We start from the raw sequence: 70076 nt of genomic DNA on the forward strand, positions 1-70076 counted from the left end.
CGCACTCTCTCCTGATTTCCTCCTCTCCTTCTTTCTCTCCTCCTTTCTCTCATTCTTTCTCTCCTTCTTTCCCTCCTTTCTCTCCCTCTCTCTCCCGATCTTGATTCAGACCAGTCCGAATCGACTGAACAAACTCAACTCGATCCGACTCGGTTTGATTTTCCTGACCGACTCAGATTCGGTTTGGGTCAGGCCAACAAGGATTCGTATCGGATTGAGTCAGCCCTACTGGACTCGGTCCCAAATCGAATCGAGTTCGGGTTAGGTTCTTGGAAAAATCGGATCGAGTAGAGTTGGACTCAATCCGGTTTGACTCGACTCAATGCCCACCTCTAATTATGGTAATGATTTGTAAAAATCTTTAAAAAAAAAAAAAATTAATTTAACCACCTTAAGATATTTTGGGTGCCATTTTAGAAATGAGTTCATCTCATTCTAGTTATGGTAATTATGTATTACATATATTTTGGTAAAGATCAGAAAGTATCTTAATAACGCCTAATTTATATAAGGGTGACGAAACGCACCCTTAACTACAATGTCTAATACACAATCGCCAGAACTAAATCGTTATGAAATGATTTTAAGTGGCAAGAAAACAGGGCCATATACTTAGAGGATTACCAGAAAATAACACTTGATCGGACGATCCTAACGGACCATTTGGTGCGCGTCCATCCACTAGTGAAAAGGAAAACATTTCAAAATCAAAGGGGGTGCCATCAGGCTGTTAACATCATTCACTTTGATTTTGGTAACCCAGCGAGGATACGACTTAGACAGCCCAGGTGGCATGCCAACATGCCACACATAAAGGGCAGCGTTTTCCCTGGCGAACCTGTCCCTGGCGGCAGGTGCTGTGGGGCCACGTTGATATATGTGCTTTGTATCCACGTTATACATCTGTTTTGCCGGATCATTTTAGGGCATGAGCCACAACTGAAGCATATTCAAAGCTCAAGTAGACCACAACACCACAGGAAACAGTGGGGATGGTGATAATCTCAGAACCTTCCTAGGTCCACCATGATGTTATCTGTCATCCAACCTCTTGATAAGGCCACACAGACCTGGATGAAGGGAAAGGACAGATATCAGCTTGCTTCAAAATTTTTGTGGTGCCTGGGAAGTTTTTAAGGGTGGGGATTCAATCACCACTGTTTCCTGTAGTGTGGTCCTCTTTAGCTTTGGATTTGCTTTATTTTTGGGCTCAAATACTAAAATATGCTAGGAAAACGGATGGATGGCATGGATAAAACATATACATCACAGGGGACCCCACAGAACCTACCACTAGCGATATCCCTGGCAGCAGGGTCGCCACTCGCGGGGCAATTCGCTTACCATGTAAAGGGGATGAATCACCATAACTTACAACAACAAAAATATCGCAAAGGAGCTTGCCAGTCTGTTGGCAATAGAATGACGTGTCACGGCCTAATGCACGAGAATTCGGATTGCGCACCGAGTTACTCCGTACGCTCGCTCTTATCTCACCGAGTAAACTCTGTTGGGCCGACCGTGTATGCATCTGGTTTATCCATGCCGTACATTCATTTTTCTATTTTATTTCAGGGCTGAACCTAAAATTGATGCATATGTAAAGTTAAAGTTGACCAACACATGAAAAAGTAGGAGTATTGATTTCCACCGTTGAAAACCTCCTAAAGCCTCAATTATGTTTATTTGTCATCCAACATATTCATAAGATGAAATAGACATGGATGAGGGGAAAACAAAAATATCAGCTTGATCTAAAACTTTTTTAGCCCCCAATAATTTTTCAACAGTAGATATTCAATTCAAACTGTTTGGGGTGGTGTGCTCCACTTGAGAATTGGATACACTCCATTTTTTGGAAAAAAGCCCTAAATTACCTGTTAAAAGAGATGGACGGAGTGGATAGAATGCATGATTGACAGTTGGGCCCACAAAGTTAGTACGCCTTAGCATACCGAGTTACACAGTACGCAATCCGCTTCCGATGCACTAAATTGCGAACATTCGTTTAAATCGAGCTGCTTCCGTCACAATAATGGCAAAAGCAAATGCCGTTTCCCAGCCTCCATAAAGGAGAAATGATCACATGCAGGCAACTGTAACACAGCTTGTGGTACTGTACCATCTTTACCCGTCTAATACGCCACTTGTGCAGGACATCAGTACCATTAAAATGGTAGGTCCAACAATGAGGATCTCTCTTCTCAAAAATCAAGCTGCTTCTATCACTCGGTTGTCCACCAACTGTCGACTGTCCATTGATTCCAACAGTGTGGCTCACCTGAGGAGCAAAACATTATTGATTTTTATCCCAGGTGACCTTCATGGCAGGGCCTACCTTTTCCATGGCACCGATGTCCTACACATGTACCACGTTGCTAAGAAAGTCGGAGCGGCATGACTAATGGTGATAGCTCGCCTGTGTATGCAATTAACTCCGATGAAGGAGTAGGTTGCAATCCTTTTCAAGATCATTTTGAAAGTAACATATATGCAATCTGGGGCCACAAACTCTCAAAAATGAATCTGAGGAAATCACGATTTGGTTATCTTAAATAATTATGGGAATTCAATTCAATAATGCATTGAAATGCAGCCCTCACTCCAAGACACCTCACAAATGTAGTGTAGATTGCTTTCTACGTTTTCGGTACATCCAACAGGCACGTACCCATCTGTATAGAATTCATCACCTGCAACCGATTGTATGCTACCACCCTTTTCCTTTCTTTCTTCTTCTTCTTCTTTTTTTTTTTTTTAATTATTTTATTTTAATATATCATCATTGGTTCCGAATTTTCCCCTAGAAATATCATAGATTTTCAGGAACAAAAGGCTTGTTAAAGAGGAGTTACATGTGAAGATACCTCGGTTCAACACTTGAGGTCTTGGTATCGATCCCTAGTGGGGATGGCTAACATGGAGTGTGTGTACTGACATGCTAATTAAAAAATTAAAAAAAAAAAAAAAGAGTTACATGATATTCGGGCTGCTATGGCGTTGATACACAGGCACTAAAATTGTACACATGGCTTATATTAACTCAAATAAAATTTCCTAAACTGTGCAGCTCATCATCTCCAAGTCAAAATCTCTTCACCTTAACTTGAAAAGGGTAATTATCCGACCACGTTGGGGTGAGAGGAGAAACTATTTGATACTCTAGCAGTATTTGAATCCTGCCACGCAGGCACTCAGAAATGGCAAACGTTGCATACATTGGCTCCGATTAGACCGACTAAATTGTGGAACCTGCTGTCGTAGCCTTACTGTGCCAAAACCACACTGGTTCAACAATACCAACCTCTGATTCATGGACACGTGTTAGTTAAAATACGACCGTCATATATTTTGCATTTTTAACCGTCCAATAAATTCCACCAATCTCATAGATAGATAATCAAATAAATGTAATTTTTAGTTCATAACACATCTAAACTTGGAACCATAATTAAGACTGTTTAATTTAAATTACTTGCGTAAAGGGTATGTAATTTCTAAGCACCTGCGTATCATCCATCACAGTCTGCCGAAGTAAACGCTTTTCTATGCTTTTCTTTCTTTCTTTTTTAAAAGGCTTCTATGCTTAAAAATAGAGAACTGGTTAGGTAGTACCAAGCGTATGTATGATGCAGTAGCACAAACCCCTCATGTGTCAAAGTAGTCCATGTGTACAACATCGAACCCGTCCATTCAGTGCGGCCCCACCATTTCGATGGCCCACTCGATAGATCTGGTAGTTCAACTCATCAGTTTGGCCAAGCTATGGTAGGTAAACCAGGTCAGCAATTAGTGATCCATTTTTACCACACACTCGCCCACTTGATGAGCAGACGTGCGTCGTTGTTATACTGGTAGGATCAGTTCGCCTATACAGTCGGCCCACCTGATGAACACCTCGGATGTCTGACACGTGTGCAGGGCTACCCCGCAATTGTAGGGTACTTCATGTCCCACTCTCTCGTGTAAAGTGGAAAGGCATACAACTGCCTTTTCTAAGCAAGAAAACGGAGAAGAAAAGCTTGAACCTACTAACGCTCCTTTTCTAGAAAGACTTAGGACTTTTGCACCGACACGCAAGTAATTAACCATGAAACTAGAAGGTATGTGCAGGGATGGAGCAAAGCCCTTGCTCCATTTTGAAAGTCGTTCTCATCCACCGAACATGTGGAATACGTAGAGGAATCAAGACCGTCTAAGCTGCTGGCCCAGAATTTGGACGGCTGGACATGTTTTTAAACCATCCGTTTGATGACCACCAATTGAACAGTTGAGAATTGTCAAGTGCTGTTTGCAGGATGTGCTTCACCAAAAGTGGGCCATACCATTTCGACGGTCTGGATCGGTACACATACATGCCACGTGTGCGGTGGAGGAGGCAGCACAACTTAGAAAATAGTGGTGGACTATCACAGCAGTTTCAAGATAACCATCCTTCTTAACGGACCCAACTCTCCTTCCCACACCACACCCATAAATTACATTCCTCTTTCCTTCTTCCCTCTTCAGCTCCTTCCTCATCATGCTTCATCCCCGGAAAGGAATAGCCTCCGGATACCATGCAGATTCCGATAATTCCATTAGAACAATCGGCGATTTCAACGGATCGAACGGAGTTGGATTCGGCAAGCCGACTCTAAGAATCAATGGAAACAAAGATGATCATGGGATTTGGAGTGGAATAGAATTCAGCGCACGGACCCAATTGGAAGAGGACTCCGGCATTTCATCACCACCCTTATGGAAGATGAGCCCACCGAGGGATCCACCAACAAAAGCTTATCGCTTTCATCATCATCTTAACCCCACCTTACGATCACAGGCAATTGCTGATGGTCGGCGTGAACTGATGGAGATGATCCAAAACGCGCCTGACTCCGCTTATGAGCTTTCTCTAAAGGATCTTGTCGAGCTTCCCTTGAACAAAGGAGTCAGGCAGGCGACTCTCGAGGAGAGAGGATTGACAAATGAAACGATCCATGAGGAGAAGAAAGTGACGACGAAGATGAAAAAAAATGGAGGTAAAGGACACGGATTGAAACATGGAAAGGTGGACAATGGAGCTTTTCTTCTCAAGATGTTCTTTCCTACTTTGGGATTGAAGAAGAGGAGCTCTGGAGTCGGTACCTGTTCGAAAGTTTCACCGAAACCTCCACCGGCAGAAGGGGAAAAGGCTGGGTTTGAGAAGGGTGTGGATGGGGAGTGGTGGAAGAAACAGAACTCTGCCGGTGGGGAGAGTGATAGTTCTGGAAGGAGCGGAAGCAGTGGGAGCAGCAATAGCAGTGGAAGGTAATTTTCAGGACCCACGATTTTCTTTTGAGAAAACATTAAACATTACTGATATTATCCTTCAAAAAAAAAAACATCACTGATTTTGGCAAGGGCTGATCTGATCTTGTGATCTTGGTTGTTTAACACATCTAGGATGCTCTCTTAGGATTATGAGATCTGCACTTGTGTTTTTAACAGATCTAGGATGGCCGATTTGGAGCAATCTGATATTGCCTTTTTTTTAACTGATCTATTATGCTAGATTAGGAACAATTTGAACTTGGTTTTAACAGATTCAGGATGCTTGATTAGGAGCAGCAACTTAGCTCATTTTTTTAAACCAGATCTAGGATGCAAGTTTAGGCTGATCTGATCTTGGTTTTTAACAGGTCTAGGATGCCAGGTTAAGAGCAATCTGTTCTTTGTTGTTTTTCAATATTTTACTATTTCTTTTATTTATCTTTTCCAGAAATATGAACATAGTACGAAGGTTTTTTTTTTTTTGGAAAAGGAACATGAACGTGCCATGATACATGTGAACCCACTAATGCATCGTTTCCTTTTATTTTTATTTTTTTTAGAGACAGAGAGAGGGAGAGAGAGAGGAATATGTGTAATTTTCTACATTTTATTTTCAGTTGAAACCCGTAAATACTATTTTATCAAGAAGAATACAGGAAAAAAGATTAAAATTATAGCACAAAGGTCCCTACTCTGCAAACATGAAATTGAGTGTCTTGATTACTTCAGAAAGATCAGGCATACCTGAAGATTGCATATGCATCACCCACTAGATATAAATAAAACAGTAGAATTCATGTAGTGCAGTTTGCAAAAGGCGTAGAAAGAAAGGGGAAAAGGAAGGAAAGATGAACTGCTCAGTTGAAGATTCGAAATATTGAAGAATTTTGTGAACTCCCGACACCGTGAGGCATTTTTGTAGTCTGCTATTAAGTAAAACAGATAAAGGATCATTCACATATTCTTCTTCTTCTTCTTTTTTGCAAGTTTAAAACAAAATGGAAACTCTATCAGGAAAACAAGTACGAAGCAGCCATGCAGCAAAGGACACAAAACACCATGACTGAACATGTTTCTCTGTGATTGCAGGCAAATGAGTGGTGTTATACCTGGCTGCTGGTCCATCTTCCACACCAAAGACAGGAAAGGGCGGGAACATAGACGGTGACTCTTCTGATGGAATGCTATATAAATATTGTTGTAACTAAACCAGTGATGGTGCTGAGAAATAGATGAAAATAAAAGTGATGGTGGCAGAGCAAAATTTTAGCATGGCATGTGTATATTTGTTTTTAAATAATGGCAATACTGGTATTATCATTAGCCTTACCCTTACGGATGTTCTTAAATCAAGTATACAAGCGATAGGCTTAACCCACACACTGGACACAGTTATGTATCAATGAAACAAGAGAAGACGTTGATAATCCATGATTCACAAAGCATGGACAATGAGATGCATGAAACCAATTAATCCTATGTACTATCAGAATAATACGACTAGATACATAATGCTCAGCAGGGATTTTTGTTCTTCTATTAGTCCTCATTCTTGGGGTAATAGTTCATTGGGAAAAAATTTGTTGGAAGTGCAATCCACAAGTTGCTGCTTATTCTTTGAGAATGGCATGGGATTCTTTTCATGTATTTGCCTTTCTGGTAGCTCCTAAGGAAATTATACAATGTCGTAAAATTGGCTAACTGGTACATTGAGCTCATTACCAGGCAGTTCATCTCGAAGACCTGCAGATGTTTGAAGCTCTGCCATAGGTAACTTCGCAAAGCTAAACAGGGTGACCAGGGAAGATGTTGGGACATGAGTATTTTCTCATTCAATGTTGTTGAAATCCCAGGGATCTCTGCTCGTACAAAAGCGTGAAAGGGTCATGTTCCCCCGCAGGTGGGTAGCTACAGCCAAGAAGATCCCAACGTTGGATAACTTAAAGAAACCGAAGATGCCATTTTCCTAACATGTCTCGTGTGTAGGACAGAGGACAAAAACGTTCACCATCAGTTCTTTTTTTTTCTTTTTTTCTTTTTAAGTCTTGGTTCAGGACTGTTTGGACTTTCAATAACGATATTGGAGCTTCATTGCCAGAGTGGCACAATGGGCCTTTTATTGATCACAAGTAAGTTCTATGGAAGTTGTTCCTCAGGATTCCATTGGGCTTGTGAAAAAAGGAACAGCCGAACCTTTTAGAAAAAGCCATCATCCGTAGTCCCTGTCAAGAGAAGAATCTCCTATGATCATCAGCTGGACTTTAGCTTGTCAGGAATTTCGAGGGCTGTCCACGGAAGACCTCTTTGGAGATTGGGACCTATGTAATTGTTACTTTGTCAAGGGAGCCTGGGGGTCGTTGTTTATATGTTTCTTGGGAGCTTCTGGTTGTTTTTGTTTTGTTTTAGTTGTATGCTTTGGCGGAGACGTGAGGGTCGCTTGTGCCAGTTTGTAATCCATGTTTTGTCATGTGTTAATAAAATGCAATTTTGAAAAAAAAAAAAAAAAAAGTAAAAAAGAAATGGATCTTAGGTATATCTGTTTCAACCTGTGGGGGTCTTCAGCCCTCCAGATGTTCAGGTAACAATGATTTAAACCAGCTGGTCAGACACTGATATTTTATATATCCTGGATGACTTAGTTTAAGGGCATGCCTCATACCCATGTGGTTTGTATACATTGATTGCAGCCTTGAGGTCTTGTGTTCATTGCCAACTTGGCTGAGAAAAGAACAGTTGGCACAACAATAGAGTTCCTCTTGTTTTGTTCAACAAGGGCCACATGCACTTGACTAGTCCCACATGTTCCCTCAAAGTAGAAGTTGGAATTGATGTGCTGCGCATGCTGCTTAGCAAGTTAATGTGGATTGCAGCCATATAATCCCTTAAGTTCAGGGTTAATGTACCAACCATGCCCCGATAATCATCATGGAAGGACATTTAATTTGAAAAGGAAGATACCAGGTCCTGAACTCAAGAGGGGGGAAATCCTGAAAGAAACAGGTCTCCAGAACCAGTGCTCTTAGTGGGTATCTCTGTCAGTTGGGGAAGACATCATAGCTGTCGAAAGCAGGGTTTGAAATGGGTGTTACATGACGTACCGTTGGCCATCCACACCGTCACATATCACCGTCCCTGTAACGGGCTGTTTCGGGCCAATACAGGGCCGTATCGATCATGGGTGATGCCAGCACAATATGTACCGGTTTCGGACGATACTTTCAACATTGGTTGAAAAGGAATCAGTTTCTACATGGTTGTATGAAAAAAGAGCGCATATCTATATAAGACCAGTTGCTTGTGCCTTACAGGTGGTACTGGAAGCAACTTATCCAGCACCTAAGAAGAGGACTACTGTATGTCCCGCACTCAACCCCAATAACGGCCTTTAGGGTGGTGCTGTTTGATTGGCTGGCCAGGAAAAAAAAAAAAACAAGATCCTTAGGATTGATAACTTTGAAAAAGAGACAAATGATCCTTCCTAATGGATGCATCCTCTAATGCGGACCATCTTTTGTTGCAAGGTTCTTTTTTGTTTCCCAGAAAAGTGTGGTGTGGGTTTTTTTAAGCTGCTGGAGATTCGCTGGGTCACGCCAAGTAAGTTTGCAGATCTGCTGGCAAAGTGGATTTCACTTGAAAAGGAAAAAAAAAAGACGAAGAAATGGTGATTGGTGTTCTTGTCCATTATCTGGTCAATTTGGTTGGAGCGTAATAGCAGGACATTCAATGCCAAATCATTATGTCCAAATCAAGTGTGAATGAAAACAGAAGGACAGTAAAATAATGCCGTCAACAAATTCCATTTACAAGTCAACTGGAATCTGATGACATCTGCATCAGCCAATTCCAGATTGAAAGAAAAATATGAACATTCATATACATTGTAAGCTGCCAGTTAGCAACGCAGATGTATTTACTACGAAATCTAACCAAATCATCAGTGTACTATTTGAAAAAGTAAAATGAGCAGGCTGACTGTTTGGCTGCAAAGTATGGATACCCAGTCTCTTCAAAACCTTTTTTAGTGGAAGACGGGGAAAAAGCTAAACAAAAGAAAATCAAATCATACCAAATTTTAAGAAGAAACCAGATGCAATGGGAGAGAGGTGCCATAGTCAGCAGTGAATCAGTTTGAACCATACCAAAAGAAACTGGCATGGGATCTCTTTAACATTAGCCAGCATTGTTATCCTCAGTATCTTGCAAGAGGGCGCCTCTTACTTTTGCCCTGTCAAGGAGATGCAAAAATAATAACAATAATAATAAATAAATGAACGGGTATACTGGAACATTATGAAGGTGATAGCGAAGATGAAAAATTACCTGCGATATGCAGGGACAACCCGGTGAACTGACTGAGGACTTTGAGTGGACAGGGTCTCTGCAAGCAGAGCATAGAAATTTGACCCATTCTATTAACTTTTAGCTTTATAAAGCAACTTAGGGGGCGGGGGCTTTTGGATCGTAAGTTAAGCTACTTATGCCTCAAGTAGTTTATCTTGGTTTCTACTTATTAAGCTGAAGTAATTAAGTAACTTTAAGTAAAAAAGTTACTTATAATTGTCTTAAACCAAACTTACTTATCTCAATTAAGCAACTTATCTACTGCTGCAAGTAGACAAAGTTAACTTATTTGGTGATATCCGAATGGGCCCTTAATGTCTTTATATCCTTATACAATACTAAACACAATCAAACTACTAATGTTATGGGAAAAAGACCAATTATATATGTTTAAAGAAGCAGTGCAAATTAAAAGCATTCACTCACCTGATGATTGTTGGGTGTCAGAAACTGACATTGTATCAAAATTATCGACAGAACCAGAAATGGGGAATGCCTTATCTGATGCATGCAACTTTGGTTGCTTCCGTTTAACTGCATCAAGTTGATTCTGTATGCTTTCATTTTTGTCCTGTCCAAAGAAATAATAGTGTTTTGACAACAGCAAGACAGATTGAGCTAATAATGTAATCCTCACATATATAGTTGATAGAAAACATCATCCTTAAGAACTTTCTTAAAGAAGAATACATGATTAACCTACACAATTTGGTGACCACAGATTTCACAGTTAAATAGGAAGCAGAAAAGACATAATGAGGAACAAGGTTACAAGAATTATGCAAATAGTCAACGACAACAATATATAAATTTGGAAGCACAACTTCAACACACAGAAGGCAGTGAGAGCCAGTGGGCATAATATATCTCACCATTTAAAGATGGTTGAAAGGAATCAAGCAGCATTTTGAAATTCAAAATCTCATGACTATTTTGAAATGCATGTTAGGAATTTCACCCACCATTTTGAAATGCACGATTATCATGCCTCGCTTTCGTAGATTGTCGACAGTAAAGACCTTCTTTCTACCCACCAACTAAGCAAATCTCACCACCTTGGATTGGAGCCCGATAGTGCTAAACATAACTATGTGGCATCCAGCATGCTCAACATGGCCCCTGACTAATTTCTTGTAAAAAGACTTTCACAAAAACTTTTCTGATTTTTTATGAGCCACACCATCTTCCTCTGAGAATAATGTATGCCGAGTTGACAAGAGTTTCAGAAGCCTAATCAACTCCTCCACCTCTTCATCATCTAGATTCTACAGGGAGGGGTCCAAATAACTTCCTCACCTTGAATGGAGAAACACCCCTCTACCAAAATATTCAGGTCTATGGCAATGCCTACTAATCGAGAAAATAAGACACTCAGTTTTTCATTCCCAACCCACAAATCTTCCCAAAAACGGATCTTCTTGCCATTCCCAAGTGAGAATCCCACATTTTCCAAAACTATATTTTTTTGTAAATTCACCGACTTCCATAATGAGGAGGCCCTCTACAAAGAAGAAGCTTTTGTCCATCTGCCCCCATCCTCAACTCCATATTTTCTACCTGCTACTTTTCTCCACAAAGTTAGTTTCTCTAACCCGAACCTCCAAACCCACTTTCCGATAGTGCCCAATTCATTGCCTCCAGAATGCACAATCCTGCACCCCCCTGAGCCATCGGTTTACACACTTCTTTCCATTTTAGCAAATGGAATTTATGGTTTTCTTTCGAATCTTCCCATAGAAAGTCCCGCCTTATCTTTTCTAATATGGCCACCACTGATTTTGGACATTTGAATGTCGACATAAAATAAACTGGAAGATTTGACATTGCTGACTTTATCAAAGTCATCCTCCCACCCAAGGAAAGATGCATGTCCCTCCACAATAGAAGTTTTCTTTCATATCTTTCAATCACTTTATCTCATAGATGTTTAGCCGACTTCCTAATACATAAGGGAAGCCCCAAATATTTGTATCCATTTTTGTCACAAGAATAATCTAAAAAGATACATTTAATAGCCTTGGCATCTAATTTGTCCCAATAGAACATGAACAAAGCACACACACAGCCAAACACTTTAAGGAAAATAGATAACAAGGGTTGCTTTGCCGCCCCCGCCACCCCCCCAAGGAGAAGGACACGGGTTACTTCAAGAAGATGTCTATTCTTTCCCTTAGCCACTATTTTGTTGTTCAGGAGTATAGGGGCAGTGTGGTTTCAAATTCTGTACCATTTTCAAACAAGTAGTTTTGAAAGACCGTTGAGATATATTCAACACCATTATCAGAACATAAGATTTTTAATGTGGCCATGAATTGGTTGGTAACCATCTTATGAAGTATTTGAAAGATAGAGAGAACTTCATCTTTAGATTTCATAACATAAACCTAGGTAGCTTGGGTACAGGCATCTATGAAAAAAACATGGTACTTGTACCCCAAAGACACATGACACTAGAGAAGAGTCCCAAACATCAAAGTGTATAAGAGCGAAAGGGACATCACACTTTGCATTAAGACTAGCTGGATAGGATGATCGGCAATGTTTAGCCACTAACAATCTCACAAAATAATTCATCCATAATTCTGACTTAAACAAAAAGAGAGTAATGGGTATACAACTAAGATGACTATGCCAATATAAAAGTCGATCAATAGCTGACTGAAATGAACTTGAGGTGTGGAGAGCCAATCCAACATCATCTAAAGGTTGAAAAAGATAGTCTGTCTTGCTCATGACCAACCCAAATCCTTTGTCCAGTTATCTTGTCTTAAAAAACACAATAAGAAGGAAAGAATGTTACACTACGGTTAAGAGAACAAATTAAGACAACTAACAAATAACAAAAGCCAAGTGAAGGGAAGGTCAGACATTGATGGTTCCAAACCCTTTAACGTGAGCATAAGAGTCATCCATGATTTTTGCGTGATGCAGATAATAACGAGTATAAGTGAAATAGTGAAGTCACACTAGTTATATGATCTAAAGCTCCAGAATCGATGATCTGGGATGGACTAACAATGAAGGTGGAGACTAAATGCGTAGAAGCTGATATACATGATGAAGTAGAATGATGTTGCTTCAAGAAGGAAGAGGCTTGTTCAAGAAGAGCCAGATGGCGAAGCAAGTCAACAATTTCTTTAGCACGAAACCAACCACTAGGATATCTCAAACTCTGGAACTCATCATGAACACCATCAAATGAGTCGGTTGTAGCCACAAGTGCCTTCCTTGATGGTCAACCCACTAGATCCTAACATGCACCTCCTCTAGTATGCCCGGGACGTCCACAATGAGTACAAACTAACTCGATATGCTTACCATGTAGTGAGGTGTAAATCTCATAGGGAAACAAAGGAAAAACATAGAGAGGATGCTTGAATGAAGAAGATTCTTATTTTCTACTTCATTTCTCAGGAAGGATACAACTTATAAAGAGAGGATATTCTGATTTTAGAAAAATAAGGTAAGTACTAATTAGTGTATGATAAGAACGAATCTAAATAGAATATATTACAGGAATGGTAAAGGATGTCCAAACCTCTATAATACTCCAAAAAAAAAAAAAAAGCTAGAGCATAGATATCGATAATGCCCAGCTTAACTTGCAATAGAAGTGGGTCAACCCTTAGGGAGAGATTTGGCTGCTTACTGCTCTTTAGAATGGACATATGGAGAGATTATTTCTTTTGTAACAATCTCCTCCCTAATGAAGTGACAGTCAAATTTTATGTGTTTAGTTCACTCATGGAAGACAGTTTGTGGAGATATGTATCATGGCTTGGTTGTTACACCCAATCTCCATAGGATCTTGAGCAGGCAATCCCAATTATGTCAGCAACTTCTTTAGCCAGAGTAACTCACGTGTAATTTGGGCCGTTGCTCAATATTCTTCTTTTGCACTAGCCCTAGCCACTTTTGTCTGCTTTTTTTTTTTTCTAGGTGACAAGATTCCCACTGATAAAAGTACAGTATCCAGAAATCAATCATTATCATCTAAACTTCTTGCCCAATCAACATCAGATTAAGTTGTCACTTGTGTCCTTGATGTGATTCAAGAATCCCATGTCCCGATGCTCCTTTAATGTATTGAATAATACGTTTAGCTGCCTCAAGGTGGGTTGAGTGAGGGCATGCATGAATTGGCTTATAACTCTAACAGCATGTGCAATATCTGGATGAGTAATCATAAGGGAAATAAGCTTTCCAACTATCTTTTGAAGCACGAGTATCTAGAGGAGGTTGTAACACCCCATACTTTTTAGAACTCCAGTGTTACCATGAGGACATAACTTGGTATAAACACGGCCGATTCGTCTAAATATCCACCTTCATGCTAACTTAAGACTGACCATTAGAAGGATCCCCATCCATATATTGAGCCATCTGACCCTCTAAGTATAGGTCTCTACTTATATTGACTTTAGGGCACCTAGACCTAGTGAGGAGTGAGTCTGAAACACTTGCACTTCTGGATCACAAGATCTGACCGTTGGAATTATAAATCAACCATGGATTTCAAGATAGATCATTCGATTTGGGCCTCGCATCGTACAATGATAGATTTGATCATCAAAAGTATTCATTAAATCCATAAAGGGACTCCTAGACCGTCGATGAATCGTCTTGAGATAATCCATCCATTCAAACCCATGATCATTCATTCAAATGAGAGGTAGGGGTGATTAATTGTAGAAATGGTTGTTGAAATTGCCCAAAATCAGGTTACAAACTATTAGGCATGTTGATGATCAGATTTGGGGGGGGAATCTGACCCTTAGATCAGCAAAGTTCTCAATCATAGACTAAGATTCTAAGGTGTGGCCCACTTGTGCTATGGATCTGCCCCATCTTTGGTCTAATGCCCCAAAAGGAATAGTAAAGGCCAATGGAGTAGATCTATCACAACATCATTGTGGAACCCACATTCATTGTGTGTGCATAGCGTGTGCGTGCGCACGGACATCGTCCGTTTGCAAGCATTGTGGCCCACCATGATCAGGCATATGCTTGATCCAAACTGTCCATATTATAGAGAACCCAAAACCGTCCAATCCCTGCCCGTTTTCACCCGTTGGATCGCACATGTGTGCACACAACCTCAAGCCCAAAACGACTGTGCGGCAGGCGTTTCCAAAAATGGAAAAACTCCATTTTTTCTTTCCTTTCCACGCTAGCAATCCGCGTGCCTCCACTCCATTCCATCCTAACCGTGCATCCAAAGACATCCTAGCCCTCCGTGTTAGGCTTTCTCAATAGCCAACCGAGTTTCCACCCGCCGCCACAAGCGAATCTTGAACCCATCATGTAAAAGCAGATCTTCATCCATTTGGTGGGTCTCACAAGTCCTTGGGGACCAATCCGGTCCTTCCAGGCGCTTCAGATTGGATGATGATCCGTCCAATGAAAAAATTGCCATGGACGGGTCCATCATCTTCTCCGTTCGGCCGAAATACCCCACTGTCGATGGTGGGCCTTAGTCAGTGATCTAAGGCGTTCATTTGATGGACCATGCCTTTAGAAATCAATCCTTACAAATAGATCAGGGCCAAGCAATCAGAATAAAATCTAACAGAGCAAAATCAAAGCATTTAAAAACGGCATTACCGAGTTTGCTCGGCTTAGTTGTTAGTCGCTATAACTAATCTAGATATTAGTCGCAAGCCGTTATAGAGCGAGTTTTGTGGGGCTATATAAGCTCCCTTTTAGGGCAACCATCTGAAAAGGAAAGAAAGAAAAGAAAAGAAAAGAAAAAGAAAACGAAAGAGAGAGAGTTGAGCGCCGCCCGCCACTGCCACACCAGCTCGAGTCGGGCCAACTCAATCCAGACATTAGTGGAAGCAGCAGAGGGAGAGGAGAAAAATAGGGAATAAGGAAGGAGATAGAGAGTAGAGAATGAGAAGAGGAGGCTGTTTGTTTTTCTTGCTGTCGACTCGTTGCCGCGCTTAGCGGGGCTGACTCGGTAACTGAGTTCGAGCCGAGTCTCACGTCGAGCCCAGCCTCTGCTGGAAACAGCAGGGAGAGAATAAGAAAGGAAGGAGGAGAAGAACAAGAAAGAAGGGAGAGAGAGGTGCAGCGCTGCACTTCCGTTGAGTGCAAGAGTTGTCGAGTGGGCTGTTGTCCGAGTCACGGACCTGCTAACCCGCTGGTGTAGTCCAGGCATTCCTAGAACTCCAGTAGGTAGAGAGAGAGAGAGAGAGAGAGAGAGAGAGAGAAGGAAAGAAGAGAGGAAGAGAGAGTTTGGGCTTGAGTTGTGAGCTAACTCGCTGTCGAGTTAGCTGGGTCGAGTTGGGTGTGGGCCTAGCCTGAGTCTAGCTGGAGTTCCAGCAGGGAGAGAGAGATAAAGAGAGAGCAAAAGAAAGGAGAAGAAGAGAGAGGTAGAGGGAGAGAGATTTGGGCAGTGGTTGCAACAATCGAGTCGACTCGGTTGAGTTGTCGAGCCAAGTTCGGGCCTGGCTTGAATTCAGGCCTTGTGAGAGTTCAAATAGAGTAGAGGAAAAGAAGGAGAGAAAAGAAGGGAGTGAGAGGTGGAGCGGCTGAGTCATGATCGAGTCGACGCAGCCACCTACCGAATGTTGTTACCAAGTTAACCGCTTTAACTCGCTGAGGCTGAGTCCAAGTTATATCAAATAGACCGCACCTCAAGGTGAGTTAAAACCTTGTATATTAGCCTTTTAGAAGAATGTTAGTTATCAAATTCTTATCTTGTAATAATTATCTATTTCCATCCTTATCCTCATCTAATTTCTCAATCATGTTGGATTCACGTCAGTAGAGGCGATCCGAGTTGAACCCATTTCAATCAAAATTTGAGGTGAGGACTGACTCTTAAAGCTTCCCACTTTAATTCGTTAATATAATCATAGATGATGACTTAATCTATCTCATTTAGTATCTCCTAAGTTAATTTACTTATCTTACTATGCGAATATGTTAATCTGTTGCAAAATTGATTCATGTGTTAGATCATAGACATGTCTCTTTAATTATAGCAAGTATAAATAATTTGATGATAACATGCTATCTTTAGTTGTACATCTGTTAATTAATTGTATGTTTGCCACTTGCGATTAAGTGATGGAATGAATGGGACCTATTATGGACTTACCATCTTGCGGTCCATATTTGACTTACGCGGCTTTGATCGCATATTTGCCTTACGTGGCTTGGACCCCATATTTGCCCTACGCGGCTTGAATCACATATTTACCTTATATGGCTTGGATCGCATATTTGACCTACACGTCTTTGACCGCACATTTGCCTTATATGGCTTGGACCGCATATTTGCCCAACGCGGCTTGGATCACATATTTGCCCTTGCGGCTTTAATGGAATATTGGCACCCTTTGTGGCTTTGTTGGTTGTCTTTGCATAACTTGTTGATTTTCGGGTCATTATGCGAAGTTCGTTATGATTTTTGGGTGGAGCTGAAGTTCGTTAATCGATTTTCTAGTCATCTTGCAGAGTGCATACAATTTCCGAATGACGTCGGAGTTCCTATGATGATTCTCTCTTCATCTTGCGGTGTTCAGTCATATGGTGATTTCTGGGTGGAGCTAAAGTTCGCTTATCAATTTTCTAGTCATCTTATGGTGTTCACATACGATATGATTTATAGGTTAAGTAGAGGTTTAAATGTTGATTTTCTAGCCATCTTACGGTGTTTAGTCGTATTGTGATTTCCGGGTGGAGTTGAAGTTCGCTTATCGATTTTCTAGCCATCTTGTTGTGTTCACATACGATATGAATTCCAGGTGGTCTAGAGGTTTGAATGTTGATTTTCTCTTCATCTCGCGGTGTTCAATCGTATTGTGATTTCTAGGTGGAGCTGAAGTTCACTTATCAATTTTTTAGCCATCTTGCGATGTTCACATACAATATGATTTCCAGGTGAAGTAGATGTTTGAATGTTGATTCTCTCTTCATCTCGCGGAGTTCAGTCATATTGCGATTTCTGAGTGGAGCTGAAGTTCTCTTAGCGATTTTCTTACCATCTTACGGAGTTCATGTATGATATGATTTCCGGGTGAAGCAAAGGTTTAAATGTTGATTTTCTATTCACCTTGCGGAGTTCACTTGTATTATGATTTCCGAGTGGAGCTGAAGTTCGTTTATCGATTTTCTAGCAATCTTGCGGAGTTCACGTACAATGTGATTTCCAGGTGCAATAGAAGGTCGTATGTTGATTATTTGCATATCTAGACATATTCACCTACATTGCGATTGCTATTATATTTTCTTAATAATGAAATTACGATGATTGACTTTATTCTGAATATGCGATCCTGATTTTGATTTGCGCTATTTAATATATCTATTCTCATGACTTGCGATCTATCCTGGATTATGAATGACGAGTGTGTAATCTTAGAGGGTACTCCTCACTGCGATAGCCATTGAAGCTATCAAACCATATCGGTTGATGCAGGGTAGAGTGAACCGATGTTGTTCACTGAATTGCTAGAGCAGATCGGGTAGCTGAGGAGCTAGACAAGGTCCCTGCGACCCATTTGACCTCCATCATTAGATGATAGATTTCTGTTTTTATTTAATGAATTTTATTATTTGGGATTGTATAAGTCTTGTATGGGCGCTACATTTGGATTTTTATGGTGATTAAAATGTTTTTATACAATGCATGATTTACTCCACCAACATTTGCTGCTAACTCTGATATTTGATAAGATGGTTTAAATTTAGACTGAAATTTTATAGGCTAACACTTGGGTTTTTGGAAAAGGAGTAGTACACTCGGGTTTCGAAAACCGGGGCCTTACAGAGGTTCACCATCATCCAACTGGATTTTACAGTTGGGGTCAAGAGAGGTATCAATAGGTTTGCAATCAAGATTAGCCATCTCTTGAAGTAGATTGAGAGCATACTTGTGTTGGGAAAAAGCAATTCCCTTTTTTAAATGAGCAACTTCACTACTGCAAAACTACTTCAATCTTTGATGTCAAAACATCAACGCAAATGATCTTTAAGGCTTTAATGTCGTCCTCGTCATTCCCTAAGAGCAGGATATCATCCACATAGACTATCAAAACCATTTTTTTTTTCTACCATGATATTTAACAAACATGGAATAATTAGAACTAACAGAGAAAAGCCGAATTTAAGAAGAGTAATGCAGAATTTCTCAAACCAAACTCTCGGCAATTGTTTCAACCCGTAAATAGCTTTTTTAGGCAATAAACAAGGCGAGTAGCCCTCTTTTGAGTATAAGCCCAGAGGATGTATATAAACTTCTTCAAGATCACCATGGAGGAAAGCATTTTTTAATCGAGTTGATAGATGGGCCAATTTAAGTTTGTAGCAAGGGAAATGAGGACCCGAATAGCATCGAGCTTTGCAACAGAAGCAAATGTCTCCAAATAGTCGAGCCTGTAAATCTGGGTGTAGCCTTTAGTGACCAACCTGTCTTTGTAACAAGCAATCCTTGCATCATGATGATGTTTGATAGAGAATACCCATTCACAACCGATGGGACGCTTTCCTTCAGATAATATAGTCATCTCCCACGTCTCATTTTTCTCTAAGGCTGCCATTTCTTCTTCTATGGCTAGTCTCCACAATGGATGTTTAAGTGCCATCCCAACCTTAATGGGAATAAGAAAAGAGGTGAGAGATGTAAGATAGGACTTTTAAGATGGAGACAAGCTCTTATAGGACACAAACCGAGCAATGGGGTGAGCTGTGCAACTATGTACCCTTTCTGCAATGCAATAGGAAGATCAGAAGACAACCAGTTAGATGCATCAGTACCTGAGTCCTCGAAAGGGTTATGGTGATGAGCGTGCAGTCAGTGCGTAGTGGTCTAACGTCTACTTTCATATACCAACATCTCCTTACTATAATCAGTTGAATTAGGAGAATCCGTTGTCATTGTTGGATGGGGGGCAGGACTATCAGGAAGAATATGCAAAACCAAACTATCACTCTTTTTTGAGTTGTGAACCACAGAATCACTCATGTTTCCATAATAGAGAATTTCTTCAAAAAAACAGTAACATCCATATTTACCTACCTTTTTTGGTCATGAGGTTCACACACTTATATCATTTTTTAGAGTAAACATATCCCACAAACATGCATTTGATGAATGTTGAAGAGAATTTATTCCTTTTAGATCAAAATTGTGAACAACATAGACGCACCCAAATTCTTTAAAGAGGAATACTTGAAACATGATGTTTAGAACCAAATATATCATAGGACTCTTCTCCAAACCTCTAGTCGGCAGACAATTAATTAAATAACATGAAATAATAACAGGTTCTTACTAGTAGAATTTTGGAACGTTTATCTCTACTAGAAGAGCACGGGCCACTTCAAGTAGGTGACGATTTTTTCGTTTCATACAGGAACATGTGCTCTGTAGCTCAATTCTATAATTTTTTTGGTAGGTAAAAATTTCTGCATACACGTATTCTCCGCCATTATTGCTATGTCGAGTTTAAATACCAGTCTAAAATTGATTTGAGTACCCATTTATGGAAAGTTTGAAAATGATGAAATGTTTCCCTTCTTATGTTTCATGGGAAACACCCAAGTCATTTGCCCATGAAAGTTCCAACAAGTATCAACAGAATAATTCCTCTGCTTACAATGGGTACAGAAGCATTCTCCTTACCACGACCAATACCACATCCCCGTGTCATGGAAAATTATAATCACGATTAAAGGGCCAGATAAGTGCTGATTTTTATATTGCAAGAACCGATGTTTCCATCACTCTCCTATGTCACTAATCTCTGAGGAGAAGGGCATACATGCTGTTGAGACTGGAAAGGTTTTGATACCTGAGGATTTGTGCATGAATGGGTTCAAAATCATGATTCAATCCTGCTAATAACTCAAATAACCCTCGTGTTTCTGTTAATTTTCCTGTACTTCAGCATCTTTCAAACAAAATAACCTAACATCCTCAGAGTGTTCCAATTCCTGCCAGCAAGTTCGAAGTCTTGTGTAATATTCTGCAACCGATTACACCCTGTGGCAAAGAAAAGATATCTCCTGATGTAGTAGGTAGATCTGGGCCAATTTTATTTTTTTTGAAGACACAGGGTGTCCCCACCTCTTTTTGAAGTGAGGTAGATCTGGGCCATTGTTCTGAGTATCCTTGAAATTATCAATAATATCCCTGATATTATTGATATCTCCAGCTCTGCGATACCGATAACACTGGTAGAATCAGAAATTCCAGCTATCGGCAATCTATCGCTAAAAATCACCAATGTATCACCAATAATTTTGACTATGCAAATTCCAGGTGTCGCTTGTATCACTAATGTATCGGTGATATTTCAATAATATCACCAATGTATCAATATCGCCAAAAATCTGTTTATTAGAAAAAAAAAATCATTTCAATTTTTTTATTGGGTGCATGGTTGTATGATGAAATGCATGTTTGTATATGTGTATATGTATGCATGCATGGATGAGTGGATGGAACATGGATGGGTGTATGTCTGTATGTATGCATTTATGCATTTATGCACGCATGGATGGATGGATGGATGGATGTGTGTTGTGAGCATCCATGGATGGATGGACAGATCATGCATGTGTGTGTATTTGTCATTGTATGTATGTATGTATGAATGAATGCATGCATCCATGATCCATGGATTGTTGGATGGACAGATCATGCATGTGTGTTTGCATGTATGTATGTGCATGGATAGGAGGGTGGTTGGCTCCATCATTTTCCCCAAGTCAACAATACATGCTTTTTAGGCCCCCATTAAAGGGAAACTTATTATTTGATTCCTAACTATGCAAATATAACATCTCTTGAAGTATCGTTGAAAATTTCCAACAATTTTCCCCAGGGTTTCTCTCACTGAGTCAGCGTTACATGCCTTTAGACCCCCATTAAAGAGAACTCATTTTGTATGCATCTTTATGCAATTATTTTTTTCCTAAATATGCAAAAATAAGTGTATTTTAGCATCTCCTGAAGTTTCATTGAGAAACTCCACCATTTCCCCCTGTTTCCCCAATGTTTCCCTCAGTCAGCAATACATTTTCAGGTCTCAACAATATCAGTACGTGTCTTAACTCATATTATTCAACAGCCATGATATAACAATAAATTATTGGCTTACCGATCCCGATATTTAGGATCCTATTTAAATGGTTTAACTACAATCCCATCAATATATCCAAGTTTTTTCTTGCCTCTAATCAGTGTTCAAAATATCGGTATCGCACAATGTATCACACCCTTGGGATACAGATACATATCAGTTATCGCACGGGATATATCATTTGTATCGCGTAATTTATCGCACTTTTTGGGAAACATGGGGAAACATTGGGAAAATGGTTGAATTTTTCAATGAAACTTCAGAGATGGTTAAAAATGACTTTAATACACACTTTTAAATCATAACATCTTTTTAAAAAAGTGCAAACAATAGGTTTCCTTTATATAGGGTCATGAGCCATGCGCTGTCTGATTGAACTAAGTCAACTATATTCAAATATAATGTATAACATTTATAAATGTATCAAAACATGTATGAAAACACAACTAAGTGGACCCCACCACAAAAAATGGTGAGGACAGTGACACCCACCGTTGAAACCTTCCTAGGACCCACCATGAAACCTTCAATCACCACTGTTTCTTTTAGTGTGTTCCACATGAGATTTTGATCAACCTCATTTTTAGGCTAATGTCCTAAATGATTTGAAAAAATGGATTGATGGCGCAGATAAAACACATACATTATTGGCTACTAGTACAGAGCGTTAGTAAGCCATCACATGAAACAGTGATTATTGAACGTTCACCGTTAAAAATATATCAAGGCCTACTTTAAGTAGATCCTTAATGATTATTTGTCATCCAAATGGTTGATAAGGTCAATCAAAGCTGAATGAAGGAAATATATAAAGATTAGTGTAAACCAAAACTTTTGTGGCCTATAAAATACTTTTAATGGTCATTCACCAATTTTTCTGGTGTGGTCCACATGAGATCTTGATTTGCTTAGTTTTTCGTGCAATGTCCTTAAATTATATGAAAAGACGGATGGACGGCCTGGATAAAACATATACATCAATGTGGACCCCACAGAGCCCATGACAGACGTTTGTCCATCTGTGCATTAAAAAAGTATCCAAATTGCATCCTACACGGCCCGTCTCTAGCTTCAAACGGCCAACAGCTTTGATTGGCCACCGTGATGTATGGGTCTTATCCACACAATCCATCCATTTTTTGGCATCATTTTAGGGTATAAGCCCAAAAATGAGGAAGATCCAAGGCCCAAGTGGACCACACCACAGGAAGCAACGGTGATAATGATTCTCACCGTTGAAACTTTTCTAGGGCCCACCGTGATGTTTATTTTCCATCCAACCTATTCATAAAGTTACGTAGATCTGGATGAATAGAAAACACAAATATCAGCTCCATCCAAAACTTTTGTGGCCCCAAGAAGTTTTCAATAGTAAGAGTTTAATCCCCATTGTGTAGTCCACTTGATCTTGGATCTGCCTATTTTTGGGTTTATATCCTAAAATGATATGAAAAAATGGATGGACGGTGTGGATAAGACCCATACATCACGTGGCCACTCAAAGCTGGGAAGCGATTGGCTGGCTGTACCACACATCGACTATATAGCTGGTGTAGATACGTGTCGTGCGAAGACGAGCGCCAACGCTCCTCGAGCTCCGAGTTGTACGAACGGTTCAAAGGAGATCAAAGTTACATGGCCCCACAATGATGTATTTATTATATCCACACCGTTCATCCATTTTTAGAGATCATTTTAGAGCATTACACCAAAAATGAATCATATCCAAGGCTCAAATGGACCACACCAAAAATAGCAGAAAGGATAATGATTTTCATTGTTAAAAAATTCGTAGGGCCCACCATAACGTTTATTTTCCATCCAATCTGTTAATAAGGTCATAAATACATGGATGAAGAGGACAAACAAATTTCATATTGATACGAAACTTCTATGACCCCCAAAAGGGTTTCAATGGTAGACGTTCAATCACCCGCTTCTTTTTGCAGTGTGGTCCAACTGATCCTTAGATCTGTCTTATTTTTCGGCTCAAGCCTTAAGACGAGCTCGCCAAATGGATGGACGGTTAGGATATAACACATACCTCGTGATCGGACCCGCAGAACTTGCTGACATCAATACACCAGCTATATAGCTGATGTGTGGTACATCAGCCAATCTGCTTCCTCAAAGCTGCAGGTCGTTCCCAGCTTCCGAAGATGGCGTCCTCAACAGAGATAGGGTTCCGATCATCCCGGAACCCTGAAATACTGAAACTTTTCTAAAAAATCTCCCAAATCCCCAGAGTTTTGGCAGACTGCTAGCTCTTGATCGAGTGGCCCCATGGTTCCAATCACGCAGGTACCTAAATCCCCTCTTATGAAAGATTTTCCCTTTTTTTCCCCTGATTTTCCGATAAATCTGCAGATACAACACGATAGTATCGCTAATATCGGCGATTTCGCAAAAAAATTGTGCGATATTATGCGATATATCGCGCGATAAAAAGAATTTTGGTTTTTTCTTTAATTTCCGAGGGTATCGGATGGGTTTCATCTCGATGGGCAGCGATAACGATAATATCGGCTGATATATAGGCCGATAGTATCGATATTAAGAACACTGCCTCTAATAAACATTTTCACTGCTCGTGACCATTGTAAGAAATTATTTTCAGTCAGTTTAGTATTCGTTATTTGGAGACTTAGATTTCAAAATGATGCATCTCAGAGACCCATTCAGATATCCCAGGTGTAATTTCAGAAGAAGACAACCATCAAGACAAAATTACAAACGAAGGGCCTAAACGTAACAATATTAATACCAGTAACAGAGTGCAGCAAAAATTTGAAATCCAATCAGCTCAAGCGTTCAAGTGTGAATAAGAGGGGAGGGTTGCTGAGAAAGAGGGAGATGACAAATCTCGGCAAGGCACCCAAAGATTAGGTCTAGTTTTGATCATACCTTCAAGATCAAACAGGTAGACAGATGTATTCCACACAACAACCGTTAATGAACAGCCAAATAGTATGAATAAAGCGCAACATAAAAACAACTACCGTCCAGAGTTACTTGATGGGGAATGAACAATTAAACAAAAAAAAAAAAACCCAAAGAAACCAATTTTTTTCAAAGATCAGCAATCATGGATTCATTCCACACACAACAACAACAACAACAAAAAGCCAGAGAGGTAAATTTTAAGGTCCAAACTCCAAGGGATCTGTCAGATCGATGGTCAAGATCAATTCTAGATTATTTTTTTCTTTGAAGATTAATCGATTCTAGATTGTTTTTCTGAAAATCGAAGAAAAATGGAAAAACTGACCTCTAAGGAAGAAAAAAAAAATGCCCAAAAATGTGCGTTAAGTCATAGTATATCCCCCTCAATTCAAAATCTGCCATTGATCTCCACCTCTGATCAATGGAAGTAGGCCCCACTTGATGTAGGTGATCATATGGTGTTCAAGATGCAGATGGTTTAAAATCTATGGATTTGGGAGCGATCTCTCGCTCTGATACCATGAAGAGAGATGTAAATGTCATGAGAAATAGAGAAAAAATAAAGAGAGGATGCTTGAATGAGGAAGAATCTTCTTCTTCTTTTTTTAACTTCATTTCTCAGGAAGGATACAACTTACAGAGAGAGGATATCCTAACTTTAGAAAACACAGAGTAAGACCTAATTAATACATAATAAGCATGAATCTAAATACAATATATTATAGGAATGGTACATTAAGAAATACAGAAGTGAGGATGCCCAAATCTGTACAGTACTTTGCAGGAGTACGCATGAGGTGATTCTTAAAATAAAATAAAATAAAAAGAAGAAGAAGAAGAAGAAGAAAGTATGCATGAGGTGAACTCCTTTAACACATCACTTGATAGATTGCTCCAGCCACTTCCAAGATCAGTACAACCATGATCCATAACTCCATAACTATAACTAGAGTCACCACAGCCTGCACCATGACCAGAATTACCCTGCCCCAAACCATAACCACTGAATCCAAAATGATCACCTCAATCCGAGCATCTTTTAGCACCATCTCCTCTATTCTATCCACAGCGGTTGTCGATTGTTGAACTAAGCACGACAGATAGATCATGAGAACTGCAGGTAATGTCATTATAACTTTTCTACAACTTTCTTCTTGTTGAAGTAAAGAGAAGACAGTCCCAGGTGAAGATAGAGGTCCTTGACTAAGAACTTATGCTTAAGTGGTTTCATATTCTGTACTAAACCCTGCAAGAAGATCAAAATTTTGTTGTTCCTCAATCTCAACTCGTCGCTCATAAGCACAACATGAACGGATGGGTCTACAATGACCCAATTCTAACAAGAAACCTTTAGGCGTTGTATAATAATCTCCCAAAGATCTCTCCACCTAACCAAAGTTAATAATCTCTTGGGTTAAACTGAAAACCAGAGCTACACTTTTCTTATCAGAATAAGCCGCCACAATAGAATCCCGCTTCTCTTTAGCAGTTTCACAGTACCTAAAAGTATCACCGACTTTAGCCTTCATTGAGTGAAACAACCATCCCATAATAATCATATTATTGGCTTCCCAATGCACATAAAAAGGGCCTGAGTTCTTAAGTATTGGAATAGTCCCATCTATGTATCCCAATTTTTTCCACTGCCGACAAACATACAGGTTGACTGGGACCATGACAAATAATTTGTACCATCAAATGTAAGTTCAGTAATTTGCCAACCTGGATTATCACTTACTGCAGGTACACTAACTCCCCCTGGAATAACTGAGGAACTAGATGTATCACTTGAATATGAAGATGTATCATGCAGTGTTCGAGTTGTCAGTATCGCTACAAGTTTCATCGGTTGGGGATAAAGAAACAATATTGTTATCGCCGATAACAGGAAATGTGGGAGAAACATGGGAAAACATGGAGAAAATGGTGGAATTTTTCAATGAAACTTCAGGAGATGTTTAAATACACATATTTATATATTTAGGAATAAAAATTTTGTAAAAAAAAATGCATACATAATACATTTCCATTTAATGGGGGCCTAAAACACGTTAGTGTAAGAAATCACTTTAATAATAAATCTCATTAAACTAATTGACAAGCAAACAAACATTTACAATCATCCAAGCATTATACATCAATGCATAAATAAGCATATAAACACAACACACATGCATCATGCATGATGATCCAACCGTCCATCCATCCATCCCATCCAATCATCCAAACGTCCATCCCATCTATCTGTCCAAACATCCATCCCATCCATCCATCTAACCATCCAACCATCCCATCCAATCATCCAAATATGCATCCATCCTTTGTCTGTCCATCCAACCAACCATCCATCCAACCATCCCATCCATTCATCCCATCCATCCATCCATCCAACCATCCCATCCATCCATCCAAACAATCCATCCCATCCCATCTAAACAACCATCCATCCATCCCTCCCAGCCAATCATCCAACCATCCAATCCATCCTACCATTCGTCCAACCATCCAATGATCTCATCCACCTATCAATCCCATCCAATCATCCAAACATCCATCACATCTATCCATTCTTGTAACCATCCCTTCCAAACATCCATCCATCCATCCAATCATCGAATCATCCAACCATCCCATCCCATCCATCCATCCATCCCATTCAATCATCCCATCATCCATCCATCCAATCAACCAACCAACCATCCCATCATTCATCCATCCAATCAACCAACCAACCATCCCATCATCCATCCATCCATCCATCTCATCCATCCATCCAACCATCCATCTTACTATCTATCCAACCATCCATCTTATTATCTACCAACCATCCCATCATCCATCCATCCATCCATCTCATCCATCCATCCAACCATCCATCTTACTATCTATCCAACCATCCATCTTATTATCTATCCAACCATCCTATTATCCATCCGACCATCCATCCTACTATCTATCCAACCATCCCATCTATCCATCACATTCAATCATCCAAATATCCATTCATCCCATCTTCCCATTCAAACATCCATCCATCCCATCTTCTCATTCAAACATCCATCCATCCCATCCATTTATCCAACCATTCAATCCCATCTACTTCGTATCTTTTTTTAGTAAGGTTTTCTTTGAAATGTAAAATGGTGGTGACACATTCTAAGTAAATGGTGTAAAACTCATAGTTTGAAATAACTTAAAAGATAAGTTGATTGTTAAGTTTTTATGCTAAGTGGCGGTGAACTGTTCTTATTAATGGTGGAAAACTTACAATTTAAAACATAACTTAAAAGTTAAGTTAACTGAAAGTTTTTTTAATGTAAAGTGGTGGTGAACCATTATTATTAATGGTAAAAACTCACATTTTAAACTGAACTTAAAAGTAAAGTTAGAAACAAAAACCCCTTGAACGAAGGCCCTCTTTCAAAACCCCAACACAGCCGCCACAAGCACCCTTCCATAATAACTCTTTCCTGTAAACATGGACTTGCCGAAATCGACTCCCCAAGTAAGATCCGAAGTTGGATTGTCGATATCTAGGCTGTTAATTTTTTCTTTTTCCTGATTTTATTTTTTTGCAAAGAATCATCCGTTGATAATTGCGTCAATAACCAGTTAAAACTCCTGATATTTATCAATTTAATTCGTAAGAAAAGGTAGTTAGCTACAATTCCGAATAGGTAGGTAGGCGATTTTATCGCAATAAATTCAAATCATCATTTTCGGCGAAATATTGCTGATTTTGTCTCAAAAATCAGAAGCAAGGTGTTCCGTAACGGCCACCACCGTTACCGTTATAATACGGGCCGTAACGGCCGTTACAGCCCCGTATTGGCCGTTACGGCCGTTTTTTATTTTTTGAAAAATGTTCTTCCTGGACTGTTATGGGACCATTACGGCACGTTTTTCTGTAACGGCCGTTTCGACCCCGTAACGCGTAGCGGTTATGACCGTTACCGTTACTTAACGGCCGTAACGTAACTGATTTTGAATACCATAATCAAAAGAGAAACGAAAAAAGGGGGTTTCGGTGTCTCTAAGCAGGCGACACCGAAATTAGCGGCGATATTATCGACAATTCACCGATAATGGGAACACTGGTATCATGTACATTTCATTTTGCTAAAAAATCACTCCAAGCTACTAGAAACCACCCAAGGACATTCTCAACTACGCAGTACGCACACACTACTGCCCACCACTCCAAACAACATGGAACCACTCAAGGCTGACCAAAACTACAAATGTACAAGTGCAGCAGCTATCTTGACACACATCTAAGCCACCAGTTGAGGAAATCACATCAGAAACAACAAAAAAAGCCCAAAAACAGGGTTACACAACCTTTTTTTTCCTCACAAAACACATGATAACTTCCACAAATCTCACCCAATCAACATGATACTGGTTCTAATATATGGTAAACCCCAAACGCATGAAACCCCTATGAAAAAACGGTACAAGAAATCCCAAAAAAAAAAGGTATAGGGAGAAAAAATGGGAACTGCGATTTTGACTGAAACTCCTTCAAACACTTACCAAAATATCTCATAAATTCCACCATAAATCTTCTAAAAATCGAGCTCTTCTCGATCTCATATTTTTTCATCACCATGGGCCATCCGACCATACATCGCTGACACCACATCAACAATGGGCCCCCCAAAAAATATCTTCGATCAGTGAAAGAATCATTCTCTGATACCAAGTAGAGAGAGTAGAAAGAAGAGAGAGAGAGAGAGAGAGAGAGAGAGAGAGAGAGAGAGAGAGAGAGAGATGGATAGTGAAGTGAAGAAGAAGCGGAAGCAGAGAGAAGAAAGAAAAGAAGAGATCCTTTTAAAGAAATGGAACACTTTTGTTAGTCCCTCTTGACTAACACGCGCACGCACACAAATATTAACAAGGTGTTCCGCATGACTACAGCAATAGAATACACGTGCACATATTTACTTATACATTCACATTCCCTACAATAATAACCACATCGGCTACTGCCATTATGTGGTACAGGAGCAAAAGAATTTACTGGTCAATGCACCGGCCAAAGACTTTTCTGAAAAACTCCAATAGATTCCATCACCCAAATCCTTCAAGAAGGTTATTACTGACATGGTGAACCCCTTTTAAACCGACCTAAAGACTTTATTGACAAAAACCCATTAAATTCCACCACCCATATCCTTCAAGAAGGTTTACTATTGAATTGATCTATTAAATCCCTTTTAACTCGACCCAACTCTGGATAAGTCAAGTTGACAAGCTTCTCAAGTACTCACTTTAAACCAGTGTTTTAAATAGCTACGTTATGTGCGTGTAATTTACGTTACATAGCGTAGCTTAGCCTTAATACTACATAGCTCATGAAAATAGATTTAGTCGCATTATGTAGCCTACGCCTCACGCTTTAGAGGGATGAATGCTACGCTCCACACTATTTGCTATTTAAACACTTTTAAACATTGGTTCATGTTCGAGAAAACAACTAAATAGGCAAGCTGTGATTAGGAAAGAAGCATAGAACATGAGTTTTGGGGCACTTTGGAGAGATTGGTCTCATAGGTATAGACAGTCATTCTTGAATCAATTGAAGGACAAACCTCGATCACTTTATCTAGATGTTTACAACTAGTAATTGCATCCTATTCACATTTTTTGCACATTTATTAGTTAAGTGCATATAGGTACATTCTTGCAGTACAATATCAACATATGTGTGTCCCCGTATCAAAGATCACAGAGTTGACATATTTAATAAAGCTGCAACATTGCAACCTCCGTATATGAGTAGGGAGGACCACTCATCATGTGAGAAAGAAAATGTTTGTGAAACCAAAATCTCATTGAAGCTGCTTAAAAGAAGGAATATTTATTAATTCTGATACAAAGCAAGAAACGTGAATTTCGTTTTCCCATGCATTGCCAACCTAAAGAGAAGGAGATCATAACATTATGCGTCGTTGAAACAACATAAACAAAACTAGGGATTTTCAACAAAGCAATCTTGCCACAGCAACAATAAATCTCTAAACTTCAATTAATTATGAGTGGATTAAGAAGCCAAGATGAATAATCCAAAATATTTCAAGTAACATAACTACTGATCCCCAATTAATTGGGATAAGGCTTAGTAGATGATGATTCAAGCAATGTAACTAGATTAACTTTGATAATTAAAATAGCCAGCAAATGGAAGCCAACCTGTTCAGCGGCTAGTGTCACTGTCAATCTATACAAGCGCTGTTGTTCTGCTGGCACAGAGAGACATAAGAAATAGAGCATCAAAACAAAATCCAGAAGAAATTATTTCAAATATGCCACTTCTCACTGTTCAAACAAAAATAGCATGGAAAACAATGCACCTGATGATTGATTAACATGAATAGGGAGCTCCTCTAATCCCACGCACAAAAACTAGGGAGCCCTTGTACATGCCACTCATGTGCCAAATTGGCACACATGCGAGATATAATCAATCCATCAGATGGGTCTCGTCAAGTAGATGACCAAAACTTGGGCCTGTTCACTTCTGTAGAGCTACAGTTAACAAAACAAATGGATGGCCAGGAGAAGCTCAACCAAATTTTCAAAGAAATTGGCCTACCTGATGGATAGCTTGGTTCTCAAACACATTTTCCAAGTTAGCACACAGGGTAGTGTGTAGATAGGCTCCTTTGTACATGGGTGTGGGCTTAGCAAACCAGAAAAACAAGGCCCAACAAAGTCTGTTGCATAGAAGTTGGGAGCAATGCGATGTAATTTATCAAAAGAATGGAGTGCACAAGTGATAGAGGGCCAATTAAATAAAACTGGTGATTTTATATGAGTTGTGGCACAATAATCGCATTTAAACCTTGGAGTTACAGTAGTAGAAAGGGAAAAGGCAATGAAGTAATTTACACAATTCTTATTTTAAAAGACTAACAAAACATAACTACAGCTGAAGAAACCCAGATGAACATAAGCCTGGGAATTTGTTCTCTTGATCGGTCATAAATTTCCCCCAAGGCTGCAATGATGGTAAACATAGACACGCATCAAATTCATTGTTTTGCATGTTGGCAAAAGGAGGGCATTGTTACCATGCAAAAGCATCGGGATCTTTACAGAAACCACGTCAGCACTAGACCTTCATATGAAATGTTTGATGTTTATTTTGGGTTAGATTGAAAGAAAAAAAAGAGATGAAGCAGTCAGACACACATGAAGGTTGATCAAGGGAGAGAGTGTCCATAGAGAGTTAACATGCCCCAACATCTAGCATGTTATGAATATACTGCATGCTCGGCAACATGAAGCCTACGTGATATGTGCATCGTAATGATTAGAACACCATACAATCAAATAAAGAACTATTGTAGCAAGCAAGGGATGGGGTGGACAAAAATTCATCAGCAGATATTTAGTCTAACCAGCGTCAATTATAGTACACAACCACCATTGGTGTTACTAAACATAATTGATGAACAGAAAGAACAGTTCCAAGACATGAAAAGAACAAGTTATTATTCAGAAAAGAAGGGGGTAAACATCAAGTTCTTTTCCTTTCAACATAACCAACAAATCACTTAGATTTCACGTGAGACATGTGACGCCATTCATTGGTGAGGAAGACATTACAACCTTTTACCACCTCGTTATGCTTGCTTTTGAAAGCTTTGAACAGTTCCATAGATAGATTTGCCATGGCATCATTAGCAGATGAGTTCGTGAGTCTGTTAAGAGGAATTGAGATGAGAGGCATTCCCTTAGACTTGTGCGCCATCAACTTTCCAGACGTGGCACCTGAAATAACAACTGAAAATATAAACCACGTGCAACAACCCACTTTCATTCGTAAAGAACTTAAGGCTGCATCTGGACATTTCAATGGAATTGCAACAATTCAAATTTAATTCAATGACATTAAAATGACCAAAGTGGGATCAATTCATAACAAGGGACTACCTCCCAAATTCAAATTTTGATTGTTTTAGGTCCAACTTGAAACGCATAGAATGGCAATTACAAGTTTTGTCATCCTAACAAATTAAAGACAGTGCCAGGCTCACTTTGGTCATTTCTTTCATAATGAAATGGATTATTGCAATTCAGTAGTAATAGTATTCAAACGCACTGTAAGATAGGATCTTTATTCGCACACCGAATATGGTTTTACTTACGAAAATGCATAACAAAAGAGCCTGTTTCCTCACTAAAGTCTCATCTCATGCAACATTTAGCAATCAAATTAATCCTAAACATAACTTGCATCACTCACAGCAATGTAAATTACAGTACTTCATTGCCCTCTTCACAATAATAATTGAGAATCACAAGGAACTGAAAATTGCTAAAAACAAGGATGAAGATCAGCACCAGAATCACTGTTCGAATTCGGCAGAGCTCCCAAAACAAGCTTTACACCATCCGATGACATGGATGCTATGAGATAATCGATGAACTCAGACCATGAACCACCGACTCCAATGACATCTCTCTGCACAAGAATGAAATGGCACGAATAGAATTCTTCATTAATGAAACTAAATAAAATCTAAGTACATTATTTGGGTTGAGACAATTGAAAAAATAAAAAACGAATCTAAACGATGATGAATCAAGAAAAATCATGACAATATTGTGTAGCCTTTTAAATGGAGTATTGATGCTTCTTTTTTTTCCCTGAAAGGTAATGAAATTTTTTATTGAGAGAGCACAAAAAGCTCAAAGCAATTACAGCCTAGAAATGAAAGACAAAGCATTTTGTATAAAAATCCTATAAACGTGAAACCCGCCTAATGACATCCATCTATACTTTTTTAAATACATCCACCTCCAAACCCCCCCCCCCCCCCCACAATATATATATATAGCCATCAAAACTTTCCCTTTTCTCCCGATCCTTCCCTTGTCACACGCCAAAAAGAGGTCCACAATAGACCCCAGCATTACCCAAGGCACTCAAGGCCAAGAAATTTTCCCACATCTTCTGTACGAACAGGCAATGTATGAACAAGTGGATAACTAATTCCGCACCCCTAAGGCACAAGACACAACAATTGGAGATCACAAGAGATCTTTTCTAAAGATTGTTGATCGTGAGAATCCCATTCCGTCCCACCAACCAAATAAATGCCACACTTTAGGAGGAGCATTAGAAGACGAAACAAAGGACATCCGATTTACGCTCTCCTTCCCATGAAAGTGATGCAACAACTTGTAGAAACATTGGCCCTAGAAAAGCCCTAAATTCTCCAAGGGCCACACAATGGAATCCTTTTCAGCCAAAGACAGCTTGGGACATTGGAGCCATTCACATAGTTGAACTAGCTCCTCCACTTCCTCATCCAATAAATTCCTAAAAATGGAAGAACTTGTTGGTCTGGAAGTTGGCCATGCGATACACATGTGAGATTTGCATGCGTGCCAGAACCGATTTGCGGTCTAATTCAAACTAAACACCATTGACCTCTGGCGTCGAGATAGGCTGGTGCTTGATCGAATGGTCGAAAAACCAACCGTCTATTCTATCAACTATTGAGTGGGCTAATCAAGCGATTTGCGGAGGTTAGGGCTCTTCCTCCAATGAGTTCTTTTTGCCTTGAAAAACTAAGGACTTTTGAAGGTGCAGAATTTGTATGGTCGAACGAAAATTGAAGATGGAGGCGGAAGAGATACTTACCACTAAAACGGGATCATTGCCCTACTTGAGAGCAGCATGGTGCTTAACCGAGTAGCATTGATGGGCGAGGAATGGGCAATGCCGAAGTTCCAAGCTATTGTCAACCCAACGTATAAGCATAGGTGGACGGTTCCTAAGACTACAGTCTTCCTTCAAATCCAGCATGCAGGCGCAGATGGAAGGGAATTACAACTACTAATTACGATTAAGTTAGTCCGACTTACAGCAGGGACAGACTGAGCTACTCTTAGAAACTAAGGGTTCCACACTGATGAGCAGGGGAGATGATAAATGTCCCAAAGGACTGGATAAGAAGTGTTGCGTTGGATTAATTGATCGTTTTGATATGTTATTGTGTTTGGATTGATTCTGGGATCACTTGCTTCGAACTCTCCTTTGCTATTTATAGACTCTCGGACGATGTCGTGAGAATAACCACTGCCTACGTGGCGATGTCGAATACTATCATCTGTAAAGTGGCAATTGCCTTTACTCGATCGTGCCTTGCTTTTGTCGAACACGTCTTTACTACGATAAGAGGCTATCGAAGGTGTTTTGATGCTAACGTAGCCCTAACGGTTACTCGTCCTTATCCAGAGATCACCCGAGCGCCACAACTCCTCGAAGATTTGCTAATTAATGAGTTGTCATCCTCCATATATTTGGCGCACAATGTAAAAATATCGTGCTTACTACGTAGTTGCTTCTGTGCCATTAATCTGGTGTTACTAGATCTTGTCCAAATATAACCCAAATTATATCATTACAGACTACCGAACAACAACAACTAATGGTCGCATTCGGGATCCGAGGGAATTCTAGCCAGCCTTGGGAATATGGTCTACAGCAAACTCTCCACTATCTACAAATCCTTCTAGAAGAGAATCCCATTCTCCTCCCTCCAAGAGAACCGAATTCCTTCCTTGAACCTGAAATTGCGGTTTAGACCTTTGTAGTAGAAGTATGGAATAGTCCAAGAGTCTTAGAGGGGAGCGAATGGGACTTTTTCAATGATTATACTGATTTAAAACTTTATTGCTTAACTTAAACTGATTTGCAATTAAACTAAGTGAGGCAACGTAACTCTAAAGGCTTCCAAGCCAATAGAGGGTCCAATCACATAGGCTACTCAAGATACACAAATAAAGCAACTAGCCTATAACATTGTGAACTCGTGTGTGGAATGTGCTACCTATCAATCTTAAGCATTCGTCCAATCATGCATAAATAATCAAGCATTCAAACTTATGTGATCATGATTAAATAGATGCGCAAATGACAATTCCAAACACAAGGATGTATAATGGTTCAGCAATGTGCCTACTCCACTCCCCACATTCGCACTCTCTCCTAGAGTGTGCCGGATTTCACTATTAATGGTTTTAAATCAGGTTCACCATAAACCTTTACAACCCTACACAAAAGACTCTGCAATTTATGCTCTACACACGAGCACAGGTCCTATACTAAGAACCTACGTTTAGGCCCCACGGCCAAGGTCCCACACTAGGCACCTACATTTAGGCCACACCGGCCAAGATCCCACACTAGGCACCTACGTTTAGGCCACACCGGCCAAGGTCCCACACAAGGCACCTAAACGAGTTTGTGGATAGCAAACTCTTAGCCTCAATCCTTCACAAGGAAGGAGGCTAACCTTTGGACTCTTAATAGTGACACTTACTTGTCGGATTGAGTCCCTTTGTAGCTTATCTTGGGTTGCTTGATCTTCGCTCTCTCATGCTTGAATCAGCTTCCCGATGCTCCCCCGATCACGATGCTGTGATTTTCCAATTGTATCAGCTTCACGATCAAGTACCTTGCATATGATGTTCCTATAAGGTAATGGGAGTGGGTTGAATCTCCTATCAAAGGTTATGAATGGATTTCCGAAGAGATTCAACTAACAGATGTTCTAGAGTATCATGGAGACCGAGGATTTGCCAATGGGTTTGCTCTCTATACTCTAGAACAGGCTAGAAATCATGTTCTTCACAATAGGAGCTTTGAATGCTCATTGAAGTGAGAAATCACAGTGAAGGAACATGAATCTCGTGTGGATAGAGTCAAAAATGAGTGGGATGAGCTTGGGATACACTAAGGACTCTAAAATGCCTTAATCCACACATTCCATAAAGTTCTGCGTCCTATATTTATAAAGAAAAAGTTCCAACAGATTTATAACAGCTACTTTTCGGTTCTACCGAGTGAGCCTTCGGTGGCACCGAACTGCAGTCGATGGCACCGAAATATCTCTCGGTGACACCGAATTAGACCCTGAAGTTGCTAGATGAAATTTGTAACCTTCGGTAGCACCGAATATTTGTTCTTCGGTGGAAGTCAGTGGGACCGAAAGTCCAGTCGGTGGTACCGAATTAACTTTAAATGTTGTTGGACTGTTTTGGGCACTTTTGGTGGCACCGAAGGTATCTTCGGTGGCACCTTCTCCAACCGAATTGGGACAAATTTTCCTATTTTAAATTCGTGTCCTTTAAATCATTCAAAAACTTCGAACTTCCTAAAGCCAAGTCTAGAAGGATAGAAAATATGAATTTAGAATGGCTTGAATAGATGATGTAAGTGGGTTTTCCTATTTGGGTTAGGATCATCTATAGGCAAGGTCAAGATCGTAGAAACTTTTCTTTATTTTGAATGTAGCTTTGGTGCTTCTGCTCCAATTGCGTCGTCTGTCTTCATTTGCCAAGAACTCATCCAACTACTTGACATAACTAATCACGTTAATGCAGAACATGAAATTAAATATGACATGCAAGAGCTCAAGCTTTAGATTATACCAATTTTAAACAATCACAAAATTCCACTTCCTACATACAATCAAATATTCAAATAGTGGACTCTATGGGGGTCCCAGCCTACACAATTTTAGGGCTAGATCAAATTAAAATTATAAACCAAACAAACCCGAAGGATTGTTAGAGTCATCCATTCCTGGAAAGGATTGTTCCCCAATTCAAGAGATTCACCAAGTTTCAATTTGGGAGAAAATCTAGGCTTCGAAATTTGGGAATAATTAGGATTTGGGACTCTTAGGGTTAGGGATCTGGATTAAGCGGTTTGATTTAAGTCTTAAAGAGAAGGAAAATAGAGAAAAACAGAACCTGAGATGAGTCACATATGCTGGACAGCAGATGGTCCTGGGCGCACGTGCGTGTCCAACCATTTGCATGTGTGTGGAGCCCACAAAGTCAGAAACTGACTTCTAGGCTAGGATCGGCTAGGGTAGGACTGCCTCCATGCCAAATTTCATGTCGATCCGATGCACGGTTTGTGCATAGTACTCCGCCGAAGTTTTAGCCCCTCAGATGGGCCAGATTCTGAAATCTGTTTGTGCCTTGCGGTAGAAGAGAACTTGGGTATGAGAGAGGGCTAATCTGAAGATGGAAAGGATGTAGAAGATGATGGATGTGGGGTGTAAAGAGGTGGGGTTGATTTAGAACGGGTATGGCTTCACACCACGGTAGTTAGCCCTTCGAGGAAGGTTGGGTTTTACACCTAATTTGATTCTTCAACCCAAAGAGATAGAGAGGAAGAAAACGCAAGAATTTTATTCATAAACTTCATACCAATATCTACATGGGGCAGCTTTATTTATAAGAAAACCCTAATCCCCAAAAGACAATTTTACACTTGCGCCATGTGCGCGCATTAATACCAAAACTTAAGCAAATAAATATTAAGCAATCAAAACCGTTCATAAAGTTTCTAATAACAAAAGTAATACAAACTAAAAATCCTAGATCATCTAAAGTAGTGGGCCACGATCATGAGATTCGATGGTAGAATCTATGTGATGATCGAGTCCACTCCAAAGCCCCATAGCGCAGCCCCTAACTGTGAAGCCCTCCAAAGATGTCGTTGTCGATCCAGATCGAAAGTGGGTCCCGCCTCCTCCTTAAATATGTGCGTACGGCGGGGGGCGTGTGCACGATGTCCCCATCAACTCTCCCCGGCTGCAAAGGTTTCGCCACCGGCAAAACAAAACTCCTGAACCACTCCAAGATGTCTGGATCAAGTCTTTAAAGCTCCTCCTCAGTGAGCCACATACTTTCTGAAGCTGGGCGTGACTTCCACTTGACAAAGAACTTTTGAAAACCGCCGTCTAACATCGATACTATCTGATGGTCTAGAATATCCTCTATCTCCTCTCTGAGTATGGGAAGGGTAGGTATGGGGGGTAGAGGTCTGAAAGATGGGTCGGAAAGGGGCCATGGGTTAAGGGAAAGGTCTGGAGAATCAAGATGGTTAGGTGAAAGGCCGGACAATGTATCAGTGGTCCCCTGAAATGCAACTAGATCCTCCACATTAAATGTGGAACTAATTCCCATGGAAGGTGCAAGATCTACCACATACGGCTCCCTGAGAATACCGCTCTGGCCTGATACGGACCATCACAGAGTCCCCTACATTGAATTCCTTGAATCGTTTATGTTGGTCTGCAGAAAACTTGTACTGTTCATTACTAGTATTGATCTTTCGCCTGATTTCTTGATGCAATGAATGAATATGATGTGCAAAGGACTCTGCAAAATCTGATGGCCTATAGGACAGAGACATAGGGACAAGATAATAGGCTTCCTAGGTTTATAACCAGTAACGGCCTCAAAAGGACATAAACCTGTGGATCTATTGACAAAACTATCAAATGCAAACTCAGCGATAGGTAGTGCAGTGTCCCATGTCCTGGTGTGCTCCCCCACTAAACACATGAGTAAATTTCCTAGGCTCCTATTGACCACCTCAGTTTGACCATCGGTCTGAGGATGGTAGGCAGAAGAAAATTGAAGCCTAATACTCATCATATGCCATAGTGTCTTTCAAAAATAACTCATGAACTGCACGTCATGGTTAGACACTATGTTTTTAGGTAACCCATGAAGCTTGACAACCTCACTAAAAAAAAACCTAGCAACATGAGATGCGTCAGAGGTCTTTGAACAGGGGATGAAGTGGGCCATTTTAGAAAAACGGTCCACGACAACAAATATGGAATCATGTTTCCGAATAGTCTTGGGGAGCCCAAGCACGAAGTCCATACTGATGTCCTGCCAAGGGGCGAATGGAACTGGCAAAGGTGTGTATATCCCCGTATTCTACTTTTCTGTTTTGCCAGTTGATAAGTACGACACTGCCCTATAATTTTGGCCACGTCTCGGTTGAGGCTTGGCCAATAGAATCTATACTCCACTAGAGCAATGGTCTTGTCTCGACCAAAATGACCCGCGACCCCTCCTGAATATAACTCCCAGACAAGAAAATCGCGGAGGGAGGTGCAAGGTATGCACAAACGGTCACTCCTAAACAAATATCCGTCCAATATCAAATACTCACTGCTAGCTCCCGACGGACTCTCTAACAACGATTCGTACACAACTCCAAAATCTGGGTACTCAGAATAATCCTCTCTGACAAGCTCGAGCCCTGTGACTTCAACACTCATGAAATTGAGTAACGCGACTCGATGACTCAACGCGTCGACGGGCTTATTCTCTACACCAACCTTGTGCTTAAGCACAAAAGTGTACTATTGAAGGAATTGGACCCACTTGGCATGCCTAGGGTTTAATTTCTTCTAAGAGTTCAGATATCTCAAGGCCTCATGATATGAGAACAAGACGAATTCTTGCGGCAATAGATAATGGCGCCAGTGGCGCAACGATTGCACTACCGCATAGAATTCTTTGTCATAGGTGGAGTATTTTTGTTTCGCCTCATTCAGTTTCTCACTAAAAAAGGCGACAGGGTGCCCTTCCTGACTAAGTACTCCCCCTATACCGACTCCTGACGCGTCGCATGCGACTTCAAAAACTTTCGAAAAATCCGGAAGTCCCGTGACTGGAGCTTCGGTCATCTTGACCTTTATCTTCTTGAAGGCCTTCGAGGCTGTCTTCGTCCATTGAAATTCTTCTTTTTTTAATACAATCCGTGATGTGAGCCATAATGGAACTGAAGCCTCAAATGAACCGTTTATAGAAGGTGGCCAAGCCGTGAAAGTTGCGCACCTTGTGAATATTGCGCAGTTCAGGCCAATTGATGATGGCCTTGACTTTCTCGGGATCCGCCGACACTCCCACAGATGACACAACAAAACCTAAGAAGATAACACTGCTAGACATAAACACACACTTCTTTAGGTTGGCGTACAATTTTTCGGCTCTAAGGATCCCACAAACCTGCCTCAAATGGTTGAGGTGTTGTTCTTTGGTCATGCTATAAATCAAGATATCATCAAAGTAGACAACCAAGAACTTCCCCATGAAGGGGCCTCAACACTTGGGTCATCACACGCATGAAGGTACTCGGGACATTAGTCAACCCAAAAGGCATAACTAGCCACTCGTATAGCCCATCCTTCGTCTTGAAGGCCGTTTTTCACTCGTCCCCAGGGCGTATACGGATTTGGTGATAACCACTTTTGATGTCAATTTTTGAGAAGATAGTAGTGTTGGCCATCATATCCAACATATCATCAAGACGCGGTATGGGAAACCGATACTTGATTGTGATTTTGTTGATGGCCCTACTATCAACACACATCCTTAAAAAAAAAAAAAAAAAATTTAAAACACACGCACACACACCACCACACACTCACGCCTTAGTGGAATTTCACCACCTATGGGTACTCGAACCCTCAACCAGGTGTTGAAACTCCTGGGTACTATCAACACACATCCTTCATGTGTCATCCTTGTTAGGTGTAAGAAGGGCGGGCACGGCACACAGGCTCATGCTCTATTGAATGAAACCCTTTTCTAAGAACTCGTCAACCTACCTCTTCAACTTTGCATGCTCCTTTAGGCTCATTCTGTAATGAGGGAGGTTTAGTAGAGTCACCCCAGGAACTAAATCAATAGCGTATTGTATGTCCCTCATAGGGGGAAGCTCATCCGGTAGATCATCAGGAAAGACATCATGAAACTCATCCACTACCGGAATGGCCTCAGTAGGTAACTCCACACTAGCCTCTGGTGCACTCTCCCTAGCCACAAGGGCATACGCCATCGAGTCTGACTCAGTCTCTCGCTCAAAATCTTTGGCACTTAGAATATGAAGAGGCTTAGACTTGGACTTTGATTCCTTCATTTCCTTCGAGCCGCTCACACCACTCTTTGTGTTGAACTCCTTTCCAGTCGTATTCTTGGGTGGAAGTGGATTTAACTTGACTTTCTTGCCCTCAAACCAGAATGTACACACATTCGAACGACCAAATATGGTGACATCCCTGTCATAGAGCCAAGGTCTACCCAAAATGATATAGCCAACATCCATAGGAATAACAACACACCAAAGTGTGTTTATATGATCCAAACTGAATAGGAACAAGACAACAATGCGAGACTGGAATGGAAGTCTCATCAACCCAAGACACGATATAGGGTTGGGGATAGGCTTCAAGCTTCAAGCCCAAACGGCTCACAGTGCCAGTGGATGATACATTAACACAACTACCACTATCCAAGATCATTTTGCAACTCTTAGCAGCACATTTTGCGTAGATATAGAAGATCGTTTTGCGACGCCAATCGTCAATATTCTTTGCTTGTGCAAAGGCGCAACGAACAACTGCAAGTGTCGCAGTCTCTTGCGCTCCCTCTTCCTCATCACTAGGGATCTCCGCTGGCTCGTATTCTTCCTCCTCACCATCACTTTCTAGGGGCACTACTTCTACTTGCCCATCAATAAGGAACACCTTGGTACCCTCTTTCGTGCCACACTGGTGAGCAAAATGACCAAACCCCTGACATCTAAAACACCTAGTCGCATCGCTTCTACGCGAGCTAGACCCAACAACTCCTTTACCCTTATCATCCTTGGGCCTAGGCTGAAAACTACTGGATGGCTTGTATTGGTATCCAGTATCAGGCTTAGCCCCAAAAGCGTTGGCCTTAGCGCCAGAATTACGGGACTCAAACTGCCTTCCCATAGATGCCTTGAGGTATTGTTCGACCTCCAACACCACTTGATACATCTGTTCAAGAGTATCTATATCTTTGGCGAGCAACTCTCCTAATGTCAGAACAGATGCCCATCTTAAATCGAGCAAGAGTGAGTACGGGATCCTCCTCAACCTCACACCGGGTTAAGTACTCTTCAAACTTCTCAATGTATTCGACCACACTCATGGAACCTTGTCGAAGAGATTACCAGTCTTCAACCAACCACAAGTGATAAGAGAAAGGGAGGTACTTCTCTTTTAAAATTTCTTTCATTTCTTCTCAATGGACTATTGGGGGTTCCCTCAACCTTTCTTTCTTTCGTTCCACAGTAGTCTAAAACCTCTTTGCTTGGCCCATAAGCTTCACCTTGGTAAATTGGACTTGGTGAGCATCTGACATGTCGTATCACTCAAAATAGTGGTCCATATCCATCAACCAATCTAAAAAAGCCTTAGGGACGAATTGGCCATTAAACGTAGGGGCCTCTACCCTAACTCTTTTGAGGAGTTGCACATCTGGATCATAATGATCACAATGCCCATCGCGGGGTGGGTGCACGAGTGCGCGCCCACGACCATTTCCTTGGCCATTCTCATTCCCTTGTCTATCCTCCTGATCACCTACCTAAGATTGGATATCTTCGCCAATGGTGGTGTTTGCTCGGGTGGATGTTTCAACTTGATCGACACGTGCATCTAATTAGTCCTAACGATTATTAACATGTTGCGAAGATGCTTTGATGCTTGCATCCATGGCATCCAACTTTTGGGTTATTCTCCTAAGAGACTCAGTAAGTTGCTCGGTGTTCATGATAGGGTGCAGACCAAAGCCGCGTCCAGTATGTGTGGGTATGCACTACACAACTCAAGAGGTCCTAAGATGCAACTATATGTGCCTAGACTCCACTATATGCACCCTAATGACATTAGATGATCCTATAGGACGCTATATGAACGAAATTACGCAACTATACAAAATTCCAGCAATATAGCTATGAAAATAAATGGATAACAGAAAATTCAGCAATGTAAATTGCTAACTTTCTAATAACAAAAATTTCAGCAGCTTATATCATGAATTATAGACCTCTAAACAGTCTTAAATGAATGAGTGTGGTATGTATAAAAAAAAAAAAATGAACTAACCCCTAATCATGCATTGCCTTCTCCTATGAAAACCTTGGCTCCGATACCAAATTTGATGCAAAACATGAAATTAAACATGACATGCAAGAGTTCAAGCTTTAGATTATACCGATTTTAAACAATCACAAAATTCCACATCCTACGTACGATCAAATATTCAAAATTGGGAATCTATGGGGGTCCCAGCCTACACAATTTTAGGGCTGGATCAAATTAAAATTATAAACCAAACAAACCTAAAGAATTGTTAGAGTCATCCATTCTTGGAAAGGATTGTTCCCCAATTCAAGAGATTCACCAAGTTTCAATTTGGGGGAAAATCTAGGGTTCAAAAATTGGGAATAATTAGGATTTGGGACTCTTAGGGTTAGGGATTTGATTTAAGTCTAAAGAGAAGGAAAATAGAGGAAAACAGAACCTGAGATGAGTCACATATGCTGGACAGCAGATGGCCCTGGGCGCACGTGCATGTCCAACCGTTAGTACGTGTGTGGGGCCCACAAAGTCAGAAACTGACTTCTAGGGTAAATCGGCCAGGGTAGGACTGCCTCCATGCCAAATTTTGTGTCAATCCGATACACGGTTTGTGCGTAGTACTCCGCCGAAGTTTTAGCCCCTCAGATGGGCCAGATTCTGAAATCTGTTTGTGCCCTGCTGTAGAAGAGAACTTGGGTATGAGAGAGGATGAATCTGAAGATGGAAGGGATGTAGAAAATGATGAATGTGGGGTGTAAAGAGGTGGGGGTGATTTAGAACGGGTATGGCTTCACGCCACGGTAGTTAGCCTTTCGAGAAAGGGGGGTTTCGCACCCAATTTGATTCTTCAACCCAAAGAGATAGAGAGGAAGAAAACGCAGGAATTTTATTCATAAACTTCATACCAATACCTACATGGGGCTGCTTTATTTATAAGAAAACCCCAAACCCCAAAAGACAATTTTACCCTTGTGCCATGTGCGTGCATTAATACCAAAACTTAAGCAAATAAATACTAAGCAATCAAAATCGTTCATAAAGTTTCTAATAACAAAAGTAATCAAAACTAAAAATTGTAGATCATCTAAAGTAGTGGGCCACGATCATGAGATCCGATGGTAGAATATATGTGATGATCGGGTCCACTCCAAAGCCCCATAGCGCAGCCCCTAACTGTAAGGCCCTCCAAAGATGTCGTTGTCGATCCAGATCAAAAGTGGGGTCCGCCTCTTCCTTGAATATGTGTAGGGTGGGGGGCATGCGCATGATATCTCCATCACACATGATTGACAAACAAGTGTGCAAAGGTAGGTGCACTAACAGAACCTGTTAAACTCCCTTCTAATCCCAACAACCTGTAAAGGGACGAATCATTCACCCACCACCCCCCTTCCTGGACCCACATTTGAATCCAATAATCTCTCTCCACAAACGACCTTCCTCTAATCCAAATCTCCATAACCATTTACCAAGCAATGCTTCGTTCATATTCTCCATAATGCAAGGGCATTTTCACACCGAGCTCGAGTGGGGTCGCCTGTGGGATGCAGAGGCACACTCGGGGTGGGCAGGGCCCACGAGAGAGGTCTCATATTCGAGACTCCTCACCAGGGGTGATTAATGCGCATTTCACACCGGGCTCAAGTGGGGTCGCCTGTGGGATGCGGGGACACACTCGAGGTGAGCGACTCATGTGAGGCGGTAGCCATGTGATTTGAGGCCCACGAGGGGGGTTTGGCCGAGGTCCTAACCCATGAGATGTGGGGCCTAAGCTATGAGATAAAAGGATTAATTCGCCATGCTCTAACAGTTTTAGTTTTTAAAGCAAGTGGTTAATTGTCCTGCATCAAATTGGTATCAGAGCGGGAGGTCTCGTGTTCGAGACTCCTCACCGGGGTTGATTAATATAGGGGCATTTTCACACCGGGCTCAAGTGGGGTCACCTGTGGGATGCAGAGGCACACTCAGTGTGGGCGGGGCCCACAAGAGAGGTCTCATATTCGAGACTCCTCACCAGGGGTGATTAATGCGCATTTCACACCGGGCTCAAGTGGGGTAACCTGTGGGATGCAGGGACACACTCGAAGTGAGGTGGGTGGCCCGTGTGAGGCGGTACCCATGTGATTTAGGGCCCACGAGGGGGGTTCAACCAAGGTCCTAACTCGTGAGACGTGGGGCCTGGGCTATGAGATAAAGGGCTTAATTCGCCATGCTCTAACAGTTCGAGCTTTTAGAGCAAGTGGTTAATTTTCCTGCATCCCCCCACCCCCCTTTGTATAGTTTGCAAGTCCCCCTACCCAAAACCCCTCAAAGCCCGAAAAATAAAAAACTTTTGGGAAGTCGTTAACTAACACCAAGAACCTTGTCGAACTTATACATTCTTTCATCCACCTATCCTTGGTGTATAGTTTGCAGGTCCCCCTATCCTCTTCTATGACACATGTCCAAGCATTCATGGACTATCAAATCATTATCCAGAAATTTCCTACCCACCACAAATGCGCCTTGGGCTTCAAAGCTAATGTTATCTAAGGCCGCCTTAAATCTTGGAGCCAGAATTTTTGTAAGAACCTTGTCCTCCAATCAAGCTAATTGGTCAAAAGTCACATACGCTTCCCACCCCCCTAATCTTATACATTCTTTCATCCACTTATCCTCAGTGCATAGTTTGCAAGTCCCCCTATCCTCTTCTATGACACAAGTCCAAGCATTCAAGGACTATCAAAGCATTATCCAAAATTTTCCTACATAGCACAAATGCACATTGGGCTTCAAAGCTAATGTTATCTAAGGCCGCGTTAAATCTTGGAGCCAGAATTTTTGTAAGAATCTTGTATGGTCCTGCAATCAAGCTAATTGGTCGAAAGACACATAGGCTTCCCAACCCCTCGATCTTCAGAATAATAGAAATAAAAGAGGCTCCCAACTCCGACGATAGTCGACCCCTCTCTCAAAATTCGACGAAGAAGCTAAGCAGGTCACTTTTCACTAAATCCCAAAAAATCTAGAAGAATAGCAAGGGAAAGCTAACAACCCCCACAAAATAAATAAATAATTCCACCACTACCTTCACCTCCTCCAAAAAAGGTCCATCAAGACCTTCCACCTTCATTGACTACATATGGGTAAAAGACAAATTATCCAATCTCGGCCTCTTCCACCCCTCGTCCCTCTCCTTATAAAACTACAAGATGATGTTGCAAACCTAGGATTTGTTTTCAACTCTCCAACCTTCCACCATCACACTGTGAATCCCCTTGTTTCTGGCTCAAGCGCCTGCGATGCTATGAAAAAATTCTATTTTTAATCCTTTCTTTCAACCATGTCACACGAGACCACTACTTCCCCTTTAACTCGTCTTCCAATATCCAATTCATGTAATCCAGGGAGGATGGGAGGTGGTCAGCTAATAAGTGGTTTCTTCCCTCTCTGAGCAAAATTTGAATCGTTTAGTCAGATTGCTTCAATAAACAAAATCCCTAAAGTCGACAATTAGAAGAACAGGAAAATGGTGTTGCCGAATATGTGCTTTATGTCTATAAAAGATGAGGAATCTATTGATCAGCTATTCCTTCATTGCAAGGCAGCACGTAAAGCTTGGGATAGTTTCTTCAATATGTTTACAGTTTGTGGGTGATCAGTGGGTGAAACTTGGGATCACTCCTAGAATATCAGCTTTTACATGGACAGCAGTGAAGGAATAAATCCTGACTCAAGATCAGATCAAAAGAAGAGGCTTCAGCTTCCTAAGTAAGTGTGCCCTTGGGTAACAACAGTGAAGAATCAGTCTCTCATCTATTCCTACATTGTTCTTTTCCAAGGTCAATATGGCATTTGTTCTTTCTCTATTCCAAATCTCTTGGGTGCTATCGGAAAAGCTCCTTGATGTGATGGTTAGTTGGAATAATGGACCTTTTAAGGGCAAAAATGAGCTGCTTTGTTCCCTTGCCCTTTAGCTGTGTGCTGGGAAATATAGTCCGAGAGAAAAAATCGTATTTTGAAGGTGTGGAATCCATAAGGAAGAAAATATGTCAAAGGATCAAGAGCAACATGATTTCATGGAACTCGATTCATATGTCCCCAGATGTCCCGTCATCCAGGAATCACATTCAGGTTGTTGCGGGATTCCCACTGCCAGATGCATCATCCTCAGTTCTCATCATAGGCAAAGGTAGCAGATTTATAATCAAAGCAATGGACCGTAGTGACTCTAACTTTGCTTGGGGTGTCAGAGGCATTCTCCTTAATGAAGCAGATAACGTAAAGTCTACATTTTCAGCTCCAGCTAAAGCTGAAACATGGTCTGAGGCGATTGCTTTTGCTATCACGGAGGCAGTGAGCATCATTCACAACCAGTTCGGTCAGATGTCCACCATTATAGAAGCACTAGATAGACCTGCTTGCTGCTGGGTCAAAGGGGTCAAGGACCATCCTTAGGTGCCATTTGGTAAACTGAAATTTAAATTTAGTGCTGAAAACTTAAAAAGTGTTGAATTTTAGTACTTACAAGCACTGAAAAATATATTTAGTAATTTGTTTGAAAAAAGCCCTAATATCTGAAATTAAGCACTTTTCACACACATACACACAAAAAGTTTGGTAAACACAAATCACAAATGTCTGAAAATTGACAATTTGCCATATTTGCCCCTACTCTCTCAATTTCTATCTTCTATAGAGTATTAGAAAAAACATATTGTTGTCATGTCACCAAATTTGGCACACTTATGCCTATTCGTATATTTTTTTCAAACATAATCTTTCAATTGATGAACCATGTATTATATTCTTCTTAATAGAATAATTATAAACCTTCAACTAGTGTCCTTGAATTAGACAACTAATAAGATAAGCACAACAACATCTGATATTTAATTGATAAAGACTGATTTTTTGGTCTCATGCCCTAAAATAAGTCGGCAAAATGGATGGACAGTGTGGACAAAACAAATACATCATGGCAAGGTCCACAGAACACCGTCAGGTACAATCCATGTAAACTAGTGTGTATGCCATTCCCTTGGCAATAGAGATCGAGAGAGATGGCCCGCCTTGATGTCTATGTGAAATCCACACCGTTCCACCATTTTGCAAGCTTATTTTAGAGCACGAGCCCAAAAATGAAGCAGATCCAAATCTCAAGTGGACCACACCACAGGACACTATGGTAATTGAACGCCCACCATTAAAAACTTCTTGGGGGCCACAAAAGTTTTGGATGAAGCTGATATTTGTATTTTCCTTCATTCAAGTCTATGTGACCTAATCAACAGGTTGGATGTCAAATAAATATTACAGTGGCCCTAGGAAGTTTTTAATGGTAGGCATTCAATCACCACTGTTTTCCCATTGTGTGATCCACCTGAGATTTTTGGGACCACATAATAAAATGGGCTGGAAAAACGGATGAATGGGGTGGATATATAGAAAATCATCAAGGTGACCCCACAGTAAGGGTACCACCAACCTGTCAACTTCGATGGTGTGTTGACGTCACCAAGTTCTATGGGCCCTACCATGATGTATTTATTATATCCAAACTGTCCGTCCATTAGGGAATATCGTTTTAGGGCATGAGCCCAAAATTGAGGCAGATCCAAAGCTCGAGTGGATCACACCACCAAAAGCAATGGGGACAATGATGCCCACCATTGAAACCCTCCTAGGGCTCACCATGATGTTTATTTGCCATCCAACCTGTTCACAAGTTCACACATAAATGAAGGGAAGAAACAAATATCAACTTGATCCAAAACTTGCGTGACACCTGAGAAGTTTTCAATGGTAGACATTCAATCCCCACTGCTTTATGTGGTGTGGTCCACTTGAGATTTGGATCTGCCTCATTTTTGGGCTCGTGTCCAAAACAATCTCACTAGATGGACGGACGATTTGGATATAACAAATACATTATAATGGGGCCCACAAAAGTCGGTGACACTGACACACCACCAAGGTTGATGGTGTGTGGCACACCACGCAATCCGCTTCTTGTCCGAAATCAACATCAATAACCTTGCTTACCGTGTTGATGTGGCAAAGTTTTGTGGGCCCCACCATAATGTGTGTTAGATCCACACCGTTCGTCCATTTTTTTTAGATCATTTTTTGTCATGACCCCAAAAATGAGGCAAATCCAAAGTTCAAGTGCACCACACCACAGAAAATAGAGGGGATTGAATGTTTACCATTGAAAACTTCTTAGGTGCCACACAAGTGTTGGATCAAGATGATATGTGCTTTCCCTTCATCTAGGTCTATGTGACCTTATGAATATATTTGATGGCAAATAAACAACATGGTGGACCCTAGGAAGGTTCCAACAGTGGGCGTCATTATCCCCACAGCTTTCTGTGGTGTGGTCCACTTGAGCTTTGGGTCTACCTCATTTTTTGGCTCATGGCCTAAAATGATATGGCAAAATGGATGAACAGTGTAGATATAACACGTACATCATGATAGGGCAAAGAACTTTGCCATGTCAATACGCTTCTACCTTACCCCGTCAAAGCTGGCACAACAAGTTATAAAAAGAAGGGTAAAGTTGCCATTTAACAAAAAAGTTTTAACTTGAAATCACTTACCGCTTTCGAGGTTAAGCATTAAGCCAACGGAAGGTAGCTTTAAAAAATCGGACATTTTCAGTGAAAATCTAAAATAAGCGCTTGATTTTTTGGATTTATTAAATAATCTAAATCATGAAAATCACTGAAAACAACCCATTTCAGTGATAAGTGCAAAAAAATAAGTTTTACCAAGCAGGACCTGACGCAAGGAAGGACATGATGAGGTCGATCACCTTCTTCCTCAGGGATAACTACTCCGAATCAACGGAGCTCTCTGGATTCCTCACAAAGTTTCCTCAAATCCATGAGGGATAAAATCGAAATAAATTTTAATAAATTTGAAAATAAATTGATTGATGATAAAAATAAAACGAATTTACAATCCTTTAAATAATGAGCTCAAACCTAGGACGGAATTTTAGACTCAAAATACCTAAAAACATGACTTACTATCAATAGTAAACTTACTATTTATAGACAGTCATGATTCCCACTAGACTTCATGGTTTTTGACCAAAAATAGTACGTGTTCAATTTGGCCTAACCACGTTATTCTCCTAATTTTTCTAAGCTCTTTTCATGTTGGGCACGACTCCTACAACTCAAAAGGATCAAAAGTTATGATCGAATTAAAACTTATTATTTATAGTAAAAATGAAAATAAAATGGACTTTCAACCGTTGATCTAATGGAATCTCGCAAATCCGGCATGGGCAACCCGGCGAAGCAGGGTTGGTTGGCTAAAGTAGCTTCTCCTACCCCAAAATCATATAGGATATGTCGCAAAACTCATTTCGGTTTGTGAGATATGACTGTTTTAAGATTTTGATGGTCCTGATCATTTCCACCTCCGATCAGGCCTTCTCTAGTCGATCTTTGCCATGAAAGTGTCCACGACCCACTCTACATCAGGCCCTTAGAGTCTAGATTATATTGTAAAAGAGACTAGGTCTTTGGTTGGGGCACTAAACATTTCATTTACTCCCTCAATCAAAGATTCTAATTAGGTAGTGCCTGATTTAGCATCTCCGGGGCATTACGTGACTTTCCTTGTATTGGGAATTCTTTCCCTCTTCCTTAGTTTTTTTTTTTTATATAATAAATCTCTTTAATTTATTTTTTAAAAAAATTGGGAAACAGTTTTCAGTGTCAGTGCTGGATGTTCTCTGGCCCTTTCTCATTTTGGGGAAAAACAATTTGGATGGTGCTTCCTTTCGCTATCTGTTGGGGTGTGTGGAGGGCGAAGAATGCTAGAATTTTTTAGGATAAAGCTACCCCCTTTCTTCTCTTAAGCATTGCTACACTAGTGTCTAAGTGGGCATTGGTGCTGCCAGAGTTTGCTGGGATCTCAATGGACTCGCTGCTGAGAGATTGGGATTCACTTGTCTTTGGTAAGGTGGCCTTGGCTGTTATGGCCTGTGGTTTATTGGTTTTTTGCTGTTCTGTTCTTCATTTTCCTTTGTGTTATCATCTGAGCAGTGCAGGGTGACGAGGCAATCACCCGTGCATCTTGGCTCATTCTTTACTCTTTTTTGGTGGAGCTTAATGATATGGTTATCTTCTCAAAAAAAAAAAGGAAAAGAAAAAAAAACAAAACAAAACAAAACAAAACCAAAAAAAAAACAAAAAACAAATAAATTGTTTCTTTCACGAATCCAAGTTTCCAGTGTCAAATGAAAGCTTAGGCTGCATTTGGATGTACCCCCAGAAAAAGAAATCATGCCTTTCACAAACCCAAGTTTTCACCATCAAATGAAAGCTTAGGCTGCATTAGGATCCCAAATCACAAGTCGTTTAAAATTTGGCATAATGGACTTATTTGCAATATGAGGCGCCTGTGTTTGCATGCGCTGTCCGGATGAACTGATGGTGCAATTGGATGTGCTCAAAAAGGAAATGATTTCTTTCACAAACCAAGTTTTCACTGTCAAATGAAAGCTTAGGCCGCATTTGGATGTATAGCCCAAATCGTAAGTCGTTTGAACATTTGGCAAAATGGACATTTGCAATATGGGGTGGCACCGTTTGGATGCACCATCTGAATGAACTGAAATTGCTATCATATAACAAAGCGGAAATAACCAAATTGTAGTTTCTTGGTTCTTCACCACTCACATTGCTCTCCAAATTGCAATTACATTATTGGATTGGAAATAAACATAACTGCAACTCGAGAACCACTTCCCCATTTGTGATTTGATTCACCCGTGCATCCAAACGCGCCACAAACAGAAAGAGAAAAATGGGTAGCACTGGGGACTACAGAAGTAAACAAATGATTCTCTTCAGACACAAGACCTTGGAGATGGCCCAACATCATTCCAGTACAAAAGAAAACTGGAATAGAAAAGAACGCAATATCATGGACTTCTTGAGCTTGGACTTTCTGAAAATACGTGGGGTTTTCGGGCAATTAAAGAAAACTGAAATCTGGGTTTCTTGGTTGTAGGTTTTTAGAAAGGGGAAAGGAAAATGGAAAGGGAAAGCGTGGCGTTGGTATCTTACCAAGTCTTCCAGATGTTGGACGGTCCGGATGCTTTCCCAAGTGTATGAGTGGAAATCAGAGACGTGGATTCGGAGGCGAGAAGAGTCTAGAGCGTGGACGTGAAAGAGGAAGGGTAGGAGAGGGTGAGGGTGTACAGATGCTTGCGTGCTCTCCCATTCTGCTTTCGCTTCTCCGAAGATGGGTTGGAAGTCCTCGAAGCTCTTCGCCATTTGCAGCTACAGAAGCTGCTGCTGCTCCGGCCTCTGTTCTCTGTCGCTTTGGGGGGGTGGATGGAAAATGCGGGTTGTTGGAGAAAGATGAATTATTATTGGATACTCGGCCCAAGGCTCTGTACAATTTACGCGCTTTTTCAATTCTAATAAGTGGGCCGTGCTTGGTTAATCAACACCGTTGCTCTGTTGCGTCCCACAGCGAATAACTTGCCCTAAAAATCTACCAAGCAGGAAGATCACGGCCTATCAAGTTGATTTTCGTGTACGGACATCCACGACGGGACACAGCAGATAAACGGTTTAGATTACCGCCCTGCAAAGCCTCCGGTCTCGTATTTTATGGGCTGGGAGGGTACGGAGTCGGGCGCAGTGGACTGGCTCACGTGGGACCAATGCTGTGGATCCTGGCGCAAAGATCGTGCTCGGTCCACTCATTAGGTGGGCCACGATTTTTTAAAATTAATGGACGGTTAGGAGTAAGAAACGGACGACTATCTACACTCCGCGTGATGTACAGGCCTAATTTGGGGTTTCAGGCACGGTCCTGGTGGGAGGGAGGACGTTCACCCAAGCTCTGTGGGGCGCAGCATGTAGTAGATGTAATTCCACTGAGTCTTATTTCTACCTTAGATACGAAAGATTGGCCCCTAGAAATTGGATCCCACGTTCCAACGTCAACCACGTAAAATTGCTCGTAAAACCCTCTAACTGCCTGATTTCTGGATCATGCTGATTTTTGTATCTTCACTTCATCTTGATTTACACGGGTGGGTTTGATGGAAGATGACCGGCCACCAGGTGGCCCCCACACCAACCTATGGTTGGTATCCGATCCCCTATGGTGTGGCCCACCCGAGTTGTGGATCTGGCTGATGTTTTGCCTGATGGTCTAAATAAGAGATGGAACCTGTGGCCGAGGTGGATTTTACATTTTCAAACGTGGTCGTCCCGTACAGAGCAGCTGCTAGGCCGGCGTAAACCAGGCGTTCGGGCGGACTTCGGCATAAAGGTGGTCCGTACAGAATAGTGGGAAATGTACGGTAGAACAGGAGTGTACCCGAATGGAAATGGATTGGCTACTCTCCTTGCCACCAGCCAATGGCTGGGCTGGTGGTAGGTGCTCCGTGGGCTCCACCATGATATATGTGTTTCATCCATGCCGTCCATATATTTTTATAGATCATTTTATAGTACTAGGAAAAAAACGAAGTATATTATAATCTCAAGTGGACCACATTACAGGAAAGAGTGTTGAATAAAGGTTGACCATTAAAAAAAATTTGAGGGCCATAAAAGTTTTGGATCAAGCTGATCTTTGTTTTTTCCATTCATCTGGGTGTGTCTAACCTAATCAACATTTTGGATGTCAAATAACCAGTACACTGAGCCTTAGGAGGATTTAAATGGTGGATATGCAATCACTATTTTTTCCTGTGGTGTGGTCAACCGAGATTTATATCCACCTTATTTTTGGAATTACGGCCTAAAATTATCTGTAAAAATGGATTAACGGAATGGATGAAAAACATACATCATGATGGGGCCCACAGAGCACCGACCACTAGCCACGGGGCTGGTGGCAGGTGGAGTAGCCAATCCTTTCCCTACCGGAATATGGTAGAGGTAGCTCTGCATTAAACGTGGCCGTTATCCACAATCCGAACTGTTAGGCCCGTTATGTATGGAAATAATCCTTATTAGAAGACCATACCCATCCGTTATCGTTACTTTCCAGAACCTCATGCAAATCATTAACTGTATTTTTACATACGTTGATTTGAAGGCCACACTTTATTTGTCTAGGATCATCCAATCAATCTGTATCTTGAATAAAATTTCATCCACAGTAAGTCCCACTAGATGGACCGTTCTGATTAAAATATAACCCTCCCACGTAGTAATATGATTCTACCGTATTCTTGTTCCCTGTAGGATAATTTACCAGGTAGTATTTCACGATCACCAAGGAGAATTCAAATTTGGAGAGATTCCTAACGGATGGGAGTAATAATGCCAAACGAACCGCCACTTGGCGGATGGAGAGAATGCCTGTCAAAAGAAAATGGGCTTGTACGATGTCCGTTACAGAGACCGTACAGTACGGACGCGCAGGGCTTATTTCCGTTCACATGAAGGGCTGTTTGATTTTCTAAGAATCCGGATCCTCTGTTAGCAGGTCAAAAGAGAAATCCTGATACCGTAATTCTCATTCGTCCACGTCACTACTCAATAAAAAAATAAAAATAATAAAAAACAGCTTCGGACGCCAAACCATTAGGGTAATAGGAATTCTCTGTTGACCTGATAACAGAGGATCCCGACTCATTTTCTAATTACCATATGTAATGTAAATAGGTAGTAATTAGTCACGGCATTAGAGGTTCACAGCTACTTTTTCAACACTAAAATTGAGGACATCTATCAAATAAATTCGGCCCAATGTGATGTATGTTTCCTATCCATACCATCCATCTTCTATGACGTCTGATTTAAGGATATGAGCACAAAAATGAGGCAGATCCAATGCTCAAGTGGACCACGCCATAGGAAACAGTGTAAATTAAACACCCATAGTTAAAAACTTTTTAAAGCTCATTGAAGTTTTGGATAAACATGATATTTGTGTTTTCTCCTTATCTAAGTCTGTGTGAACTTTTAAACAGGTTAGATGACAAATAAACATCATTGTGGGCCCAATAAAAGAAATAACTTTCAATTGTGGCAGTCTTAAGGCCACTTATCATTTGGTGTGGGCCACTTGAGCTTTGGACCTAGCTCATTTTTTGTCTCTTTACCATGATGTTTTGGTAAGATGGATGGATGGCATGGATATGACAAATATATCATGGTGGGGCCGTCAAATTTAAGTCAATGTTTTTACACATGCCATGTTTTCAAACGAGGTAAGACAGTAACAATTACTTATTTACAGCCTATTAATAAATGAATTGAAAAATCAAACAGACTTAAAAGGTCTATGGTTGGGAGGTCTGTAGGTCAGAGATTCCCTTGATGAATTTACTACATCCAGCGGTTTCTCAAGACCACAATAGGTAGGAAAGGGATTAAAAATCAGGCAGATTCAAAATAAAATTGGGCCACACAACAAGAAATGGGAAAACCGAAAATGTCTACTGTTGAAGCCTTGGTGTAGGATGAAATAAACTGTATACACAAAAATCATCCTCATAACTACGTGTCCCTACAAAGTTTTCAAAGGTATTTCGCGTGTGGCCCTTGAGTTTTACATCTGCCTTACTTATTATATTTCTTCCCTAATTTTGAAAAGTTGATGGACGGAGAGAATTTGTCATGCGCGGCTTCTTAGCAAAAGAACTTTCGTTGTTGGGTATTAGATACCACTGCCATTGGACCATGGTAGGTCCTTCCTAGGTATGTGTTGGTAGCTTGATTTGTTTTTTTTTATTGTGGGTGGGCCAGAATCACTGCAACGGTTTGATTGGTTTCCCGAGGCATGTGTTGGTAGCTTGATTTGTTTTTTCATCGTGGGTGTGCCAGAATCGCTACTCGTTTGATCCAAACCAATCAACTTTAACCCAAGTGCCAAAATAAAGCAAATATGCTCAAATTTTGAGAAAATCAATCCCTTACTCAATCACTTAATTACTTGTAAAAGTTTATAACAACAATGCGATAATCAAAAAATGAGGTTTTTCCTCTGAAAATAGTACTTTGTGTCTTTTATAATAGAGGACTTTCAAAATACTAGTGTAAATCAAATAAAAGTAAAAACTCAAAATCGGCCACTAAAAGCAACTATAAGAATACATCTCTTAAAAGAATTTATTGATACTGGATAAATAATAAATTAAGTGTATGAGTGTAGACTTGGATTACAACTAAAGATTATATCTAAGAATTACCACTACTGTTAAGATAAGTTGAGATAAAATATAAATTAATAGATTTGATTGATTGTTATTGATTGGTTGTTTTTTTGGATGCCCTCTCTGTCGCATTTCTCTATTATATTGTAGATTTTTGTTATAAGTTTATTTTTCCAGATACTTATTCCATTACTACAACAATTACAGTAGTTGAAAAGCCTTTCTCTAAATCATTCTTTATGTTATGTCTCTTCTTCCTGAATGTTCCTCTTCTCTCGACCAAGCTTTGCTTTGGTCATTAATCGTTCATTAACCGTATTGCTTTCGTCGATCATCTGATGACATATGGTATTAATTCTTCAAGATATTTCTCTCTTTAACATGGCAGTTGAACCATTGTCATGTAGTCTTGTAGATCCTTATGTCTTTCTCGATATGTTTCCCTCTGTCCATTTTTGCTTATGAACACCTATTGGCTACTCGTTTCACTTCTGGACGCCTCTTGACTGCTCGGTCTGCTTTTAGACACTTCTCGGCCGCTCGGTCTGTTTTTAGACACATCTCGGTCACACCTCCCGAATGCCTCTCGGCCACTTAGTTTGCTTTTGAATACCTCTCAGCTGCTCTATGTCTTATCACTCTACCACTTGTGATTCCGTAATAAGCACTCCGAGTATTCTTAAAAATCTTTAGCATATTATATCTTTCCCTTACTACAACACATGTCATTTCCAATTGGGTTTCCCAGGAACGGTAAAAAATATGGTACAACATCACCCCGTCACGTCGCTTCACCTTTGGTAAAAAGTGAATGCGATGTAAATTCATTATTTGGCACTAGAGCTAAGCATCGAGTCGAGCTGGACCAAATTAGGACTAACCCGACTTGATCTAGTTTTGAAATAGGCCTGACCCAGACTCAACCTGACTCAGTATCGAGTCCAGCATGCTCGACCCAATCCGAGTTCGAGTCTAGCCTAGATTAATCAGGACCAAGTCCGACCTGGTCACAGGTACCAAGTTGGGTCGAGTCAGCACCAAGTTGAGTCGAGTTCAATGGATATCCACAGGCTGAAATCACAACCCAAAACACAGGTGCACCGACTAGAATTGCAGCCTCTCCATGAGCTACATGGCATTTCAAACTTAGAAACATCAAATTTGGGGTTATGTGTGTGTGTGGAAATGGTACTATGAGGTTGACCTAATGGGAACTTTCCATGAGGTCGAGCTGTGTGGGCCCCACCGTGATGTATGTCGAACATCAACACCGTGCATTTGATGGGTCCCTTTAGATTATTGGATATCCTAAAAATAAGTTGCATATGGAATTCAAGTGGGCCATACCATCTAAAATCATGTTAAGACATGCCTAAAACATATAAAAGTACTTGGTGGGGCTCACCTGCATTTTGGATGCCGCTGAAACTTGGTCTGACCCCTCATCCAAGTGGGACACACACAATGGATGGGCTAGATTTGTGAACCACATCTCAATGGACCTAATAAATGATTATGAATGTTTTAATGGGAGGGTAACCCTCTTGACTGTTGTATGTAGCGTGGCCCACCTAAGTCCTGGATTGACTTAATATTTAAGCCTGTGGCTCACCATGGGATGGTGCATATGGCTGATGGGGTAAATGTTTGACACACATCACGATGGGCCCACACAACTCGACCTCATGGGAAGTTCCCATGAGGTCGACCTCATAGTACCATTTCCTATAAATGTATATAAATATATATAGGAATGCTCACCCATGCACCTTTTTATGTGAGCATTTATGTGCACCTTTACACACATGTCATGGGCACAAAATCTGAACGGTCAACGTGATGCGGCACCCCTTGAAACCTCACATGCCCAACTTTCAGCCCGATACAAAACTCTGGTAGGCCATGGCAAAAGGAAACATTTTCCCCCCTTGATTTGCATTTCTCTTTGCTATGGCTTATTAGAGTTTTGTATCGGGTTGAAAATTGGGCCCGTGAGGTTTCAAGGTGTGCCGCAGCACGTTGACCGTTCAGATTTTGTGCCCATGACACGTGCTCACATAAGAAGATGCGCGGGTGAGCATTCCTCTATATGTGTGTGTACAAGTCGGGTTTCAGATCGAGTCGAGTCAGTATTGAGTTGGATTTCGTGTTGAGTCGAATTACTGGGTGACCCGAACTTGGCTCGGTTTGAGTTCAGATTAGACGAAGTCTACTCAGTTCAGATCAACTCACCCACTCGATTCAGATCAAGTCGAGTTTGAACAAGTCAGATGAGTCGAGTCCGTTAAGTCGAGTCGTCCTGTGCCCAGCTCTATTTGGTGCAATAAACGTGACTGATCGGCCATGTAAAAACATCAAATTCACCCATATTGGTCGAACTCAACCATCTTGATCAGAAAACATCAAAGTCAGACGACTTGGGCAAACTCGGTCATCTTAGTCAAAAACAACAAATTCGGCCATCTTGGTCGAAACCTATCAAAATTAGTTGTCTTGATCAAACTCGACCACCTTAGTCAAAAAACGATAAATTGAACCATTTTGATTGAACTCAACCATATTAGTCGAAAAATAACAAATTCGGACATCTTGGTTGAATTCGACAGTCTTGGTTGAAAACCATCAAATTTAGTCATCTTGATCGAACTCGGCCACCTTAGTCAAAAAATAATAAATTCAGCCATTTTTGTTGAACTTAGCCATCTTGGTCGAAAAACAGCAAATTCGGCCATCTTAGTCAAAAAAATGACAAATTCGATTATTTTGGTCAAACTTGATCGTCTAAGTTGAAAGATGACAAATTCGGCCATCTTGGTTGAACTCGGCGTCTTATTTGAAAAATGACAAATTCAAACGTCTTGGTCGAATTCAGTGATCTTGATTAAGAAAAGAAAATTTTGATTGTCCTCGTCAAACTCGGCCATCTTGATCGAGAGACATAAAATTTGGTCATCTTGGTTGAACTTAGCTATATTGATTGAAAAACAACAAAGTCAATCGTAACAATGGATACTGTCAGTCAATATATTTCAAATAAGGCTTATGGTTGACCGAGGTAGTAATACGGTCGAGAACTTGGCTTATTAGTTTATGAACAATTTAAATGATCTGGTCATAATTCAAACAGCGAGATTTGGCCATTGGAGGTGGTGTAGGACTTACATGGTTTTGTCTTCCACGATACAGTGGATTTTCAAGGAAGGATTGTCCCCAGGTATACCCTGATTTTCTTCTTCACAAACAACATTCGTGACCTCCCATTCCAATCGCCTAAACTCAGCGGGTAGTAGAAGATTTCGTACTTCCTGTACTAGAATAGGCTTATTTTATTACAGAAGAGGTATCTATAGTGTTGATTGTAGTGCTGGCACCACAGGTGTTCTTTCGATAAAGAAAGCCATCATTTTATTCATATTTTTTACATGATTGACCATTAATACGCCTAAAATTTCAGCCCAAACTCATGACTCTTCAACCCAAACTTGTGATTGGTTCGGTGAATTTCGTACATCTTGGATTGGACCAGGGATAGCAACAAGTGATGTGTTTCATTGTAATAGGAGAGTATGTGGTATCGGTTGGACTGGTGGTATAGGTTCCCGATTTTCAATAGAACTTGTATCGACTTATTGCTGGTGCAACAAGTGATCTATTGGCTAACAAAACCACCAACTGATTCATTCTCTCGGTGTAGCCGACCATCCACCTATTGAAAGCCTCGATTTGAACTTACAAGTGTTCTCCCTAAACTCGCAATAGTTGTGCGATGTGTTGAATCCCCCATTACATATCAACCACCCCAACTGACATAACTCAAGAGGTTCAACCTGAGATATCGATGGTTTTTCTGAATTTGGAGGAACATACACCAGACTAAGTGGGAGATTTTCTTGCTCAAGCACTCGTTGAATTTGCAACTCCTCCTTGTGAGTAAGAGGCTCGTTAACCACAATAACAACTGTTGAAGTATTACGACTACCCATTTGGCTCATGATTCCAAATGACTATTGTAACATCTGAGCCGAACTGACACTGGACCCTAGAACATCCACCAGTGAGCCGCCTTAGGACCGTATCAAGCAGCCTTTATGGGGCACACATGCATAGCACCAGAAAGTGAGAGTGGATAAGATCGAACGACCACTTTCTAAAATTATAAGAGAGTAGCATCGCAAACACAACTAGTCCTAGGTGCGATTGGGACCCGGTATGGACCGCAAGGGCTGACCCTCCCAAAATTCGCTCCGACTGACTAAAATGAGCTTGGGCTTCCCGTCGAAGTTCTACTAAGTCCAAAACTATAAGAAATCGTCGGCCTCACTGGGCTTGAGGTCCATCGAGGACGGCAAACCCAGATGATACCTTGAACTGTACAACTTTGGCCGGAAAGGTAGTGCTTGAAACGTGTGAATCTCCTGTACATGAATCTGAAACTTGAGCGAACTAGGCCCCCCGCTCATTCATGAAATTAAGACTTTTTGATCGTCGGATTGCGATTAAAATCGAGCCATGAGTTAAAAATATTTCCCTTCTCATATCCGTATAACTGTAGCCCCGATGGAGCACCAATAGCTATTGATCGCAAGTAAGGTCCCCTCGGTCGATCGAGGCATCGGATCCCTACCCAATTTGGACCGATAGCGGATCCTATGATGGGGCACCTACCCCATGGCGTGAAAAAGCCAGCAAGTTCCTAAAGGAGCCCTGTGGGCCAAAATTTAGCCCATGAGGGGCATACATATTAGAAAAAGGGCCCCCAATGCCATTTAGAAATAAAACTTAAACTATTTAAGGCCCAAAATTTCACTCCCTCACTCCCATACGAAATTCCAATTGCAAGGGAGAGAGGGAGTGGGGAGAAATGAAGGTGGGGGCTCTTTAGGGAGCTGGTTTGGAAGATTTCCCCGTCGCCGCTGCTCATGTAGGAGCTCGCAACCCTGCACCGCCATAAAGGAATAGCCAGTGGCAAGAGAAAGATAATCCTCTAGCCACATTCAAAATTTGAGCCTTTCGGGCTGTTGCATGCGCCCCTATGAGCTAACCTATTCGACGCAGGGCGTCAATCTGTCAAATACTCAGCCGGAATCCTAAGAACGGTGCTAAGGAATTGTCGGACCACCCCTAGGTGTGGACCATTACTTTTACGTTGTCAATTATTAAACTTATGTCGTAAATAATGATTGTGTAGTGAAATTATAGTTACATGCAAATCAACAAAATGCCGAAACCCCTTGATTGATTGTTTTCCATAAATTGTAAATCATGTTAGTGTAGCTGAATATTTGAACAAATGTTGGAATAGACTGGATTTACAGAAAATTCTTGCCCATATGCTCTATATTTTCCCCTGATACATGCACGTATTTATCTTAATGTTGTAAATTCTGTAATGATTGAATAATGCACCCACATGTCATTTTAATTGTCCATATTAACTAAAACATCCTGAATTACTGACATATATGTTTGCCTATTTCTGAAATAAAAATGTTTGTGACATACTATTAAATTTTAGTCTATTGGTTAATTGGGTTGGCCAGCAAATTGGAAAAACTCACAAGGGCAACCCTATTGGATCGGCTTCCCTGGGCCAATCGATTAATCCTGGTCGAAGACAGACAATCGACAATAGTTGGACTACATGAGATGCTTGCATCCAGTGCTGGTTGCACCATAGTTCGCCTAAGTCAGCCGAATTAGTGCACTAGTCGGCCAACCATGTGTGTTCACCATGTATGATCACGCCTGTCTGTACCTAGGACCCGACACCCCTGGAATGCCCACTTACAACCGCTAGTGATACGATCCACAAGTCTTGAGAGCATGACATGGTGGTATGGGACATTGTGTTCTAGCTATCGGCCTACGATGGGGTGACGAGCCTCCCTTGTAGTGATCGGGAGCAATTTAGTCTACAATCCCGCCTTTCATATGAGCTTAGTTGGGAGTGACGAACCCAGACGGATTAAGAGTCGCAGGCGTGGGGCCACCATAGCCGCCCTGAGCCTCACGTTCGGGTTAAGGCCTTTGATTTTGTGGGAGTGCCTCAGTTTCCCCAACCTTGCTGGGCGAACGAACTTAACTAAACACTCGGCTAACATGACCATTTGACGCATTGCATTAGTTAAGTGTGGCGACTCAACAGTTGAGGTCGCATGATGACGGAGTATTGGTCATTTACGAATGTGAAGTTGGAGTCGCTATGAGTGAGTGTTGGATGACGAGAGAATGTATCATATTATGATAGTATGTACGTGCATTAACAAAAGTATATATGGATTGTATGTTTAAGTTGCTTTTCATTAATTATGCATGTGAATTTGATAATTTGTGTAACTTGATGTTAATGAAACCACTGAGTTGATTACTCACTCTCACTTTGAGAAGGTGTTTTAAAACAACAACCAGACCCTATCTTAGATGCAGGTATCATAGAGTCCGACGCACTGGACGAGACATTCATAGACTCAGGAGGAGCTCGTACTTCCAGTTGCTGGGCGGGCCGCTATAGGCTGCCCTAAGGCCAATGCCAAGATCCTAAGGCAGAGGCATTTTGTATTTTTTAGACTATATGTATTTTGTCGAGATGCGGTCCCGTGCGTTGATCGAATACACATCATTTTTCTGGTCGAATCTTAAGGTTTAAGTTATGTTTACTTCAGCATACTTGCATGATCCATTTTATTCCTTGAATGCTCATACACCAAGTAAATAAACCCAAATCATTTGCTTCCGTGAGGCATAAGTGACACACATAAATTTGGGTGTCGGCACTACTCGACCCCCGAAATTCAAGGAGTCATAATTATTCACCGGTAAATATACTTGGGTCAAGTAAATATTATAGCAACCAAGTAATTTGTAATCCCACTGAGCGTGCCAAAAAAAGTTGGTCACTCAATTTGTTTTCTCTTGTACGGGCATGCCAGAATCGATACAACTTGATCCAAAATGATCCCCAAATTGCCAAAATAAGTAGATACGTCCAATATAAATGTATATGACCAGATTTTGAGAAGATCGGTTGCTTACCCAACAACTTGCAGAAGTTTATAACGATCATGCGATAATTGGATGGTAAGGTTCTTCCTTTGAAGATGGGTTACTCTGTTCCTTCCACAAGAAAGGACTTTTAGAATACCAGTGCAAATCAAACAAAATGAAAAACTCATAATTGGTCACTAAGAGCAATTGCAATAATGCGTCACTTAAAAAAATTGCTTAATATTGGATAAAGAACAAATCAAGCATATGAGCGTATACTTGGATTACAACTAAAGATTATAGCCTACAATTCTTGCTACTCGTAGGATAAGCTGAGATAAAAGATAAATTGATAGATTTGATTGATTGTTGCTGGTTGGTTTTTTTTTTTTTTTTAGATGCCCTCTCTGTCACATTTCTCAACTATTTATAAAATTCTGTTGTAGTTAATTCTTCCATTACTGCAACGGTTGCAATAGTCGGAAAACTTTTCCCTAAATCTTTTTTTCTACTATATTTTTTCTTTCTGATTGTTCCTCTTCTCTCGGTCAAGCTCTGCTTTGGTCATTAATTGTTCATCGGCCATACATCAACCACATTGCTTTCGTCAGTCATCTAACGATGTATAATATTAATTCTTCTAGATATTTTTCTCTCTAATATGATACTGAACCATTGTCACATAATCTTTCAGATCCTTCTGTATTTCTTAATACATTTTTATTTGTCTGTTTCACTTTTGAACACTTTTTTTTTACACACGTGCACGCACGCACCCTACACACATGCTCACACACGCACACACACCCCACACATGCACACCGTGGGATTTCACCACTGGTGGGTACTCGAACCATTGACCCAGTGTTGAAACTCCTGGGAGTCTACCACCCGGGTAAGAGTAAGGACCCTCACTTTTGAACACCTCTCAACTTCTTTGTTTCGCTTATAAACACTTCTTGGCTACTCGTTCTACATCATTTCTTAGCTGCTTGGTTTACTTTTGGATACTTTTTCCTCACTATAAACATTTTTTACACACCTCTCAAGTATGCTCTCTGAATTTCCTTGGACCACTTGATTTGCTTTTAAATACCTAAGGGCAGCTCTCCGACTTATCATTTCCTAAAAAATACTTTTTAGTGTCCTCAAAAACTTTAAGGTGTTTTATCTTTCCTTTTCTATAACAACCTTCTTTAACAGTTGGGTTCAGGAAAAAGAGTAAAAATTAGGGGACAAGAGTATGCTTTTATCCACGCGGTTCGTTCATCTATCCGTATGAGCCCTAAGATGGGGCGGATCAATATCCCATGTGGACCACACGTGATTGAATAGGCACCATTTAAAACTACGTCGGGCCTCAAAAGTTTTGAATTACAGGGGCCTTGCGAACTTTTCAGCGGCCACATTTCCCAAGGTGTAGATTGAATTTTGTACCCATTTCATTTTATTTTTTTTGGCTCATGCCCTGAAATGAGTGGGTATACATGGGATGGCCCAAGAGCCAGTAGTACCAGTATGCAACCCACAGGACAGGCAATTCGCATCCATGCAATACCGTTAGAGTTTTTTTATGCTTAAAAGTTGGGCCATTGTCCCTGACCGCTGATGTTGTGGGCTCAGTTTAAAAGTACATCCTCCCACGGAAAATATCCGATTGCCAAAGGGGATTCGGATTTGGTACGGGTAGGTGCTGTGGGCCCTACCATGATGTATGTGTTTTATCCATGCCGTTCCATCCACTTTTCCAGCTCATTTTAGGGCATGAACCAAAAAATAAAGAAGATCAAAATCTCAGTTGGACCACACCATAGAAAACAGTATGATTGAACACACTATTCCAGACTTCTCAGGGCCCACTGTAATCTTTATTTTCCATCCGACCTGCTAATCAGCTCACATAGACAGGGTCAAGGAAATTCAAGCTTCAGCTTCATCCAAAACTTTTGTTGCCCTAAGAAGTTTTTAGAGATGGGCGTTCCACTATTTTCCGTGGTGTGGTCCATCTAAGATTAGGATCTGCCTCAATTTTGGGGGCTAATTCCCTAAAATACTCTGAAAAAATGGATGGACGGCATGGATAAAATACATGCATCATTGCAGGGCCAAAGCACCGACCAGTACCTAAGTTGGTACAGGAGGGGTCCCTACCGATTCTGAGTCCATCAAAAGCACGGCCCTCCGATTGCTTGCCATCAATTAAACGGTTTGAAAAGAAGATATCGATTCAACCCAAGAAAGTGCAAGTATATGGCTGCGATCTTTCAAACCGAAGGGTTTTTGGTGCGTGGCCCATCTGCGTAAGTGCAAATCGCAGGGCCATGTCACAGGATTTTACAGCTCCTCCAATGAAAATGATAGAAAGTAGTGTAATAACCCCTCACATGTGCGAACGTGCCTGGCATTAGGAGATCCAAGCCGCTCATCAGGTTCACTCAAATCTAACTATGTAGGTCCCTGTGTCAAAAAAGAAAAAAGAAAAAAAGCAGATACTCATCTCATGGGCCACGATTGTGAGGTAAACCTGGACCATAGGTCATCTCTTATACACCGTTAATCTATTTTTGTACTGTGCGGCCCTAATGGTGACTAGACCAAACTGTTTCCGGATTAGGGTACATACACGGAGTGGCCCTCCTGATGGGCAGCTTATATATTATAACTTGTACCATGTTGGCACGTGTGCACGGCTGTTACCTGGAAAGTACACGCGCGAGTACACTCGGCAAAGGTACAGAGAAAAACGCTACCGTGGGCGCTGATCACCATCTTCTAAACTGGGGTGACTGGTTTCCCTCAATCCCCTCCTATGTAGGATACAGGTAAGATTTCGAGACAGTCCATTCCGTTCAAATCACCATGCCCGTTGGGGATTGGGCAATGGGGAGAGATTTAATCTCGTTGAATGATCATAATCATCCACCTAGTGAAGTCAGATGGACCGTAAAATAAACTTGAGTGTAGTCCAAAATGAATGGAAAAAATGTGATGGTTGAGATTGTTCCATCAATGCCAGGCTTTTGAGTCACAGGCTTTTCCAGATGGAAAAAGAAAGCCCTTCATGACCTTTTACAGTTCTATGTGTACCTTCTAAAAATTGAGAGTAAAAAATTCAAGTGCAGGTTTCACGTAAAAGAAAAAACATGACGGGTAGAGTTGGGCATTGGATTGAGTCGGATCGGATTGGGTCTAATTCGGTACGGTCCGAAATCTACATCGGCTGATCCGAATTCGATCCGATCCAGGACCGAGTTTGGGACATTTGACTCGAACCGATCCGATACACGGTTGGCCTAATCCGAACAGAGTCCGATTCGGTTAGGGAAACTGAGTCGGATCGGGTTGGGTACAGTTCGGATCGGGTTGAGTCTGTGGGTCAAACTATGAGGTATATGTTATATCCAAACCGTCCATCCATTTGTAGAGTTCGTCTTAATGCTTGAGCTGAAAAATAAGACAGATCGAAAGATTAGTTGGACCACACTGCAAAAAACAGTGGGAGATAAAACTTTACCATTGAAACCCTTTTGGAGATCACGGAAGTTTCGGATTAATATAAAAATTGTTTTTCCTCTTCATCCATGTATTTTTAACCTTATTAACAGATTAGATGGAAAATAAACGTTATGGTGGGCCCTACGAATTTTTTAACAGTGAAAATCATTATCTTCGCTGCTATTTTCGGTGTGGTCCATTTGAGCTTTACATATGATTTTTTTTTTTCAAATGCTCTAAAATGATTACGAAAAATGGATAAACGGTATGGATATAATAAATACATCATTGTGGGGCCCATGTAATTTTGATTTCATTTGAGCCGTTCGTACAACTCGGAGCTCGAGGCGTGTCTCCGCTCGTCTTTGCACGACACGTGTCTACATCAGCTGTGTTGACGTGCGATGCACGAAATGTGTTGATGTGCTTTGCACGAAATTGCGTTGCGTCAGTGAAATCGAATTGCGTACTGAGTTACTTAGTAGGCTCTTATCGTACTGAGTAAACTCTGTTGGGCCCACAGTGAGTGCATGTGGTTTATCCATGCCGTCGATCCATTTTTAAAGATCATTTTAGGCGTTGAAACCAAAATTGAAGTATATCCACACCTCAATTGGACCATACACCGGAAACAATGGAAGTATTGATTTCCACCGTTGAAACCTTTATGAGGCCCAAAGTGATGTTTATTTGTCATCCAACCTGTTCATAAGATAAAAGAGACATGGATGAAGGGAAAACACAAATATCAGCTTGATTTAAAACTTCTGTGGCCTCTAAGAACTGTTCAACGGTAGAAGTTCAATTCACATAGTTTACATTGGTGTGGTCCACTTAAGCGATTCATAGGATTCATTTTTGGGCTAAATCCCTAAAATTATTTGGTAAACTGGATGAATAGGTTGGATAAAATGCATGAATGAAGGTGGGCCCCATAGAGTTTACTCAGTACACTTAGGGTACTGAGTTACTCAGTACGCAATCCGCTTCCTGCGTCAGTGGGCTCTTATCGCATTGAGTAAACTCTGTTAGGGCCCATCGTGAATGCATGTGATTTATCCACGCCGTCCATCTGTTTTTCCAGATCATTTTAGTGGTTGAACCCAAAATTGATGCATATCCAAAGCTCAAGTGGGCCATACCACAGGAAAAAAGTAGAAGTTTGATTTCCACCATTGAAAAATTTATAAGGCCCCAGTGATGTTTATTTGTCATCCAACCTATTTATAAGATAAATATATGTGATAAATATTCATTAGAATCATTCTGGATCGGATCGGATTTTGGTTCGGATCGGTCTGAATTGACCACGATCCGAACTCGATCTGATGAACGGTCGGATCTGACTGATCCAACTCGGACCACACCGATACAGGCCTTTGGTTCGGTTCGGATCCGCCGAATTGGGTCGGTTTGTGCCCAACTCTAATAACAACTTTCTCATCCCCACTGCTTTTCATGTTATAGCTTGCTCAATCTCCATCATGCCTAGAGCTGGGCATCGAGTCGAGTCGGACTAAGTTGGGGCTGACTCGAATCGATTCGGTTTTGAAATAGGCCTAACTCGAACTCGATCCGACTGATACCGAGTCTAGCATGCCTAACTCGATACGAGTCCGGTCTGGACTAGTTGATTTGGACTGAGTTCAATCCAGTCAAAAGTACCGAGTCGGGTCAAGTTGGCATCGAGTTAGATTGAGATATGAGGGAGGGAGAGACTAAGAGAGTGGAGGGGAGAGAGGAGGAGGAGGAGGGTGATGGTGGTGGGTAGTTGTCGAGCTTGAAAGATGAGGAGGATGAGGGAGAGAGAGAGAGAGAGAGAGAGAGAGAGAGAGAGAGAGAGTTTGGTATCTAGTCGAGGTAGGGTGCGGCGGGTAGGATTAGAGATGATACACACACACACCCAAATTTGAGTCCAGTCGGGTTTCAGATCAAGTCAAGTCTAATCGAATCGAGTAAAGTCTAATCGGATCGAGTTTCAAGTTGAGTTACTAAGTAACTAAAACTCAACTTGGTTTAAGTTCGGATTGGGCGAAGCCTATTCGGTTTGGATTGAGTCGGACGAGTCAAGTTAGTGGGATTGAGTCATCCCATGCCCACCTCTAATTCTGCATAATTTTTAAACAAGTGCCCTAAAATGAGTGAAGGCAACGAAGGTATAGGCTAAGGGCTTGTTTGGTTACTACCAAATAAGTTACTTTTTCTACTTACAATAGTTGATAGGTAACTTATTTTAGATAAGTTTGGTTTGTAATTACTTATAATTAACTTGTTTTACTTAAAACAACTTAATTATTCTAGTTATTGTTTTTTATAACTTTTTTACTCTTCATCATAAATGAAAGATAATGGAAGCTAATAAGTAAATTATTTACCAAACATACTTATCTGTTTAATAAATAGAAACTAAGATCAATTACTTGAGACATAACTAACTTATCTTAAGTAACTTAAGATCCAAGTGCTTCCTAAATGTCATGTGGTCATTAGGTGGGGAGCCTATCTCACCTTGCATCTAATTAAAGAAGAGGAGAAGTTAAGCAGGCATAATCTATGTTGTCCCTCATTTGAAAAAAAAATAAAATAAAAAATCTCATAGGTCTCTAGCTAAATTACTCCTTATGTCTGATTTCTATTAAGTAATATTGTGAAAACTACTTGCAGGAATAAAAATGTTTAAAACTACCAGTGGTATGTATAGTAAAGATGGGAAATGCCAGGCATGTATTTGGTAGTATTCAGGGGTAATTGATGGTAAATTGCAACTTTAAGAAGAGGATTCAATGGAGGAAAGATGAAACTACTGCGATGAACACTCATGTAGGCCACGCCACATGGAATATGAGACCAAAATGCCCACCCCATTCGACCATGATCATTTTAATGAAATAATGAAACAATAGATGGTAAATCCACAGTAAATGTAGAGGTAGATTAAGTCAACATTTAATGAGAAGTCTTGAGTCTGTCCCACCGGATTACAAATTACATCCTATCTACGGCCACTTATTTCCGACATGATGAGATTTGATTAGACCATGGTGGATCGTCAGAGAT

At 40.8% G+C, this 70076-nt stretch overlaps 2 protein-coding genes across 4 annotated transcripts; one reads left to right on the forward strand and one right to left on the reverse strand.

The window, feature by feature from the left end:
• Positions 1 to 4451: 4451 nt before the first annotated feature.
• Positions 4452 to 6627, forward strand: LOC131242641 (uncharacterized). Its single transcript, XM_058241406.1, has 2 exons — positions 4452 to 5289; positions 6382 to 6627. The coding sequence occupies exons 1-2, from the start codon at positions 4523 to 4525 to the stop codon at positions 6458 to 6460; spliced, it is 846 nt and encodes a 281-aa protein (XP_058097389.1). The 5' UTR covers positions 4452 to 4522; the 3' UTR covers positions 6461 to 6627.
• Positions 6628 to 9070: 2443 nt separating this feature from the next.
• LOC131242642 (uncharacterized) lies at positions 9071 to 52760 on the reverse strand. 3 transcript variants are annotated; one of them, XM_058241408.1, is made up of 7 exons: positions 52480 to 52759; positions 33024 to 33144; positions 32289 to 32450; positions 30867 to 30913; positions 10060 to 10204; positions 9613 to 9670; positions 9071 to 9517 (listed from the first exon to the last, which is right to left on the reverse strand). In XM_058241408.1, exons 1-7 carry the CDS (start codon positions 52687 to 52689, stop codon positions 9463 to 9465), a joined length of 798 nt encoding a protein of 265 aa, XP_058097391.1. In that variant the 5' UTR covers positions 52690 to 52759; the 3' UTR covers positions 9071 to 9462. The 3 variants fall into 3 exon arrangements, with proteins under 3 accessions (XP_058097391.1, XP_058097390.1, XP_058097392.1); XM_058241407.1 differs by having other exon boundaries at positions 30867 to 30916; XM_058241409.1 differs by lacking the exons at positions 9071 to 9517; positions 9613 to 9670 and adding an exon at positions 9722 to 9971 and having other exon boundaries at positions 30867 to 30916; positions 52480 to 52760.
• Positions 52761 to 70076: the final 17316 nt, after the last annotated feature.

This window comes from Magnolia sinica, chromosome 4 (genome assembly GCF_029962835.1).
Source record: "Magnolia sinica isolate HGM2019 chromosome 4, MsV1, whole genome shotgun sequence".
Lineage (NCBI taxonomy): Eukaryota > Viridiplantae > Streptophyta > Magnoliopsida > Magnoliales > Magnoliaceae > Magnolia > Magnolia sinica.

Excerpts from the sequence above, each read along its gene's own strand:
- LOC131242642 (XM_058241407.1), bottom strand. The coding sequence starts at position 52,689 with ATGGCGAAGAGCTTCGAGGACTTCCAACCCATCTTCGGAGAAGCGAAA. Across the intron at positions 10,205-30,866 it reads TGACACTAGCCGCTGAACAG|GACAAAAATGAAAGCATACA; the intron begins GTTGGCTTCCAT and ends TTCTTTGGACAG. Across the intron at positions 9,518-9,612 it reads GTTGTCCCTGCATATCGCAG|GGCAAAAGTAAGAGGCGCCC; the intron begins GTAATTTTTCAT and ends TCTCCTTGACAG.
- LOC131242641 (XM_058241406.1), top strand. The coding sequence starts at position 4,523 with ATGCTTCATCCCCGGAAAGGAATAGCCTCCGGATACCATGCAGATTCC. Across the intron at positions 5,290-6,381 it reads AGCAGCAATAGCAGTGGAAG|GCAAATGAGTGGTGTTATAC; the intron begins GTAATTTTCAGG and ends CTGTGATTGCAG.